The sequence below is a fragment of the Halichoeres trimaculatus genome, unplaced genomic scaffold (assembly GCF_033239565.1).
Source record: "Halichoeres trimaculatus isolate MK-OKI-2021-1 unplaced genomic scaffold, fHalTri1.1 fHalTri1_scaffold_21, whole genome shotgun sequence".
Taxonomy (NCBI): Eukaryota; Metazoa; Chordata; class Actinopteri; order Labriformes; family Labridae; genus Halichoeres; species Halichoeres trimaculatus.
The window spans coordinates 4,604,550-4,672,500 of NW_027437199.1; the positions used below are offsets into that span (position 1 = coordinate 4,604,550).

General features: G+C 38.8%; 4 protein-coding genes across 7 annotated transcripts in view; 2 read left to right on the forward strand and 2 right to left on the reverse strand.

Annotated features, from left to right (window-relative positions):
- Nucleotides 1-2,739: 2,739 nt before the first annotated feature.
- On the forward strand, nucleotides 2,740-18,534 carry rab3ip (RAB3A interacting protein (rabin3)). 2 transcript variants are annotated; one of them, XM_074698774.1, is made up of 13 exons: nucleotides 2,740-2,862; nucleotides 9,775-9,899; nucleotides 10,049-10,165; nucleotides 10,283-10,449; nucleotides 10,663-10,828; nucleotides 11,069-11,164; nucleotides 11,608-11,685; nucleotides 13,313-13,525; nucleotides 14,034-14,162; nucleotides 14,262-14,374; nucleotides 14,809-14,908; nucleotides 15,062-15,131; nucleotides 16,884-18,534. In XM_074698774.1, the coding sequence occupies exons 3-13, from the start codon at nucleotides 10,076-10,078 to the stop codon at nucleotides 16,964-16,966; spliced, it is 1,305 nt and encodes a 434-aa protein (XP_074554875.1). In that variant the 5' UTR covers nucleotides 2,740-2,862; nucleotides 9,775-9,899; nucleotides 10,049-10,075; the 3' UTR covers nucleotides 16,967-18,534. The 2 variants fall into 2 exon arrangements, with proteins under 2 accessions (XP_074554875.1, XP_074554876.1); XM_074698775.1 differs by lacking the exon at nucleotides 11,069-11,164.
- Nucleotides 18,535-20,864: 2,330 nt separating this feature from the next.
- tmem19 (transmembrane protein 19) lies at nucleotides 20,865-36,604 on the reverse strand. Of its 2 annotated transcripts, XM_074697721.1 has the most exons (8): nucleotides 36,327-36,604; nucleotides 34,119-34,266; nucleotides 31,322-31,435; nucleotides 25,241-25,378; nucleotides 25,081-25,157; nucleotides 24,829-25,006; nucleotides 23,172-23,381; nucleotides 20,867-23,008 (listed from the first exon to the last, which is right to left on the reverse strand). In XM_074697721.1, the coding sequence occupies exons 2-8, from the start codon at nucleotides 34,246-34,248 to the stop codon at nucleotides 22,848-22,850; spliced, it is 1,008 nt and encodes a 335-aa protein (XP_074553822.1). In that variant the 5' UTR covers nucleotides 34,249-34,266; nucleotides 36,327-36,604; the 3' UTR covers nucleotides 20,867-22,847. The 2 variants fall into 2 exon arrangements, with proteins under 2 accessions (XP_074553823.1, XP_074553822.1); XM_074697722.1 differs by lacking the exon at nucleotides 36,327-36,604 and having other exon boundaries at nucleotides 20,865-23,008; nucleotides 34,119-34,261.
- Nucleotides 36,605-47,877: 11,273 nt separating this feature from the next.
- kics2 (KICSTOR subunit 2) lies at nucleotides 47,878-53,618 on the forward strand. The gene is made up of 3 exons (XM_074698339.1): nucleotides 47,878-48,182; nucleotides 49,604-49,892; nucleotides 52,390-53,618. Exons 1-3 carry the CDS (start codon nucleotides 47,951-47,953, stop codon nucleotides 53,207-53,209), a joined length of 1,341 nt encoding a protein of 446 aa, XP_074554440.1. The 5' UTR covers nucleotides 47,878-47,950; the 3' UTR covers nucleotides 53,210-53,618.
- A 1,798-nt stretch (nucleotides 53,619-55,416) lies between these two features.
- The window catches only part of srgap1b (SLIT-ROBO Rho GTPase activating protein 1b), a 47,871-nt gene continuing 35,336 nt past the window's right edge, over nucleotides 55,417-67,951 (reverse strand). Inside the window, exons 18-23 of one of the 2 annotated variants that reach the window (XM_074697909.1) lie at nucleotides 66,803-67,027; nucleotides 63,893-63,972; nucleotides 63,374-63,554; nucleotides 61,174-61,305; nucleotides 58,659-59,001; nucleotides 55,417-57,729 (exon numbers count right to left, since the gene is read on the reverse strand). In XM_074697909.1, the coding sequence (XP_074554010.1) occupies nucleotides 57,268-57,729; nucleotides 58,659-59,001; nucleotides 61,174-61,305; nucleotides 63,374-63,554; nucleotides 63,893-63,972; nucleotides 66,803-67,027 (1,423 nt within the window). In that variant the 3' untranslated portion in view covers nucleotides 55,417-57,267. Of the gene's footprint in view, nucleotides 57,730-58,658; nucleotides 59,002-61,164; nucleotides 61,306-63,373; nucleotides 63,555-63,892; nucleotides 63,973-66,802; nucleotides 67,028-67,951 lie in introns of both variants that reach the window. The other variant, XM_074697908.1, reaches the window with a different exon arrangement.

A 67,951-nucleotide genomic window follows, 5' to 3' on the forward strand; every position in this document is an offset into this window, starting at 1 on the left:
GTCATTCTTTGGTTTTATTGTTTGATATGTGGCTGATCTGACCTTCTTTTCTTTTTTAGCTCAATATAACTTAAATTAATTTTTTTTAAACTGAAATTTAATTCCAAAAGTCACCCAAATCAATTGTTGGGTTTACAGTGTGATTTAAACGTTACCTTAAATCTGCAAATGTTTCTATTAGGATGTATATTGATTCAATTTGAGAGAAAATAATCTTTCCATGTAGTTTTAAAACGGAGATATGAGGTCATAAAAACTTAAAATAAATTCATAAAATGCTCTGTTTTTATAGTTTATGAAAACATGATAAGACTGCAGGACATCATACTATTTATAGGCTAAACATATTACAAACTCTGCACCTGGAGATCAATAGTAGAGACAAATAAAGTCAAAGTTTTTCTTACCTGCACAAATCGATCATGGCGAGATTAAAACATCTCAGCGCTGTTTTCTTCCAAAACCGTGGTATAAATATGTCTCTGAGTCCTCGGTGTGCGAAATAATTCTTTGATAAAAAGAGAAAACTCCGCTCCTCATGCGCAACTGGACTGCTCCGTGCGTAATGACACCACAGCGGCACATTACGCGCCAGTTAAATCCACAGAGAGAAGCTCCGCCCACATCATTCAGAGGTGTGTGTGTGTGTGTGTGTGTGTGTGTGTGTGTGTGTGTGTGTGTGTGTGTGTGTGTGTGTGTGTGTGTGTGTGTGTGTGTGTTGTCATTCAAGGTGTGTAGAGGTATGGCTGTAGTGAGTGACACAGAGGAAAGTTATCCCGCTCACACCCACCGCAGAGTTTCACTGGGATGAGTTCAGGAATAATGGGACACATGAACTTCAACATGTTAAACTGGAAATCACAAGACTTTTTTTTTAGCCTGGTTCAGTAAAAAGTAGCTAGCTGCTATTAAAGTTTTTGTAGTCTACTAAAAATGTAAGAATACACTTTTAAGAAGAGTAAGCACATCATAGAATCAGAAACCTTATTCAGAGACATATTGTAAACTTTCTATACTGGTTGTTTGTTTGTTGTGGGCGCCCCCTGCTGATGCTGCTCAGAATGAATGAAAAAAAAAGAAAAGAAAATTGGACTGTTGAGCATAAAAGCATCAAAGCATCAAATGTTAAAAGATTCCAGAGGTCCTTTTATTTGATTATGTCATTTTTTTTTTTCATTTTCAGATGAAAGAAAGTCAAGTCTACACCTGCTGATGTTACATTAACAGAGACCTAACATTAAGACAGGTTAAGAATCTGATCTCATCTTATTCCACCATAAGGATAGTACTTTGCATTTTGCAGCATTTAAAAAGTTTACAATGGCAAGGAATAACTTCCCTTTAGCAGGCAGAAACCTCAAGCAGAACCAGACACAAACAGAGTCCGTATTTTGGAGCTGTAGCGATGATGATGGTGAGACTGTAAAAAAAACACAGCAGCTGGAGTCTGAGTGGTCCACAGCAGGCCACCTATGACAACAATGCAAAGTAACCTATGAGACAAGCTTAGAGACTCCCAGATCCATGGTTATTCAATGGTTATGTAATGGCACTTTAAGATTTGAAGGTAGTGACTGAAGCATAGAGACAGGTGGATGACTCCTGATAAATCCTGATCAAGAAAAACTCCCAGGTTTCTAAAAGTGGCGCCGGATGCCAGCCAGATGCCATCCTAGGTCAAGGGTCTGCAACCTGTGGCTCTGGAGCCTCATGCAGCTCTTTGACTCCTTTGCAGTGGCTCCTATTTTTTTTTGTTGTTTTAAAAATTTTTTTTTTTTTTTTTCCAATGTTTTGATATTTTTTGCAAATTAAGAAAAAGAATTCCACATTTTTTTAAAGATTTTGCAAATTTTTGATTTTTTCTTTAAATATAAATCCCTCTTTTTTGCAATTTTAGAAAGTTTTTACAATTTTTGGAAATTAAGCAAATTTTTCAAATTGCATTATTCAGTTTTTTTTTGTTTTTTTTTTTGCAAATTTATGACATTTCATCAATTTCTTTGAAATTTTGCACATTTTTTAAATTCATTTCTTATTTTTCAATTTTTTTCATCTTTTTTTTTTAATTTCCAAATTTTGCAAAATTTATAAAATCTATGACACTACAAATTCCTTTTTTTTCTCCTAAATTTGCAAGTGTATTAAAAAATGAATTAGATAAATTAAATAAATTAATTAATAAAGATAAAAAACTAAGAAATCACATGTACAAATTTATAAACACTAAAACTTCTCGTTTAGATAATTATTTACCTGATTATACACTTTTTTTGTCTTAATTTGAAGATAAAGTAGATTTTGCGGCTCCCGAATGACTTTCATCCAGGTGAGCTGAGGCAAAAACGGCTCTTTTGAAAGTAAAGGTTGCAGACCCCTGTCCTAGGTGAATGTCTTGTTTTGAAAAAAAAAAAAAAGATAAAAACATAACTTTCTCCCAGTTTCCAAGAAAAACAAAACAATTAGGTTTTTTTCTAGTTTGTTTTTGTTTTTGTGAAAATTTTTTTTGCTAACTCAAGTTTTAAAGCATGCTTGTAGTTTAGTTAACCGACTGGTTTCTTCTGGCTCCATTAATAAACATAACCGAGTGTCTCCTCATAAAGGTCCATTTTTATGCATGACATATAATTAACATTATGGTGCAGTATTGTGTAAGTATTTTGATTATCATACCTCCAAATTTCTTATGTGCTCCGCATCAAAACAAGATAATAGTAATAACTCCCTAGTTTCCCAGTTGTCCGTGAATGCACCTCACGTCAGTTGGAGTAACCTGCCCCGGTCTGCGTCAACACCCGCTCCGGTTTGTTTGTTTGACGGGTTGTCTCGGTACGTTACCGGGTGGGAGACCCACGCAGAGCTCCGGTGAGTGCACAATTTGGATGTTATAAATATGAATTTTGTTCGTTTTGTTTTTATGGACTCGTAGCTCAACTTGCACAGCATGCTAGCTAGCTTAGCGTCTAGCTTCATGCAAACGCAGCATTGAGCTAAATGCTTCCATTATCGGACGCGGACCCGTCTGTTGCACTGTTTCTCCTTTTCCTGACTACAAATTCACCACACATCCTGGCTACCAGTGTTAAAACACATTTCTAGTTATAAAAGTATCCTTTATGTATCATACATCCCTTTACATTGTGTAACATCTTTGAAAATAGCAGGCACAGGTTGAGCTATGTGCGGTGAGGGTTTCCCCTCATCATTAATCCCCCAGAACACAAATGAGGGAAAATACTATTTAAATCTTATTTTGATAAAAATCAATTGTAGGATTGTTTTTATATCAATTTATTATAAATAAAGTTTTACTCAGTGATAAACTGGTGATTTATCGTCGTGTTTGAATGATGTTACTTGCTAACCCAGTGTAAACGCATCCCTGACGTTAGCTCGTTGTAGCAACGAAACACAAGCCGACACCAAGAAAACGGGGCTTTCATGCATCTTTCATGTGTGCAGTGTCAGATAGCAGCCGTTCGCCTTTTATCACATTAAACTCAGCGTGTACGTCATGTTTCATTCAGGTCAGCAGAGTAAGCCATGCTAAGGCTTGTGTCAGTCTGTTAGCTTGCATGTAGCTCTCTGAAAGCTGCACCGAGCTGCTGGACATCATGTGAACGAACAGAGAGGCTGTTGTCACTAAACTGAGTTAGTATTTGTTGCATTCACTGCAGTTAGGGTGCAAAGCTTTAGTGTCTGGTTTGACTGAAAAAACAAGTCATTGCTCTTTCTCAGCAGGGGCTGGGTGACGTTTGGGAATGAGTATCCCGACATGCATACAGATGTTTCAGATATCGCGATATTTGCGATGTAATGCAATCATGTTAATCAGTTAAAGCTTGCTTAAAGGGGACATATCATGCTTGTTTCTCCTTTTCACTATGCCAGACTAGGATGCCTATAAAGCATTTCTGCCCTCAGTGCAAGTCATTTAGTTCTCGTTTTGCAGCATGGCAGTATTTACAAAATCACCATATTGGATGGAGCAGACCGAGCGAGTTTGCTGTTTGCCAAAACTTCACTGTAAGGCATTGATAGCACTAATAAAATGGCGTGAGTGAGTGTAGGATACGTCTTTTTGTATTGGACCCCGAGTCAGACCCGGACGGTTCTGCAGCTCAGGAGGAAGAAAATCCACCTCCACACAGATCATCTCAGGACGCTTCAGTGTGGTGAGCCTATACTGTCAGTTCGTCACTATGTTATTACCGCAGCATTATCGTGGTCCAGGTTCACAGTGCATGTCAGAACAAGCATGCAAATATCACAGTCTCACAAGTATTACGACGTCTGCTAAAACTACAGTGTTTTAACTGCTAATTCACCATGTAAAGCTGAGCTGCTCAGCAGAGCAGAGTCCCTGCATCCAGCACTCAGTCAGTCGGCTCTTGGTGGGTGTATCCCTCGGTGGCAGTTGTGTGACTAACTGACATCACAGAGGAGGAGCTGCTTTATCAGATTACTCCAATAAAAAGACAGGATCCTTGTGTCGTCACGACGGTCGAAATCTCGAAGCCAAATGTCAATGACCTATTTTCAGAGGCATCAAATCTCGTTCTAGGATATCAGAAAAAATACAATATCTCTTTTTTTGAAAATTCAGGGGGTGAATGGTCTTGTTTTTAAATGTATTATATTATATGTAAGTATTAAATCAGGGATCAGCATGATATGTCCCCTTTAAGTATGCTAGATAGTCATCAACAAATTGTGCCAGGCATCTCACCTTGATTACCATCTGACAGTTTATCGCAAAATGCAGTTAGATGTTAAAATGTTAGCGGTGAGCAAATATTATAATTCAAAATAGCCACTTGTAAAATGTGAAAAAAAAGTTCTTCTTAGCCTTAAATTTGCATCCAAACAGAAAAATGAAGCTTGAGAAATTCCTGCAACTTGGCTTACAACTGTTGTACAAGTTAAAAAAAAAATAAGCACAAGATCAGCTGTTTGTTCATGCATATGTTACATATTTATTTTCCTATGCATCACTCCAGCCTTGCAAAGCCAGCGTTTCCTCGTCGTTCAGCTCCCCATGTTTCCCATCATGTGAAATTGAGTTTAAAACCTGTAAACAGACGGGATGAGCCTTTAACGGCCGGCTGGAGAAACTGTATCCATTACCCAGCATCCCCCGGGGTGTCGGGTTACTACAGGACCTCCAGAACTGGTCTCCATGGAGACAGAGAAGAGGGGAGAGAGGAGGGATTGGCTGCTCGGTACCAGGCGGGTGGGGGTTTCACCTGGGTTTGACTGACAGGTGTGACGGTGCCAGCTGGGAGTGTGCGTGTGTGTGTGTGTCCACGAGTGTGTGTGTGTGTGTGAAGCTTTATGTCACATCACTTTCTGATGCTTTAGGATTGATTCGTTTGCTTATAACCACATTACTGCTTTACTTATGATTTCTCCAAAGTTAGCTGACATTGAGCTAAACACTTTTTATCTGCAGACTGAAATGTGTCTGCTGGAAATAATCGGTAATAATAATCTGGTTTGATTTATCCATTTTGTTCCAGATCCAGACATTCCTGTTTAGAAAAACTATTCCTCTAGCTGCATTTGTTGTAGATTTCATCCTCAAAATCCTCTTTTTTCATGCCTTTATCAAAAATTGTACTTTTTATTCACATTATTCTACTTTTTTAACACACACACTTAAAAACTCCAGCATATTAACTTGCAAAATTTTATATTTAGGGTAGCAGCATCTTGATGTTAGACGTCTTGTTCCTCTCCTACAAGCCTGTCCTGTGAAAGAAATGTGTATTTCACGCAACAATACCAAAAAACAAAGCAGGTAGAGAAAGTACTCATTCATGTGTGAGGGTATGTAAGAAACAACACCCAAAAGACATAATAAAGGAAACACAACACCAAAACAGTCCAGATATCTGCACTCAGATAGGAAGGAGTGCGTTTTTTCTGAGGCTTTGTCGCTCTTTAATCTGTTTTAAACTTTGGCACAGAGAAAAAAAAGAGATTGTATGAAGCTTTTCTGGCAGACACTTGGTTACAGTTCAGTGCCCAAGTAAGGCTGCGTGCGCCCCCCTCCGTGGCCGAGCAGTGACACTTGTGCAAGCCTTTGAGTTTTTATTTGTTTTTATCATGTGCTTATATGCTGAGGTGTTTTCTTCTCGATCCCAAACTGCGCCCCCTGTTGGCAATAGTCTGGAATCTCCCCCCCGCTCCTTTTCTCCCAATGTTGTTTTTTCATATCTATTGCAAAGGGGCGCTGGGCAGCTGGTGGCTCCTAGGTTAACCCCATCCCTGTCTGTTTTTACCATGTCTAAGTTTGTTTTCTTATATGTCTTGAAAGGGATGTAACTGAAATGAAATTTCCCCTCGGGGATCAATAGGGATGCGTACTGAATTAGGTACTTTTATAGGTACCAACCGGATTCTGTTAAAAGTACCTAGTACTGATTCATTTAGAATCAAAAGGTACCATGTTTAGGAACCTAAATGCATCCTTGTGACTGGGAGGGAGCGTAAGAGTAGACAATTTTCCATGCTGGACATAAACACAGCTTTGCAAGATTAAAATAGACAAATAATTGTTAGGTTGAAAAATGTATATATATATTTTGTCATCAAAACAAATTGATATTTTTTACCACAGAAACACAAAAAAGTACCGAAAATGGTACTGTTGAGTACCGGTATCAATTGCCAAGTACCGGGTATGGGTAACGTATCGTTTCAAATGTGAAAGGTACCCATCCCTAGGGATCAATAAACGATTATGATTATGATAAGTTTGAATCAAATACCCTAGATTTACCACTTCCAGCAGCACTAAGAGCTAAAAGTGGTATCTGGCATGCTACTTGCGGCTAAGTGGAATATGCTTCTTCCCTAGTGGCATATTCCAGTTTAGAAACTGGTACGCTAGTCCCTTAGAACAGAATAGAATGAAGTAGAATGTACTTTATTAAACCTTGAAAGTAAATTTTAGAGTCACAGCACCACGCTGCAAAAAATTGAAATCTTATCAGGTGTTTTTGTTTTATTTTAGGTAAAAATTGTCTCGTTATACTTGATATGAGCCATATCAAACTGCTTAGTCCAGAAAAATGTCTTGTTTTAAGTCATTTAAAGACAAAAATGAGGTCTGAATTGCTTGTAACAAGTTTAAAAAAAAGCTTGAAACTAGAAAAATGTCTTAATACTTGTAGCTTTTCTCTTGTTCCATTGGCAGATTGTCTGAAACTTGTTACAAGAAATTCAGACCTCATTTTTGTCTTTAAATAACTTGAAACAAGACATTTTTTCTAGACTTGTCAGGTGAATGTGGCTCATATAAAGTCGAAAAAGACATTTTCTACTAAAAATAAGACAAAAACACTTGATAAGATTTTAGTTTTTTTGCAGTGAAACACAAGAAAGTGTCCTTTAAACCACTGTCCATCCTTTACAGAAACTACAGATCTCAGATGTCAGATTATCCCTGAATGCACCAACAATCTGACCTCCTGTAAACTGCATTTTTTCATAATATAAGTCATCAAAACAAAGGCTGGGTTAAATATTAAATACAACACATTCATTTGTAGTATTGGTTTCAGAACATACCAACGTGATTTAGGAGGGAACAATTTGAACACATTTGTTGATTGTTGTAAATTTTCTTTGTAAACTTGCCTGCACACATTTTTTACTTTGACATAATGAAACTGATTAAGAAAAACACACTTTGTTCTTCTGTTCACCTGGATCTTTAAATAACCTGAAGTCGTGACGTAAAGTTTCCTGAGTCACACCACCTTTATTTGTCTTCAGAGCAGGCGGCTGAATTCAGCTTTTGTATATATGCTCACTCAGAGGGGAACACACCCACTTAACACACCAACACACACACCAAGCAGAGCAGGTGGGACCGGTGTGCTGTTAAAACACCCGGCTGAGCTGACAGAGGCAAAACAAAAGGTGAGGTAGTTTAACAACACAGTGGAGAAAAGCAACAAAACCAGAACGTAATAATGATGATGATGATGATGAGGAGGAGAATAAAGACTTAAAAATCTGTGGTATGAAGGTAAACTTGATGCTCTGTCTTTGTCTGGACTGAAACAAGAGGAGGTGTCCGACACTCCTGTGAGCTTTTGTTTCTGTCCGTCGGTGTTTGGCCTAGAAAGTAAAGTCCAGATTTTATTGGGCAATAAAAAAGTTGTAAATACAAGGATGAAGTGGGAAATAGAGCCAGAAATAACCATGTGTCCTTATGGTGCTCCTGTTTTATTCTGAAATATATCCTCATGGTGCAAAAATATTAACAGATGTGTTATTCAAAACTGAACCGGTTTTGAAATGCTCGGTTTGTGATTTTGAATAGTTTGATCCGAAACTGAATTTATTACGTCCACCAACATAACTCAAAAAATTACACACGGATCTCAATAAAATTTTCAGGAAATGTTCAAAATGGGATGAAAAAGAAGTGATTAAATTTTGGAGGTGATCTGGATCACCGTCTGGATCCAGGACTTTTTTAAAGGATTCTTTATCATTGTGAGATAGGGCTGTTTTCACCATATGTGTATATAACTCCACCATAAATGGTTGGATTGCTTTGCAAAACAAAACAAGACAAGGTCACCATAATTTCTGACAGATGTTAAATTACAGTCCAGATCCTGCAATATTCTGGATACTAAGATCTGGAATATGAAATATGTACTGGGTCATCATAATTTTCAACACTGTCAGGAAACAAATTATCGTACAAACCTGCAACTAACACCAAATTATAGCAGACAGTCTGCTGAAAGGGAGTATAACATTAAAGTAGGACCAAAGCCTGGCTCACACTACAGGATTTTAAAAATCTTATAAGATTCTGAAATCAGGTTGTATCTCACACATAAGGAGAATCTTCACAAATCATCTTCTCTTAAATCTTAAGCACGCACTAACAACAAAATTTGAAAATACTGACCAGCACACACGACAGGATTTCACCAAGATTATTCGACCAGAGAGAGTGATGCACCCCATGTGCTCAGTTGTTTGATCTGAGGTTTTTAGCGCACTGGTGGGACAGAAGGAGAGAGAAGCCTTTCATCCGTGACGCGCACGCAGAGGGACAGAGGTGAAACTGTTGCTGTATCAGCCAATAATGGCATGATCTCACACCAATCACTGATAAAACAACAGTTTGCTACTGTATGAAAATGGCGTGGTTATGTGTTATTTTTAAAGGCATTATTGAACTGGCTCGAGTGGGCCAGTGGAGCGCGCAGTCAGCTGACCCAGAGCCTTTCAGTTTCACTTTGAGCCTGCGTTTGTTGTCTGTTGTCCAGTCTCTTGTAAGGGGGCTCTCTCTCTCTCTCTCTCGACTGTTGTCATCCTCAGTGAGAATGAATGTTGTAATCATCCAGATAAATATCAAACATGTTTGAAAATTATCGGGCGGCTCCGACGAGTCTGTGAGACAATCGTGGGGCTAAAGATTCATCTGTCAACCGCTCACACTAGAAGATAATCTTTGCCGAACGTCGGGGCTCATTTTCGTCCCCGACCAGATTTCTTCCCCAATTGTCGGGAGGACCGAATCTGGGTTAAATCGGGCCGAGAATCCTGTAGTGTGAGCCAGGCTTTAAGTGTTGGTGCAAACAGAAATTAAACACTGAATTTTATGAATCAAGAGTGATGAATGTTCAAGTCTGTTAAAGACGACAAATTCAGTTCAAAATGAAATTTAAATTTTAGATATCTCAGCTCGTACTCAACCATGTTTCAAAACCTAACTTCTTCTTTTTTCTCTTTCTCTCTCAGGTTTAGACAGTTTTTACTTGTTGGCCTCTTTCACCTGCTCTCCCTCCTGCTTTATAAAAACTCTCTGCCCGCCTGTGACTCAACAAACCAACGCTGCCTCCACCTCCATCCACGGCTCCACTATGGTACGACAATCACACTTTAACGTCTCTGTTGGCGTCTTTGGACTGAAGCTACAAGCCTCGCAGACGCTTTAATTCATTCAGTGATCGAACATATCGCAGCCTCACTAAAAGCTTTATGTGTGTGTTTGTGTTTACGTGTGTGTGTGTAGAGTGTATGATGTCTGAGAGAAGCTGCTATGGCCTGCAGCAGCGGTCAGAACAATGCAGAGACTCTGGAGGGGTTCCATGAGGTGAACTTGGCCTCGCCAACCACACCTGACCTGCAGGTGGGTTCACATGTCTCACCCCAACACCTGGAAAAATACATTTCTAGCTTTGTTCCTGGATGTTTGATCTGTGTGTGTGTGTGTGTGTGTGTGTGTGTGTGTGTGTTTTCTCTGCAGAACCAAGCAGAGCAGCGACCCCCCGTCAGCCACAGCACCCCTCCCAGCTCTCTGTATCGCACACACTCTCTAGGAGCGCCCCCTTCTGGTCTCCCCACTTCACTACGAGCGGATCAGCTCCCCACACAGCCGGTTTACTCCACGCCACGACACAGCCACAATGGAAGGTAAAGGAAGCTGTGTGCTCTCTCACACGTGAACAGAACTAACTCTTTGACCAGAGGGGGCGCTAGAAACAACACAACATAAATTTACAGAAATTAGCTTTAATGTCGTTTTACAAGCTAATATTTTTTACGTTGGATTTTTGATTCTGGATTCAACATCTACATCTCTATCCCTAATATGACTGCTGTTGTTGTCATGGTTACCCGTTTCAGCGTCCCAGGCCAGGAGGCGGAGTCAGTCGACGGAAACGACGGAGAGGATGGGGAGGAATGCAGCGCGCTGAGCGACAGCCTCTCGCGGCTACGCAGCCCGTCGGTGATGGAGGTCAGAGAGAAGGGGTACGAGAGGCTGAAGGAAGAGCTCGCCAAGGCTCAGAGGGTAGGACACACACACTCACACACACACTCACGAGGATCTGGTCTTAACCTGAAAGGCTTCACTACATCTCTTCACACTGCTCATGATTTGATTTTTATTCCTTTTTGTTTATTTTTTTTTTTTATTATGATTTGAAACCAAAATATTGAATGTGTTTTTCATCTTTTTTTGTTCCCATGAGTTCATTTTGTCGTTTTTTTCTGTTGTTTTTTTTTCTGTCATGTTGTATGTGTGTGAAAGGAGCTGCTGTTAAAGGATGAGGAGTGTGAGAGGTTGTCTAAAGTCAGAGATCAGCTCGGCCTGGAGCTGGAGGAGCTCACAGCCAGTCTCTTCCAGGTCGGTCAGTCCCTCCTCCGTGTGTCTTTGCGTCTCCTCTGCTCCTGTTTCTCTTCCTCCTCCTCTGACAGACAGAGAAAACGAGATGATAGACACTGACTGTTTTCTGTTTGCTCTTTGGGAAAAGGTCTCTGGATGAGTCTTAACGCTCCTTTCTTCTCTTTCCTTCTTGTTTGTTCTCAGTCGTGCATCAGGTGCTGCTTCTCTGTGTCTTTCATCCTCTAGTTGTTTACATCAGCATCCCTTTAAGTAGCTCACCAGCTTGAACCTTTGTTTCTTTTTGTCAAAGTTGAGAGTTTAAGTTCGGGCAGCCCTCTCCCTTTAATCGAGCTTTTGTGATTTCTGCTTCACAACCAGGATAAAAACAGAACCCAAACACAGATACTATCAGTGGGGAAAATTTACTAAAAAGTCAAAGTGTGTTATGTGTGTGTGTTTTCCAGGAAGCCCACAAGATGGTCAGAGAAGCCAACGTCAAACAGGCGAATGCTGAGAAGCAGCTGAAAGAAGCCCTGGGCAAGGTGACAACAGTGGTTTACAGATCACGCTTTGTTTCAGTAAAGTCTCAGGAGTAAAAATACACCGATCAGGAATCTCACAGAGGTCTGCTGCTCTACTTTTTAGGGAACAGATAAAAAAAGGCACTCAGATAAACATGCTGTGTTGATTTGCAACTCAGGCTGAAAATTATCTACATCAGACTGAAGGGGAAGAGACTTTAAAAGGCAACACAAGGGGGCGACAGAGAGTTAAGATCTGCAGGTGAAGAGCTGCATTTGAGCTGAGTTTTGCTCAGCTGTCAGCTTACATAACTCGTCTGTTTTTAATCACACAGATGGGAAAACACTTCATAAGATGCAGTGTTGCTTTTACTTCTTGATGGTTTAAAGTCTGGTGCCTATCGAGAAAAATCCTCCTGGAATCAGAGTTGAAAAATAGAAAACAAAACAAATCCTGTCCGCTTTCATCTGTCGCAGTGTTTCTGTGACATGTCTTTAAACATCAGGAGATACGCAGCTAAAATGAGAGGCTCGAAGCTGATTTTGTGATCCTTTAAAGCAGGAGTCTGCAACCTTTACTAAGGAGCCTTTTCGCCTCAGCTCACCTGGATTAAAATCATTCCAGAGCTTCATAATCGACTTTATCTTCACAAATTAGACTCTAAAATGTTTAAAATCTGGTGGATAATTTTCTGAATAAGAAGTTTTTTGAATTTATGAAATTGTACATGATGTCTTAGTTTTTTATTTTTAATAAATCTGCAAAAAAAAACTTTTTTATAATTTTAAAAAATTTGCAAAAATGTAAACAAATTTGTAAAAAAAAAATTCAAAATTCAAAAAAAAAAATTGCAGTAGATATGAAAATTAAGAAATAGAAAATGAGAAACTGCAAAAATTTGCAAAAGTTTAAAAAAATGTTGAACTTAAAACATTCAAAAATATTTAAAAAAATTGCAGAAATTTCAAAAATTTCTCATAATATTGAAATTTTTAAAATTTTCAAAAATTCCAACATTTTTGAAAGATTTCTTAAATTTGATAACATACATCAATTATGTCGCTTTACTCAGTTTTTGCTATTTTCCTATTTCCTGCCACTTATCAAGCATATATATTAAGCTGGCGTGTTTATTTTTTATAAATCAGCAAAAAAAAATGTATTTCAAAAGTTTTGCAAAAATTAACAAAAATTTAAACAAATTTGTAAACATTTTAAAAAAATCAAAATTTATAAAATTTGCAAAAAAATGCAGAAGAAATATAAAAATAAGAAAACGCAAAAAAATCTGAAATTTCAAAAATGTGCAAAAGTTTCAAAAAATGTTGAACAAAAAAAAAATCAAAAATTTGCAAAAAAAAATTATAAAAAAATTGCAGAAATTAAAACAAATTCTTAAAATTTCAAATTTTAGAAATTTGCAAAAATTTCAACATTTTTGAAAGAATACTTGAATTCAACAACATACATCAATTATGTGGCTCAACTCATCATTTTTTGCTGTTTGCTAATAGCTTTCCACATATGAAGCATGAGCCGCAGGTTGAAGACCCTTGATTTAAAGGCTTAGTTTGTCAGGATATCACAAAAAATGAATCTGTTTTCAAACAATCATGATCGTTTAAACTCTATCCCCTTTTCCTTCAGATCGACGTCCTCCAAGCCGAGGTCCAGGCCTTGAAAACACTCGTCCTCTCCTCCCCCACCTCCCCAGTAGGCGAGCTCCCCTCTGTAGTAGGAGGAGGAGTGAAGACCCCCTTCAGAAAAGGTCACAGCAGGAACAAGAGCACCTCCTCGGCCATCCTGGGGACGCAGCCTGACCCGTCGGCCACACAGCCCATCGTACGAGAGTGCAGAGAGGTACGAGCATGAGGAGTGTTAGTTCAGGTGTACGAGAATAGAATAGAATAGAATAGAATAGAAAATACTTTTTCTATCCCTGAGGGGAAATTCAGGAGGAGTCACAGCAGCAATCAAGAAATAAAAGTAAGAAAGTGTATAGAAAGTGCAAAAAGGTCCACAGCAGGTGAAGTGCTTCCAATGAGGCATTGGTGTCTGGTGTTAGCTCTGTCAGCCATGTCTGTGAATAGCATGATGCTACTCTGCCTTCTGGTATTCCCTCTGTTGCTGGGTTAGCATAGCTAGCTTGTCCATGATGGATGGAAGGACAGGTTGATGTTGTCACTTCTTAGCTCACACCTGAGAACCAGCACGTTCTCCTCACCACCTCCTCCTCACCTTGTGGGGAAACATCAGGCCTAGCACCAGTTATCATTGACATGCTACAGGCTGCTAACAGCTGATTTCACATGTAAACAATGCAGAAATTGTTACATGATGTTTTTTATTGTTGTTTATGGACACACAGGTGGACAGTCAGCTGTTCACTGACTTCAAGGCGTGGAAGGAGGAGCCAACGCTGGACCGGGACTGCAGCTTCCTGCAGAGAATCTACCGTGAGGACATTTATCCCTGCCTCACGTTCAACAAGAGCGAGGTACCCCCTGTTTAAACAATCGTTGTGCCACAAAAAAACAAAGCTCCAAACTTATTTTACTCTTTCAGAAATTAATCTTTCTCCTTTCCTCTCCTTTAGCTCGGGTCGGCCATCTTGGAAGCGGTGGAGCAGAACGCGCTGAGCGTGGAGCCGGTTGGTTTCCAGCCGCTGCCTGTGGTCAAAGCTTCAGCAGTAGAGTGTGGGGGACCAAAGTGAGACCACACACACACACACACACATGCTAAGTCACACACTCTTTCTCCTCCTCATCACGGCTTCCACTCTTTCATCATCATCTCTCCATCTTCCCTCAACTTCCTGCTTTAGTGGGCGAAGGGCTGAGCTCATCACGTAAGTCTGACTCTGTCTCTTTCTGTCTCTGGCTGCCATCAGCATCTTTTCCCTCGAGCTTCCTCTTAAACCCTCTGCTTCACTCCTGAGCGTCCCGTCATTAACGCCTCCCTCTGCAGGTCATTAATCTGATCCTGCTGACGTCAGCCTTCGTAGACGCTAACAGTCGACCCTCTCCTCCCTCTGTCCCCGCCTCTCTGTACCTCATATCCCTCCTCTGTAGTCGATTTATTCCCAGATTTCTTTGCGTTAAAGAAAGCCTGTAAACTCCTCTCTATCTCTGTCTCTCTGATAGAAAATGTGCCCTGAGTGGTCAAACCAAAACCTGTAAGCACAGAATCAAGTTTGGAGATTCGTCCAACTATTACTACGTGTCTCCTTACTGCAGATACAGAGTGAGTACGAACACATGAACACACTTTAGCGGCAAGTTTTTGGTACAAGAGACAGAATATTTCTCCTTGTGCTAAAAAAGTTTAACTCTCAGGACTTAGGTTAAGATTCAAACGCTGATCTCGAGCTCCCTGTGTGTTTTGTCTTTCTCTCAGATCACAGCAGTGTGTAATTTCTTCACCTACATCCGCTACATCCACCAAGGGCTGGTCAAACAGCAGGATGGTGAGACACACACCTTTTATCCAGTAGATGTATCGTTTTGGTTTGATAAAATGCCAAACTGGGGTTTTTTTTTTTATCAGGATGTGAAATGTTGAATAAGTTGTGACACTTGTTATTTAAGAGTGAAGTTTCATAATTGTTCCTCGGCATACAGAGGGCTCTCAGTCCTGGGAATCGTAAATCTGGTGTTGTGAAACTCAGATTTTCTGTTTGTAGAAATAAAAACATGCAGCAGATCACAAGACGTTAATAATTAGAGCAAATGTAAAAGCAGTGATTCAAGAATTTACCTTTTTGTACTTCCCCTCATGTTTTCAGAGAAGGGAAATCCTCAAGAGGCCAGAAAATGAAATTACACGTTTCTCACGGCATGAAACTTTTAGTAGAATGCATCAACTGTATAAAACATAAACGTAGGCTCCATGATATCACCGGTCCGTTCCTGAAACAGTGAAATGAAGCCAGTCCACAGACACACACTGTATAAGACGCGGGGTTTGAGCTTCGCCTGTCAGTTACATGAGCCGAGCTGTGTCTCTGATTGGACAATCAGATGATCCTAATGTCTTCTAAACTGACAAGTTAGAAAAATTCACCCTTCTTCTTTCATGACTTTTAGGGTGCTGATTCAATTTAACCCCTTAATATGCTGCTCAACCTTTTGGTGTAGTATTTTTTGAGTCATTTTATCTCATTGAAAAAAAACATTTATCTGATTAAAGCCTGAATTTTTACTTTTTTTTTATAGGATGGAAAGTCAAAAGGTTTAAATAGTGATTCTTCAATATTTTTAATTTTTGTGATTTTAGCTTCTTTTTTTAACTCCAGGCCATGTAAAGGAGCTTACTAATGATGATAATGCCTAAAGACTTTATCAGGAGACATATTTTCCCCAAAAAATCCACATCACTGAGTCAGAGAATAATATTTCACCCTCTGCTGGAGAAAAGTGGGTTTTTTTTCCTGATACAGTTTACAAGGATTAAGGATGAAGGATTTAAATTTGACATTTTTTGAACCAGACTGTATTTATGCTTTTTAGCCAAAAAATTATTGTTTTTTTTTTTCTTTTCTGTGTGAATGTGGTTTCTGGTCTTTCTGCAGTCAGCCTCAAGCAAATTCTGGATGAACATGATCAGAATCACCTTTATTTGCCAAATATCTCAAGAATACTATAATAATAGGAATTTGACTCTGCTTAACGACACTTTCTCTGTACAATTATGATGTACACACAGTAAATATTACAAAAATATAGAAAAAAATAGAGCTCAAGTAGTAGTTAAATAAATAAATAAATGAATGAATGAATAAATAAATAAAATAATAATAATAAAGAACGTTGTACATAGAAGAAAAAAATATATATATAAATTTAAATTATAATAAAATAAAAAAAATAAACTATCAAAATAGTGCACTTAAAGTATGTCAAAAAACTACAATTTGCAAAAAAAAAAAAAAAAATTAAAACATGATTGTGCAAGAGAAACAGACAGGCTGTGGTTGTGCATGTGCAACTTTAACACCAACTATAAGCCCTTCAGCATCGACTTCATTTTTCTAAATAAGATGTTGCCCCTTGGTTAAACAAAGGCTGTTTCTTCTTTTGAATTAAGTGCATCAAAGATTTTGAGAAGTCTAAAATAAAAAAAAAAAACTCCTGATTGATAATTCAGAGAATCTGATTTGAGTTATTGTGATGATTCTCTGTGACCTGAAGCGTTTCCTCTCCGCTCTCTCCGTCTCCAGCCGAGCAGATGTTCTGGGAGGTGATGCAGCTCCGCAGAGAAATGTCCGTCGCCAAACTCGGCTACTACAAAGACCAGCTGTGACCGACTGACGGACAGCCCCTCCCTCCAATCACAGCAGGCTCTGCCCTGAAGCCCCGCCCCCTGCTCCCTCCCCTGCTCCTGGCTCTGGATCCCTTCGTCACCCCTCCATCCTCTCCTCCCTCCTCCTCTGTGTGAGTGGGTTTTTGTGTGTGTGAGAGAAACCTGTGCTTGTTTTCAATCGTCATAAAAAAAGACTGAAGAGCGGGGACGTCTGTGTCGTTACTGAGCAGGACGTTTGGATCCAAAGTCTGAGATTCACTCGTAACACTCCGATGTTTGAAGGTGGCATGAAAATACGGTGGTTTTTAAATATGTTGGCGTTTAAACCAACCTGAGGAGCTTTGATTTTTGATTTTTCTTCACCCAAAGTCAGATTATTTAACTTCAGAGGGAATTAACTCTTTGGATGGTGATTAATTACGGCCACTGTTTGGGAACATTTATACTTAAAATGTGAATTTTAAAATAAATTTGTAGTTTTACAGTCAAATTACAATTAAACTAAGTACATCAGATTGGTTTTCTTCTCAAATTTGACTCCAGATTTTGATCAAAATTTTTCTCAGCACAATTCTTTGCCAGGTTATCACTTGATTTTTTAAATTTCCTCCAAGATTTATAATAAAATACCCTAAATACTTGATTTTCTGTCATTCACACTACAGTTTTATCTCATATTATTGTGATTTTGTTCCTAAAAACATCAAAAACTACTCTGTCAATCTCATATTTCTCCTAACGGTGGCTCTTTATTTAATTTTAGGGACTCAATTTACATAAACCAGTGACTTTGCTGCTAAAATCTTTCAGTAAAAAGTCATTTATCTTATATTAGTTCTTAATATTGTGCTGTTTTTTTGTTATTAGTAATCAAAGACGCCCACCAGGCAAAAATGAAGACCAAACAATCAGTTATTGTTTACTTAAAGTGTGTATAAGCTCATATTTAATTTTAGTTTGTAGAGAATGAAAACTTTATTTACACAGTTAATTTAAGAAAGTAAGATGCAAAGATAATCAGAAAGGATTCATTTCACGTAAAATTAACTTTTTTTCTTTGCGCATTTAAAAATTAACGAAGCGAAACTTCAGATAATGTCTTTTCTCAGCTCTGGGTCAGATTTTCCTCGTGGTTAAAGAGCGAACAGCTTGTTTGTGTACAGGATGCATTTCATTTGTACTCTCCTTCAGAAACGGTTATTTCTGTTGTCAGATGGTTTCACACGTTCATGAAGCTTCCAGAAAAAACCTCCACGTTCACGTTTTTGCTGTTATACGACACTAAATGATTCTCTGGCGTTTCTTTCTCTGCGTTTTTTGGGGGAATTGTCCTTTAAGCAGCTCCCAGTGTTTTCTTCCTGCTGTATTTATTCAATCAGGATGTGTCGATGGTGAGCTGTGTGTGAGTGAATGTAAAGTGTGTGTGTGTGTTGTGTAAACTTTGTTAATGTTAATTTAAACCTGATTCTGCTTCTCTGGATCTCTCTCTCTCTCCCATTCAAAGTCAATGTCACTCTCCCGGTTTGGTTTAGTGCCTTTTCTCAGACACTCTGAAATAAAAACAGGAATACCTCTGAGTCTCTGAGTCTGTGTCTGATTCTCAGGGCCTTTTTTCAAACCGCCCCCTACACACTCTCCCTACCCACAACCCCTCCATTTGCGCGTCCGAGGATCCGCCACATTAAGGACCATCCCAAACCGATCCACAGGGAGGGGTAGTGGACTATAAAACCCTCCACAAGTGAGTCTGCACGGATGCCGACTCGCTGAACACGTGTCAGCCATGGAGGAAGCAGCAGACAAATGTAAGTTCCATGTATATGTGCCTGCACAAACACCGTTAAACTAATGCAAATATTCAATGATTGTCATGCAGATGTTCACAACTTAAGATGCACATGTCATCGATTAAGGCCTGCCTTGCATTTGTTCAGACAGTTCGTGTTTATTTGAGTGTTTAATATTTACTAGAGCTGACATTTTAACGCGTTAATTAGATTAATTAATTACACCGCAAATTAACGTGTCATAGAAATTAACGCAGATTAATCTGGATCCCAAACCAGCGAGGCGTTCAAAGATGCACTTATTTTCAAATGTCTGGCATTTACAAACCGTTTGTCCTACATGGAAAAGGGGTGTTCTCATCAGATTCTCAAATTTCCGACGGTCCCTGAATGTATCACACCTGACGTCAGCAACATGCTGGGGAAGAGAGAGCGCTGTTAAGGGGATTGCTGTCCACATCTTGTTTTTTTTCACGTCCTTTTTGAAAATCTACAGAAAATCAACCGTTTGCTCTAGCTCAATTCTGTAAAAAACAGATAATTCTACACTCTTTACTGCATCAAACAAGCCCTGAATGATCAATATTTGTCTTGTATTTAAATCTAAAGAATTCTTTGAAAATTTGCTTCCATCTTCCTGGTGTCATGTTTCAGCTTGGGGCTGCTCTGCACCAATCAGCAACAGTTTGTGTGTTCAGAGCATGTAAAACTGAGAATACTTCACTTTTCTTTGATCCAAGACTTGAAAAAAGTGTTTTGTACATAGTTCCTCACAGTTTTTAGCTTTTAGCCCTGGTTCTCCTGACCTCATAGAAGTATAGAAGTTCATACTGCAGTGAAAATTGAGTCCACATCGAGTAAAAATGTGACATAAGCAAAAAACCTCCTAAAAATCAAATCAGCTTACCTTAGGTGCAGGACTGTGTAGATTTTGTGAAGATTGAACCATAAAACTTTTTTCATGTGTTCCTTATGCCTCAGGGTACCTTAAAATGTATTGTATATATTCCCACCTTATTTTTAAATGTCTTTTAATGTCTTTTAATGTAATTTTAATGTCCTGGAATTCAAATTCTTTTTTTTTGGACCTTAAGCAGGTATGAGATTAAAATGCGATTAATTAGATTAATTAATTACAAATCCTGTAATTAATTAGATAAATTTTTTTAATCGCCTGACAGCACTAATATTTACAGTGACTGTCACAAAAACAAAAGAATTCATTCAAGCCAGAGTGAAACATGAAAACTCTTCAGCGTGGGAGTAAGTTTCTTTAGTATTTTCTAGGGTTTTTTTTCTTTATCTGTTTCCGCCTGAGATCGAGTGAAGTTTCTGTCCCAAAGCTGTATTTCTACCCTACACCCTGATGAAGTGAACTTTATTCAGCTGCGAGTGTGACTCCGTCATGGAGGGGGAGTGTGTAGGGGGCGGTTTGAAAAAGGCCCTGAGTCTGTGTCTCTGAGTCTGAGAATTGATGAAAACCAAGGTTAACCCCTTACCCCCTTTTCAGTATTTTGACCCAAAATAAAGTGCTGAAAAACAAAAAGATAGAGCTTTTATAAGACAACCCCCTCAAAGTTCCCCCTTAAGTGTTTTTAATATCTGAAAAGTTTTGATGAAAAAAAAAGGCACCCATTTTTTTTTTAGGATGAATGCTGAAAAAACACAAAGTGGACACTCCTGGTTCTTTGATAAAAACATGAGCCCTCAGGGTACACCTTTCAGTGTTTTTCAACATTTAAAGTTAAAAAAAAAAAAAAAATTAAAAACACCCTAACGTCTAACCCCTTTTATGTTTGTTTTTTAATTTTTATTCAGAAGTTTGATCAAAAATAAAATGCTGAAAGAAAAATACACAACAGAGACACTTTTAGGGCCCATTAAAGACACCCTAGGGTTTTTTTAGACAGCCACTGGGACGTATCTTTACGTGTTTTTAACATTCAGCAAATTTGAAAAAAAAAAACATAAGGCTAACCCCTTACTGTTTTTTCAGAATTTTGATCCAAAATAAAGTCCTGGAAAAACCTAATGAGGATACTCCTAGGGATCCAATAAGGACACTTGAGGGATAAATTACCTCTATCAACTTTATTTACCTTCATATTTACTTTCAGACTTTCCTTTTTACATACAAACCTCTTCAAAAACATACATACTGAAATACACACATGCACATAAAAATAAAGGCACAAGACCATACAACTGAAAATTTTATTTCTGGATTTCTTTTTTCATTACAGTCAGCATCAACACTATGACATCAAATTATCTTCTTTACATTAACGTGTGTTTTTGTGTCATTAATTATCAAACATGGTTTGTGTGTTTCAGCTCCAGTCTCACTCTGTTCACCAGTATCACAGAGAAACTGGATGTTTTTGAGCCTATTTTTGCCTCGTTTGTACTTCTTGATGAAACTTGATGTAAACAGTGTTGATTACCTTGAATAGTTTTAACATTTGTTCTCAAGTTTACATGGTTCAGTAGTGTCTGCAGCTTGAGACGAACGGCTACATTCACAGCAAAGTCAGGATAGGCAGCAGAACAAAAAACTCTAGGAAAATGAAGTGCAAATTATACAAACAGACAAAGGAGAACAAAAAACAATCACCCCAAAAAAAAAGGTTGAGTTTGGGAATTTTTAGATTCAAGATGCTAAGGCAACGAGCCTTTAAGATGAAATAATCACAGCTAGAAAGTTTATCTTCTTATCTCATAGATAAAAGAAAATTCAAACAGCTTTGATCAACCCAAAAAGGAACAATATCAGAAGGTAACTCATACAGTCTGCAGGACTGTAACCAAAAAACACAAAACAAGAGTTTAAAGACGATCAGTGTTTCTTCAGGAAATCAACAAAGTGTAACGCTGGGTTTTTCTCCCTTATACCCAGAGACCCACAATCCTCACTTCAAAGCTGGTACCCCTAAAAATCTCTGCTTGATTTTATTTCAGTTCATACATCTGAATCTTTGCCTCGAAAGCGCTCATTTACTCATCATCTCTACCTGAAACTTTCAGCGTGTCTCCTTTAACATGAACGTGTGAGCAGATTTAACATTTATAAAGTTAAGATTCAACATCATCAGACCTTATTAATCATAAATGATGATATGTGTTTGGAAACCTTTTTTTCTATCAGTAAAAAAAAAGTCTTGATGTAGAAAAAAACAGATTAAAATTTTGAAAAAGGATGAAATAATATTAAATGTTTGTGTTATCTTGTAATGGAACACATTTTTAACAATAATAAAGTTGTTTTTCTTGTCTTATAAGTGTCTAAACACAAAATGAAAAGGTTTTTTTATCACATCATTTCAACTTTTCAAATTATGGGGACTTTTAGTGCTACATCTAAAAAGTTTACCCACAAAAACAACTTTTTTCATCTCTTAACTTTGTCATTTTACCAAAAAAAAATTAATTTTGCGTCATAATATTTAAAGATTTTACTCTAAACGATGACTTTTAACCACAGAGGTTTTTTTTTATCTCATTCAAGCAACTTTTTACCTCAAAATTTTATTGTTTTATCATCACGTTTGTCCCATTATTTGAGCTACTTTCTCAAATTTTTAACTTTTTATCTCGCATAAGATTTTTAAATCTTTTAATTTTAACTTTTTCTTAACATATACTTGATTATTCACACACATTTTGGCCTCTTTTTGTTCAAGAGGTCTATATTTTTTCCCACTCAGAACAATTTTTTTATTTAATGATTTCCTTTTTTAACGTCTAAGATGACCTTTTCTCTGATAATAAACAAAACTTGATTGAGTTTTTAATTCTGCTTACCTTTATTTTCCTTTCCTTTTTGTTCAATTTTGCACTAAAAGGCTTCCATACATAAATAATTTCCCTCAATTTCTTTCCAAACCTGCACAACTATCCTCACACTAATTTCAAATATCTGTTTGTGCAGTCAGAGAAATGAAAATATTGTGTTTTCTTTTTCCTTTTTCAAAGTGTAAACACACTTTTTTTTATAACCACAGCTGCTCTGTTTATTAACGTTGATGTTTCTTTGATCAAACAGTCAGCATGTTTTGTAAATCATGTTGTTTCCCCGCTCTGCATTGGTCATGAGTCTATCTGGGCCACATCCCCCACGCCAGCCCGGGAAGGATGAGTGCGATGAGGACAGAGGAGAACAGGTTGACGGCGTTGTTGTCCAGGATCGGTTTCCCGCAGATCCTGCGAGTCGTGGCGGACTCGTAACCCACAACTTTTCCGATACTGGCGTCATATCCTGAGGACAGAGAAGAAGAAGAAGAGCCCACGTTTAACTCTCAGGAGAAGAACTTCTGTCAGAAATTGAGCTACTTATTGTATCACAGCAGGGATCTTATTCCCTTATTCTTTCAATCTATCACATCCTCTTGTTCCTGTTTTCCTCTTTCACTTCCTCCTACCTGAATACTGCATGTGAGCTCCCAGGAAAGAGTCCAGCATGGATCCCAGCAGGCCGGCCACGCCTCCGTAGATCATAATCGGCCACTGTGGGTCGGCGAGGTGCAGGTCGCTGACGAACAGAAGCTGTGTCCCGAAGTACGCAGCGCCCACTGTAAGACCGCCGAGGAAGCTGGCGACCAACCCGACTGTCGTAACTCCTCCGTTTGTTCCTGTAGGAGCAAAAAGTGGGGAAAAAATCTGAATACAAGAAGATCTGGATGAAGAACTGTGTCTTTATGTGAACAAACAAAGAATATTAGACCACCAAACGAGTGTAACTGATCGGTTTAAGAGCACATGATCCTGATTCTACAAATTTCCTGGAAGAGTGACCTTTAAAGAGAGAAACAGCATTTTTTATCTTCAATCCGTGTCATCTTTGATTTAATGCTTTTCTGCAAATTTACGCTCATGTATGGTGGCTTTTGGTAAGAAATGACCTCATTAATACCCAGGGACATGAGTCAGAGAGTCTGAAAAATAAACTCAAAAATAGTGTCCTAGTTATTGGGGATGTGACCTCCTCATTCAGCCCCTCTTTAGCATCATTACAGCATCAGTCTGCCTGTGGAAGTTCTTTATATGGAGGACCATAACTGCCAAAATTAAAAATAAGTAAAAGTAAAAGTAAAAATAAATGGAAAAAAAAGTATACATGAATAAAGGTAAAAATAAAAACAAAAATAAATATATAAACATGAATAAATAAATGAATAGATAAAAGTAAAAATAAAAAAAACTATATATATACATCAGAAATAAATACATAAATAAAAGTAAAAATAAAATACAAAAATTAATATAAATATATATATATATATATATATATATATATATATATATATATATATATATATATATATATATATATATATATATATATATATATGAATTAATAATTAAATAAATAAATAAAAGTAAAAATAAATAAAAAATATAGATACAAAAATAAATAAATAAATAAATGAAAGTAAAAATGAGTATAAAATATATACATCAAAAATAAATACATAAATAAAATTAAAAATAAATACAAAAATAAATATACATATATACATGCATAAATAAATACATAAAAGTAAAAATAAATTAAAATACACACATCAAAAATAAATACATAAATAAAGGTGAAAATAAATACAAAAATATATACATAAAAATCAATACAAAAAAAATTAAATACAAAAATATCTGTATAAATAGAATTAAATGTCAATAAATAAAGCGCTGTGCTCTCATATTTATACATATTTTGTGAGGTAGACACTGCCAGCATGAAATACAGAAGGACATGTTGTTTTAAAAAAATGGGGCAGTCCTAAGTGTGTCTTGGTTTTTTTTATTTATTTACGTCTGTAAATATTTTTTGTTTTGTTTTTATTTTCACGATTATTTATTTATTTAGTTCAGTAAAAAAAATTTTAGTTTCGCATTTTATTTTTTACTGTTGTTTATTTTCTAATTTACTTCTGTACCTATTTTTTATTATTTTTTTTTTATTTTCACTTTAATTTATTTTCTAAATTTTGGCAGTTTTCGTCCTCCATCCTTTAAACAGCAAACTGATTCACACGAATACAAACTTTGTACCAAACTCCAGAGAAGTTTTCCTCTCACCTGCTGGGACTTCCTCCCAGGTGGTGATGAGTTTGGGCTGTGACTGGCTGAGAACAGGCCCCACCTCCGACGCCCAGGTGTCCCCGGTGCTGCAGGCCAGCGCTCCCAGCAGAGACAGACACATCCAGGAGGCCGAATACTGTTTGCTGAAGTCTATGGGCATCTCACCTGGACCCACCTGGAAACACAGACACTGTTAACACACATTCAGCAGAGATTACACCAGCTCTGGGTTCCTCTGTGTGTGTTTACCTCGATCATGTAAAGCAGAGCCAGCTCCGTGGGAACTCCTCCGTTACAGAAAACCTGGACCCAGTTCCTCTGGCCGCCTGCACACACACACACACATTAACACACATTAACACACTTTCCTTTTCATGTCCATCAGACGCACTCTCCGCCTACCCCTCACCTTCTTTGTATTCGGCGTCTATCTTCTTCTTCTGCGCTCCTCCCCAGCGGGTGAGTCTGGAGGAGGTGATGAAGAACGCCAGGAGGGAGGAGAAGAAGCTGAAGTTCGCCATCGTCAGCACGAATCCCACCAGGAGAGCTGAGAGGAAAAACTTCAGGTCAGGGCGAGAGTCTGAATCTTCCTCCATCGTGAATCTGAAGTGAACGTTTGTGGCAGCAGAGTAAAATCAAAGCAGACCTGTGTGTGTTCCTGAGGACGTTTTGGTCGATCTTTACAGATTTCATTTATTGGCCAGCGTGAATAACTCCACTCACATCACATCTGCCCTTTTGAAACAGCCCAAACATTCATGAACACCACTTCCTTGTAACTGATCAGGACTGGTCGTGCTCACACTAAGTTCTTGTTTCCAGAGAGTTAACCTTTTGAAAGTGACCCTGTGAAAGTTGTTTCGCTCTGTCCTCTTCAAAAGGATCATCTCAGGCCTTTCTCTCAGGTCGTAAATCTCATAAACTCTGCCATTCATGACTCAGCGTGTCATGTGACGACCAACATCCCCTCTGATAAAAAGATTTCTTTATGTGATTATCAGATTTATTAATTCGGCAACTTGGGAAGAAAAGATGGAGGATAAGGTAAGAAAAGGTCTGATCTGTTTTTATAAGTCATAAAACTGTTTTACAGAAATCATCTGATCGTCACCGTCACTCTGAGGTGGACGGGAAATGTCGCCTTTGTGTTGATTTATGTGCGTCAACAGCTGGATGATGGTTTGGTTTTTAGAAATGTCAGATGTGAAACACACCTGATCAGAAGTTTCAGGCCAGTTCAAAAGTAGCATGAAATCATATTTTGTTCTGTTGGATCATGAGAAGTTTTTAAAGGAATATTTCACCCAGAGAATGATATGCCTTCATTTTCTGCTCTCCCTCATGCTGAGCAACACTCTGGAGTACGTTTTTGATGTCTCAAATGCAGCCGGAGATCCAGGGGGATTTTCACTGTCAACAAACTTCCATCTAACAGGGGCCAATGGCGGCCGAAAGAAAAAGGTCCATAAAAGTCAGCAAAAACGTGCCTATTTTCCTTCATACTGCTCGTCCGCTGTAATCCAAGTGTCCTGAGCGGGTAACGTCCATAATTAATTTGAAACGAGGCCATTTAGTACATTTCAGAGCATAAACAGTGCTATATCGTTCTTCCACAGTGCACGTCTACGCACACTCCCTGAACTACGGAAGCCACGGCAGACCAAGCCAGACGCTTGCGTGCTTTCAGGGACTACTGTGCTAAATTGCAAGTGTAGAAGAAGAAGTTCCACTGTTTACACTCTGTGACCGAGCTGTGGACAGTCACAAGAACAACTATCCTAAAAACAACTAAAAAAAAACAGAAAGAAGGACAATGTCTGAGGACTTCAGTGTACGGAAAGAACATGAGTTCTTTGCTGAGCCTTTTCTTTACGAGCCGGAATACACAGACGACGAACTTAGAGAAATGGATGAGACAGCCGCAGCTCGAGCAGAGCCTCAAACACCGGCGGACTACAGATTTCGTGCGGATGAAACATGGTGGTGTAAATGCCGACCGAAAAAGGAGAGCATTTGCTGTGTGGATTGGGATTCGTTGATGCCACCGCTGGAGGATCTCAATATCTCCACTGATGAGACCGAGAACCAGAACTTCTTCTTCTACGCTTGCAATTTAGCACAGTAGTCCCTGAAAGCGCGCAAGCGTCTGGCTTGGTCTGCCGTGGCTTCCGTAGTTCAGGGAGCGCGCGTAGACGTGCACTGCAGAAGAACGATATAGCACTGTTTAAGCTCTAAAAATGTAATAAATTGCCTTTTTTCGAATTAATTATGGACATTACCCGCTCAGGACACTTGGATTACAGCGGACGAGCAGTATGGAGGAAAATAGGCACGTTTTTGCTGACTTTTATGGACCTTTTTCTTTCGGGCACCATTGGCCCCTGAAAGATGGAAGTTTGTTGACAGCGAAAATCCCCCCGGATCTCCGGCTGCATTTGAGCCATCAAAAAAGTGCTCCAGAGTGTTGCTCAGCATGAGGGAGAGTAGAAAATGAAGGCATATCATTCTCTGGGTGAAAAATTCCTTTAAGGAGAGGTTTTCAGGTTTTTACTCTGTCAGGAGTCATGGGCAGAGTCTGGCTAGAGATTTGGAGCCGCGCTGGGCTGTTTTCTTGTCAGTGTTTGGTAAGCCAGAAGAAGAGCTTTGAATTTGATTTGAGCTGCCACTGGAAGCTAGTGAAGAGAGATTAACAGCAGGGTGATGTGTGCTGTTTTGGGCAGGTTAAAGACCAGACGTGCTGTTGCATTTTGGGTAATCTGCAGAGGTTTAAATGTACACGCAGGGAGGCCTGCTAGGAGGGAGTTGCAGTAGTGGATGTGTGATATCAGTATCATGGACAGGATCTTAAATCCTTTATCTTTTGTTGTTTTAATCTGTTTTAATCTTTTATTGCTTTTATTTCACGGACGTTTCCTTTATTTGGTGATTCTTTTATTCTTTTACATTTTTCCTTTAATTTCTCCTTTTCTTCTCTTTGTTTGTCTTTACTGTTTGTTTTTTTTATGTGTAAAGCACTTTGTAACATTGTTTTTGAAGTGCTGTATCAATAAATTGTATTATTATTTTATTATTATAATTCTATTTTAAAGATTTTCAGGGTTTTTTGCAGCTGTGGTCTTAAACTTTGTCATTTTTTGAAAATCTCACCTTTCTCACATTTCTTTATTTTTTTGCATTTTGAAACTTTACTTGAAAGCTTTTAAAATTCCAACAGTGCAAAATATAAATACTTACAATGTGTATTTGCCAGATTTAGTGCATCAGATCAAGATGATAAAAACTGTCCTAATTACAAAATACTCCCTGTATGCTGGACAAACAGACTGTAAATAAGTATAAAGATTTTTTTTAAGTTTTGGCTTGTTTGCAGGGGGCTGTGTGTATCCGTCCATCATTAATGTACGACTTATCTGCATCAAACAAAACAAACAGATAAGTTTTAATCTTTTAGAGGAAGTCTGATCCTGGAAACAAACTTATTTATTTTTGGTTTTAGGAAAAAAAACAACGTAAGATTATTGAACAATCTGACCCTTCTCTGCTCCTCAAATCCACTTTAAAACCATCGAGCCAGCACTGTCACAAACCCCTCAGGAAGTCAAACCACAAGTCAAAACCTTTCATTTTTACTAACAGGCGTTTAAAGAGCTGCGTCTGCCCGTAGCTTTGGTTTATCACCAGATTTCCAACCCGCTGTCGCTCCTAGTTTCCTTTAATTGACCTTGTTAATTTTTCTGTCAACTTGATTTTTTATCCCCTAACAGATTTCCTGGAGTTGTGTCAATAAACTGGGAAAATAGGAAGAGATATAAATAAATAGAAACATGTCAATAAAGCCTGTGAAATCAGGGAAAGTTAAGGTGAGAGGAGTGGCTAAAAAAAACTGTGCTGCTTGTTCAGCCGTGAGAAAAGAAAAACTAGGAACAAAGTTATCCTTGAAGACGCAGGTGATGAATCTGAAAAAATTTTCTGGAACAAATCAAAGCCACGAAACGTCACGAAACCTTTCAAGTCAGTATCAGATAATCGCAACATCAGGACGGCCTGCAGGGATTGGTTGTGTAAAGTTACAGCTTGGATGTTCTCACGAAGTGTTTCCTCCTTAACCACGTAGCACGTGTTGCACCTCTAGGACACTTTCTTGTGGCTCTTCTCAGAAAGATTTGGATTAAAAGCAGCTTCACCGATGGATGGTGAGTAACATCCTCACGAGATCCCTTTAGATTTTATGCAGCTCGACCCAGATAAAAACATAAATCCATATCTTTATTTTGTAAACAAAGCCAACTGTATATGCTCAAACTTACTATCTAAAATCGATTGCTTTTAAAAAATTTCTGTAGAAAACTCGTTCTCTTTTTTAACATTATTCACAGTCACAGCAGATTATTAATGAATGTGTACACGCAGAGATAACATCAGGGACTTTTTCTGATAAACATTTGGACATTTTCAAAAACATTTAGTAGTGATGCCAGAGGGCAGAGCATCCTTTTCTTTAATGCAAAAACAGGATTCAATGACTGATAGGAAAAGAAAAAAGTCCCCTTTACGTCTTCTTCATATTTGTTTTGGTCTCTGGTCCGGCGCCTACTATGAACGTCAGCTCACATTGCAAAAAAGTAAAATCTTATAAAGTGTTTTTGTCTTGTTTTCAGTAGAAAATGCCTTTTTAGACATAATATGAGCCATTCGTATTAACAAGAGAAAAGTTACTTATATTAAGACATTTTTCCAGTTTTAAGCAAATTTTCTAGCAATTTCTCTTGTTCTATTGGCAGATTTTCTTACTTGATACAAGCAATGCAGGCCTCACTTTTATCTTTAAATAGCTTCAAACAAGACATTTTTTCTGGACCGATCAGGTGAATGTGGCTCATATCAAGTGTAATAAGACAACTTTTACTTAAAATAAGACAAAAACACTTCATAAGATTTCAGTTTCTTGCAGTGCACACCAGCTGTGTGTTCAGTCTGATGAACCACATGAAAGACAGTTGGAGTTCCCACACTTCCCACTCCATTGATAAGTCTCTCTTCATTCATGTTGGGCTGTAAAACCTCAAACCTGTTGACCCCTGGTCTGGCTCCACTCATGATGTTGGTTTTTTGTTGTAGTCAAGAGAAATACCACCTGGTTTGGACACTATTTGTTTTGTTGTTAAAATCTTAGGTTTATTCTAGGCAGTTTCGACGTAGTTCTTTCTAGGATTGCACCTTACCACCCCCTGCCCCTTAGGGATGGGTACTGAATTAGGTACTTTTATATGTACAGACCGAAGTCTGTCAAAAGTACCGGGTACCGATTCATGTAAAATCAAAAAGTATCATGTCTAGGTACCTTAATACATCCTTGTGACTAGAAGACAATGGAAGAGTAGGAGATTTTCCATGCGGGACATGAACACAGCATCGCAAGGTTATTTAATGATCAATTAATATGTGTAGTTGAAACAATATATATATATTTTTACTTGACAAATTTATATTTTTTACCACATAAACACAAAAAGGAACAAAAATTGGTACCGTTGAGTACCGGTAACTATTGCCAGGTACCATGCATCGGTACTTTATTGTTTCAAATGTGAAAGGTACCCATCCCTACAGACTTTTACTGAATCATTGCACCTTGCGACCTCCTGCACCTCGATACCTTGTTTCTGCACTGTCTCTGTTATATGTACTGAATAACTGTGGCCTATGCAAACCAAATTTTGTCTTGTATACACCTGCTGCATACACAATGGGGATAAAGTCTGTCCGAGTCTAAAGGTCTCTGCACACTGAGTCTGTGTTTTTTGGATCCGTAATCTGAAAGAAAAAACCCATCACGCACAGACACCTTGCACACTGTCTCCGATGCGTTAATTTTGTATTGTTTGCAAAAATCGAGAAAATCTGAATCATCAAGCAATTGATCCTGAGCAGCAGCTGTCAGTATGTTTGAGGTATGCCCGGTGTTCACACACACAGGCACAGGCACACCGTCACACACACACACACACAAATATACGCAAGTCTTCATCATCTAAACATCACCCAAAATGTGTAGAGAAATATGTCCGAAAATGTTAAAATGTGATGTTGCAAGGATAGTCAAACGGCCCAGGAAATAAGCTGGGCTGATGCGAAAAAAAAACGCAGAAAATCGAACCTGTTCCAAAAAAAAATTTACGGATGAAAGTTTGGAGCATGTGTGCAAACATGATTGACAGAAAATGGGATTGAATTTATTTTTTAACGGGCGTAAGTTTCTGATGAAAAAAACAGACTCAGTGTGCAAAGGCCGAAATGATGTCTTATCTTTTCCATGGCTTTATCAGCTTTGACAATAAATTTGTGAAAGAAAACCAGAAAGAAAAAAGGAGCAAAGTGATGCAGAAAGGCTTCAAACAACAAGGGAACATCTTCAACATATAACAGCCTTGTTAAAATATGAAACCCGTGCTACTTTCTGAAACAGTTGAATCCAGGGACTTGCACTCACCTCCGAGGGCTCCTGATTTGTCCAGACTGCGACGCTTCGTCGCTCTGAGCGTCAGCACAAGAGGAACCAGGATGGAGAACAGCCACCTCCATGGTGAGACTGGCTGCAGAGTGCCTGAAGAGAAATTCAAACTGGGTCATCTCTATTCTCTGTTAGAGATCAGTATGTGCTTTGAATAATGAAGAGTTAAGACATTTTATAGATACTGATGTGTAAATTCAAGAACTGTTCCCTCAGAAATCTGAGAATATGATGTGTAAAAGTATGCCATCACTAAGCTGTGGTGGGTGGTTCAACTTATTAATGTCAGGTTAACACTTTGAGTTATCTTCTGACTGCGTCACAGTAAAAGGGCAAAGAGCTGGAGAGAAAAGAGTTCTGGTGACACAGATAAGCTAATGTTAAAACCACCGTCAAAATATTTGTGTCGCATTAAAAAACTCCACTTAAGCCCCATTTCTCCTCCCTTTACGTACGAAAATGTCCGTTTCAAACGACGTTTCCGTCACTGCTCACAAACTTCCGTACGTCCTTTACGTTGGCATTGCAGTTAACCAATACATCCACCAGGAGGGAGGGGGGGGAACAGCCCAAGGTCTAAAGTTTATAACAACGACACTCTAAAACAAACATGGCGGCTGTGAAGGGGGAATTAATAACGTTCCTTTTGCAAAAATACAAAAACGAAGGCAGCGTTGTGGCAGGTAGTGGTTGGTGAGGCAGTTGAATATACCGCGAAAGTTCCGCCATTGTTATTTCTTCTTCGTGTCTCACTAAAGCCTTGTACCGGGTAGTAACGGTAACACTGCCCCCACGGTTTCCAGTGTAACTGCTCCGTTAGGTTCGTATCCGTAAGCTTCATGGAGAAATGAACACAGAGCACGGACAGAAGGCTCCGTCTGTGTCCGTATCCGTACGTAACGTTACAAATAAATGGGCAATTACAGTGACGTTGGCACAAAACCTCCTCAGATTTCATCTTCAAAGCATAAAAAATTCTTCTGACTTTTAAAGTCGAGCGTTTTAAATGACCAGGGAGAGTTACATCAGACACAACCGCAGCTCCAAGATAAGCTGACTTTGACGACACTGGGAGGAAACAGGAACATCTCAGGCTGTTCTTTGTTCACATGATTAAAGATGACTTTATCAGTGAGAAGAAAAACACAGTTATCAAGATAAAGTAAAGAACAGAAACAGCCAGGGGATGTGGAATTGAAAATATAAGATATTGTGATATATATATATACCTACGGAAGCGTATTTCATTCACTTGAGGAAAAAAAAAAAAACCCAGGTTTTTCAGAGTAATTTATTCTTTGGTTTATTTTTTGTGGTAATTATTTTTGTTTTTCTGAGAGATATTTTTTATTGGTTTGTTTTTTGTTATAATTATTTCTGTTTCTATAAGTAATTCTTTGTGGTAATTAATTTTGTTTTTCTGATTAATATTTCTTTTTCTTTTTTTTTCTTTTTTAAATAATTATTTCTGTTTTGGACTCCCAAAAACAGGAGGAAAAAATTACCACGAAAAACAGCAGGTTGAGATTCTCACAGGATTTCTAAGTATCTCGATACATCAGGAAAAAAATACTCATAAAAACAGAAAAAAAGTAATCTGAAAACAGAAAAAAAATACTCATAAAAACAGAAATAATCATAACAAAAAACAAACCATTAAAAAAATATTAATCAGAAAAAAAAATTAATTACCACAAAAAAATTAATTGTTTTTTTTTTCTCTATGAATGAAGCCTCCAAATAGACTCAAACAAGATAATTCTGGTGTTTACTTCTGCTTTAAAATGGGTCATTTTAAAAAGAGCTCTAATTGAGGGTCCCCTTATTGCAGCCTCAAGTGGACACTCGAGGTACTGCAGCCTTTTGCATTTCTGCACTGGCTTCATTTTCAACCTGTAAAAGTCTCATAAAGATTATCAAATACAGAGGTTGCATTGAATGAGTGGGATGAGAGTTTAAAAGTTTTTAGATTTGTCGTCAATATCTAAGACTCAGTTAAGTTGTTTTCTTGAGACATGGCAGTACCAATAAAAAAGGAGATATGTTTTCAGATCTTGTCATTAAACAAAAGGGGTTTATAACTTTATAATTCAGCTGAAATCCATTTATTTCTGATGCATTAGTCTGATAAACAACATTAAAGTTTAAAGGAAATGTGGCTTTGGAAAATAAATTCATGACTTTAGGGCAAACAAATTAGACGTGACCTGTGGTCACATTCACTTCTTCTGGAACAAACAGATTTGGGATCTGTGGACAGATTGTTTAAGTTCCTCTTCCGTTGCTATTCATTGTTTTATCCAAGTAACATTTGACATTAAAGGCACAAAAGGAGGAAAATTCAATATTTTTTATACTTTGTGAAACTTCTGGGTGCTGAACATGGAGAATAAGGGACTTAGACAAAATATGGAATAAAAGAAAAAAAAAGAAATAAACTCTGACTTTAAAGTAACTTCTTGAACTATTTCTCAAAGAACAGCTTGGGATGAGTTTTGTACGTCAGACTGCAGTAAACCTTCTGTTCACACAAAGAATTTATTGAAGTCAAAGCAGAGTGATCAGACTGTGACCAAAGAAGACAAAAATAAAGCCTAACTCCACAAAGCCAGATATGAGACGATGACGCGAAAAGGAAATGTGATGACCTCTTCCTATGATGTAACATTAACCATGATGGAGGAAAAATAGAAGCATGGAGATTAAGGAATGTAGGGAAAAGACATAATTTCACTCTCTTTGTGTTCGGTCTCATTTTGTTTCATCTGAGACTCACCGTAGTAGGTGCTGATGGTGAGGGAGAGGATCCAGAAGAAGAGGGAAAGTGCCAGGGTGGCACACAGCACGATCATATCGGTCATCATCTTGACGTATTCCTTCATCAGCACGTCGTTTTCAGAGTTCATGATGACAGACAGACGGGGCTGCAGACAGACAAACAGACGAGAAATGATGACTCAGATTTCAGCTGCTACAACCAATCCTTCAGTGATCGAAAGAAAGAAATGGATCCAAAACCAAGTCATCACATCATTTATTTTAGAAACTTTCGGTTTTCAACTGTTAGTTTAACGACGTAAAATGGAAAATCTTCATCTTAAAACTCTACTATCATATACCAAAGAAATAGATCAATCTGTGGAAGTAACCACCAAAAAGACGCCTGTCAATAAATCAGAGCGTCAGTGGGACTGACTTTACTTTATGTCAGATTTTTTCCAATGAAAACATTGTGAATTTTTTAAAAAAGGATCAATTCAAACTTAAAGCACCAGCATACAGTTTATATTTTTCCTGGAGTTTCACAAAAGCCATCATGGTTCTTTTGGTCCGATTACAATCTTGATAAAACAACTTAAAGTGCGCAAATTGGAATTGTATTTTCTATTCTAGATATCTGACATAAATATCAAGATTAAAAACAACAGATTCAATGTTTAGGCAAAGACCCAAGTCGGTATCGGTTATCATTTAAATATTAGCTTAACCGTAAAATTAAATCAGCTGACATCCTGTCACCTAAGGTTGAAAATTGAGTTTCTCACAGACATCCATTGGAGCACAACAAAAACATTAGTGGTGGGAGAGAAAAAAATAGAAATTTGATACATTGGGGATTTTTTGTTTGACAATATCAGAATTGGGATTCTTTGGAAAAAAGTTACCACTTTTCTCCAGCAGGGGGCGAAATGTTTCTCTCTGACTCACGTGATGTGCATTTTTTGGCAAAATATAGCTCCTGATAATGTCTATAGACATTACCATCAACATTTAACTTTTTCACATGGTCTAGTGTTAAAAAAAGCTATCTCAAAATCGCAAAAATCACAAAAATCACAAAAATCGCAAAAATCGTAAAAAATCGAAGAAATATAATTGGCACCCCAAAGATTGTAATAGCATCAAATACCGAGGCAAGGAAAACATGATTTAAAATGGTTTGGGTGTAACCAACATCATATTACCTGCTGCACTTCATACTGATTTTTCAATAACATAGTTTCCCCATTTAAAGTTGCTGTATTGTGTCTGTTTTCAGGGATATGTTATTGTGTCAGTCAAACTGTCCACAGATACAAACACTGATGACGTCCCAATGAAGCAGGCAAGATGATCCAACGTCATCCAAAGGATGCTATTCACTGAGCTTCAGTAATGTCTGTTCTATGTTTAGTCATGGTCAATAAACACAATAGCGGCTGTGATCATTCCACTGGCCGTGGCGAATTTCCACTCATATGTGGGTTTAGGTTACTGAAGCTGGATATCTTTTTCCTCCCCACATTAGTCATGATCACAACACATTATGAGTCTTCAGAAGATGTCTAGGTTAATATCGCTCTTAGGTAAATTATTTTGGTGCATTTTTGTCCTACAGCTTGCTTCCTGCAGCTCAACAGAGGGAACATTGTCTTTAAAACACAAAGATGTAATTTAACAGAGAAGAGCCTCAGCTCAGACTGCTGATGATGCTCCACAGTCTAACACAAAACAAGCACTGTCTTTTCTATGTTCCATTACTTAAAGGAAACATTAATCAGTGAAGATCTCTGAATGGATTTGTTTTTTTTTTTTCCCCAGGATTCTGTGCAGACACAGCAAACACAGCAAAAACAGCCTGTTTTAGGCTCAAAGAGCACCTTATATGTTTACATTGAACCTGCAGATTTTAAATGCAGGTGTACAAAGGGCGGTGTTAGATATATTTTTAATGTAAAGGCAGAATTAGTGTAAAATGAAACGAGAGTGTTTGTATAAGAACAAGAGTGAAGTTGAAATAAAGGAATATTGTCCTTTAAAGTGGATTGTAAAACGGATTTATTCGTTCATACTGTGGAGACGATCATAAGATTCTGTTCCTCTTAGATGAACCAGCCGCAGCCACGGTTGTTAAAAAATGTCTTTAATGTTCATTTTTTTAAGGCTGTTAACCAAACATTTATCTTATTTTGAAAGATTAATAGTTGAATGTAAGAGAACTCACCAGTTATCTTCGGAGCCATCGTGACTTACTGCTCCCTTTACCCTCGTTTCGAAAGCGTGCTAGCGATATTAGCTAAATGTAGCTCTGTGGTTCCCGCTCCGAGTCTTTATTCCGTCTGAAGTTTCCTAAAACACGAGAATCTTCTCCAACAGTTACACAAATTTATGGTAATCTTTTGTAACAAGAAGCAAGTAAAAAAAAAAAACAACCCACTCAGCCGACGCTCAGAACTAAACACATGATGAATACCGGAGGGTTTAGAGGGTAGGACCGGGACATTTAATTAACGGACCGTTTCCGTAAACAAAGCGTGGACAGTTCTTAAAGGGACAGTAACTACATTTAAAGCCAGAGACTGACAACAGTATCAGTCTCAAGGTTTGAATAACAGCAATAAAAATCATTATATACAAAAATATTTGTAGTGGAGATACAAGTCAAAGTTTATTTATACAGCATGTTTAAAAACAACCTCGGTTGACCAAAGTGCTTTACAGGGGTACAAAACAATCTCTCATACACTTTATATTAAGGAGCCAAACATTAAATTTGCATAAAACAGAAAAAAAATAAGATAAGGATAAAAACAATACAAGTAGAGTAAAAGATAGGAAAGGGAATAAAATGTACGGGATAGAAGATACAAAGATAAAAAGATAAAAAGAGATTAAAAAAAACAAAAAAAAACAACAAGATTACTCATTTAGTTGGGATTGAACGCCAAAAAGTAGAGATGGGTTTTCAGTCGTGTTTTAAAGTGCTCAGTTCCACAGCTTTTGGTGCTCTATCCCCCTGAGTGGAGAGCCTTGTCCGAGGTACTGCCAGGAGCAACTGGTTTGATGACCTAAGCACCCTGGTAGTCATATGAGGCTTTAAAAGTTCTGTTAAATAAGGTGGAGCCAGACCATTCAAGCACTTAAAAACAATCAATAAAACTTTAAAATGAACTCTGAAATCAACAGGCAGCCAGTGCAAAGATGTAAGGACAAGTGTAATGTGGTCATAGCGTTTTTTGCTGGTCAGCAGGCGGGCAGCTGATACTGATGATTAATATATTGATTTTTTAATTTTTTTCTATGCAATACTGTTTTAATTTGGGCCTATTGTTGAGATGACAATGAAAATGAAGTGCTAAGAGCTGCATTTCACTGAGTATCTGCTTGAGGCTGGCCGCAAAAAGACCAGAAACCACATCCACACCAAGCCAGAAAAAAATGGACATTTACAGCATTAAAAAAAAATATTTACAGCCTGGTTCAAAAGGTCTGAATGACTCATTTCTCTACAGGCACACACAGTGCTGGGGATGATATTTTTATATAACTTTGTGGTTTAGATGATATTAACTAGATCCTGTTTTACTTCTACTTTTATATCGTGTCTTATATGTGTTTTTATGTATGACATGTTTTGTATTTTAGTGCTGTCTGTCTCTTGTGCTGGTGAGCCAAAGCCACTTTTCCGCTTTGGTGGACAATAAAAAATATTCTATTCTATTCTATTCTTTTCTATTCTATTCTATTCTATTCTATGCTATTCTATTCTATTCTATTCTATATTCACCCATTTAAGCTCAGTGGCAACAATAGTTGCTGTAATATCTTTTTAAAACTCCTGGAATCTCTTAGGTGTTGGTTTGGTTTTGGGTATTTAAATCAGGTTTTAAAATGAAAGAATATAATAATAATAATAATAATAATAATAATAATAATAATAATAATAATAATAATAATAATATAATAATAATAAGGGGAAAGTCATACGTATTCTGTACTCGGGAATGGAATGTATTCACTTATGTTGCAGGGAAAAATTTAGGATCTTAGATCACGAGTTAAACAATCAGAGGCACAGTTCCCATGACTGACAGGTCTGGCGCCCTATAGCTGTCGGTGAGGAGGCTTAAAGCGTGAGTCAGCATTTCCAACATGGCTCCTGCCAGCGACAACTGGCTTCATTAATCTGTTCATGAACAGATGGGGACATCACAGAGACTATGTTCATATGTTCTACAGGCAATGAGCGAAACACAGTCATGTGTTGTGACCCACAACACAAAGCCTGAAGACAAACGGAAAGCAAGAGCCAGAATATCACTGGGGTTGTTGAGTGAGCACCTCCTGTCACTCGTGTTAAGTCAGGCCCACAACACCTTGGAGACCCCTTACACTACCCTTAGCCACCCTAAACCCAGCAGAAAGAAGAAGAGTCTGAAGCAAGAAATTTGACAGATGACAAGGAAGTCAGAGTTAGACAAGGGACTGGTCTACGTCATCCCCGTCGGACCAGACTGTGCTCTGCCTCCTGAGTAGGAAGTTCAAACAAACCACTGGTTTATTTTGCTTTGACTTTAGAAAACTTTGAAGAAGAAAATTTCACAAACGAGTATCAGAGCCGCTTTATTGGAGGAAAATGAAAAGACAGAAAATTAGATTTCTAGAGTGTAAAGCTATAAAGCTACATAAGACGTTATTTAAGACATTTTATTTGATTTAATGCCCCCTGTTGACCTGAAAAACTGTGTTTCATTTCTCTTTCGATGAATAGTGCTTTATTAAGCATCATTTCATCCTTGCTTTGCCTTCAGGGGTGTGTCTGGATTTTTCTGACCTGGGTGGCAACAGTTAAATGGCTACTGTAATGTAGGGGGGGCCAAGTATGGTTGTAACACTTTTTGCTTCAGCACCTCCAACTCACTGAATTTTGGAGTCAGAGTTCTCAAACTTTAATGCAAATGTCAGATACATGGTGGTCCTTTGTTACCACCATCCCCACTACTGGGTTAGGTTGTAACGGTTAGACAAAAAAAGCAAAAACAGAGATCACACCCTTCAAAAAGAGGTTTATTGAAATGGAAAAATCCAGAACAACAGAACTTGGATATCTCTGGACCCTCAGCTTCTGTGACTTGTAGTAACATGGCAGATCCCATGTGCCTTCGTAACTGATCTGACTGACTTCCTGTTCTTTGTGACTTCATCAGATGCTTTTTTAAAAATACTGCCTAAAGTTATGTAACATTATTAAAATCAAGAAATGTTCTTGATTTTAATATTCTTAGTTGTACATGACTTCTGTGACTTTTTTTAAAGATGTGTTACAACCATCCCCACCCTTGTCAGCTAGTGTTTAGCTAGCTGTATTCACTAGCATAGTGGATTGAAATTAGCATGGGAAAAATGCATCACATTTTGCCTGAGATAAGGCAAATGGTTTTATCTGGAATAGTATAAGAACTAAACAAAATATAGTCGTAGTCAAAAAATTTACTTTATCTCAAAATTATTTTTTCTCTATATAATCTGCATTCACCTGTTTCCAGCCCTGATGATCACCGTGTGATAAGGGTGGAAGTGTCTTAATATTGATATGATCATATGACTCCAATCTTATCCCTGATTGGTGGAATTGGTGGTGTTAAAACCATACCCGGTCTCCCCTATTAGAATGTAAATGACAAAAAGTAAAAGTGCTTCATTTGTTTGCAATGAAAGCTAGAAGCAGCCTAAAGAAAAGTGGCCAAAATCATATTTTTCAACTTAAGTCTCGTCCAAGAAAAAGAAATAACTCTTCTTTAAATTTAAATTTGATATTATTTTGGGCGCATGATGAGGTTTCAGGTGATTGAGGTGAACCAGAATGGAAGTATGTACATTTTTTCTACTCTTTGGATGTTTTATCATCAAACGTGTCATAGTTCAGAGCCGTAAAGTTAATATTATCTTTAATGTGAGACTTATTCTTGAAGAGAGAGCTTGATTCAAGAGGGGAATTCATGCCCAGACATAACCCTGAGTGGAACAGATATTAAGAGGAACCCATTCCTTCATTCTAGGAAATATACATTCACATTGACTTTCCTGCTCTTCTGATGAAGTTTGAAGCTGTGCATCGATCACATGGGTGATCAAATTAGCACAGACAGAGCCCTCTCTCAAAGTACAGGCACTGGTGACCCAAGCACATGAGCAGAAACTCATTTATGGTCAAAGATTAAGATCATCATCATCATCAGCAGCATCATCAATGTACTTCAGTTACTCTCTGAGTGTTTATGATGGGAAAACAGAAGTTGGGTCAACATAAATATTTTAACACCCGGCATCCAAAATCAACCAAATTTTCGCTGTTATGACACCAAAGTATCATCGGCAAAAAAATGTCATTTATACCCAGCGTTCAGTTTAGAGCCCAAAGTTTCCATTTCTTCTTTCAAATCAGACACAACTCCGACAAAAATCAAACTATTCCAGCTGCTTTCGATGTCCCTGTTTTGTCTTTCCACTGAACAACACTGTATCGTCGGCATATTGAGAGATCATAAACTCCTTCCCTCGTGATTCATGATCTTCAATGTAAGCAATATGAAAATACACATCTTAAATTAAGATGATCAGCAGCAAAAAACTAACACATAAAAATTATCTTCACCAGACACTGAAGCATTTTTCGTGTATTCCCAAACAGACAAATATGACCTGCGTATTGAATAACCACAACTTTATTATCTTATCTACTGATTAAAAAAAAATCTACCACGACAGTTTTTATAGCCCAAAATTCACTTTTCTTGGTTCCAAAACTCAAATTAGTGCTTTTGAAAGCACATTTTTACTACACAGCTACAGACTACACAGCACTGCTTCTTCTTTGGCTAATCATAAGCTCTATCCACATTATTCCACAACTTCAAACATCATCGTGAATGAAAATATGACTCTTAGATTAACAATTTTAGCAGCTAAAAACTCTCATATCTTATTTCAAAACAGACCTGATGATTCTGGCAGAAACCAAAAGCCTCAGGGTCTTATAAAACTAACTTTGAGAATTTGTTCTTGAACAGCACAGTATCATCTGCATATTATCTAAACATGGATTCTTTCCAAAGTGTTTCTTTCCCTCAATTATCTCTATACTTTAAATCATAAAACATATATCCCTCACACAAACAGGTAGTTGTGTACATCAATTGTTTTTGAAATGAACAAAACTATCATGTGGAATCGAGGCTTTAAATCAAGTACAGCTCAGACTAATCGAGACTGGTCATGAATGTGCTCTCTTCGTTGAAAGCTGAGTCATTTTTATTTCAGAACTTTCATCAAGAGGCTGACATTTGTGGTAGATCCAGTCAGACACGGTCCCTCAGTCAAAATGTTTTGATGACTAATTATTTTTGTACAGATATTAATGATGCTCTCAGACTGAATCCTCAGGCTTTTATTCCTGAAGACTGAATGAAGTCCCTTATTTCCTCACTGAGCCTAAGATACGAGGATCCAATGACTTTTCAATCAGCACCACCATCAGGATAGGAGATATCGTTAATTGACAAAACCAGTTATACATTTACAGATCACAGAGGTATGTTTGCATTAATATTGAGGCACTGCAGTAGGGAAGACCAGGGATGGTTGTAACATTTTTTTTTTTTTTTTTACATTTCTGTCTCTAACTTTGAGCTCTTGTAACCCAGTGTCTTCAAACTGATGTACAAACCAGCTTCAAGTGTCTAATAAATGGCCCAGAAAATGCAGAGTGACATTTTACAATTGACCCCATAGTCCGGATCAGTTGTAGCATACTTTGGGGTGAAATGTAACACGATCCTTGCCAAAAGTTTTAAACCAAATTTCTGAGGTTCTGCAGAGTACAGGACTTGACCCTTTAACACCAAATGTAACATATTTGATACAAGTAGGTTTCATCAAAATGATAAAAAGTTTCCTTAAAAACCTGTTTTTGATAAGTTAAATTCTACCACTGGAGGATTATTAATCCACTACAAGCAGCTGAAGTTGTTTTTGGGCCCCTTTCAAAATCATCTCCACAATTTTTACTTATTTTTTATTTATCTATTTATTTATTTATTTATCTATTTATTTATTTATTTATCTATTATTGAGTTATTTATTTATTTATTTTTATCTATTTATTTGTTTATATTTATTTCTTTATTCATTTATTATTTATGAGTTACTTATTTATTATTTATTTATTTTTTTTAATTCATTTTTTATATTCATTTATTTATTTATTTTTATTTATATATTTATTTTGGGGTGGGGGGTTATTTCTTTCGAGAAGTTGTGGTAAGAAAAACATCAAAATTGTTACTAATTTACACTTAAAGAATGCATATGCAACCTTACTCTAAAGATTGCCAAAACTGCCCAATTTATTAAATGTAACACAAAAAATGTATCACAAACTGATGTAGCAATATTTTTGTGAATTTTGCTCAAAATGGTTAATAAACATCTCAGTTTCCAAAAAGAAAAAAAAGCAACAACTTTTTTTTTAAACAATGGGTCAGGCTTTACACAGATAAGCTTAATATCTGAACATTTATAATAATAAACTGTACAAAAAGTGTAACTGTGTACTGGCTTCTTCTTGGAATCTACTAGAATCCTTTCCAATCAAACAGTTTGTGTTTGTCTAACACTAAAACTAAAAAATAATATAAAGGAACAAACTGTGATAACACGGACTGGCTTAATGTTCACTGAATGCGTGTGTGTAGGTGTGTTGTAAGGCACTTAACCCATTTTTTATGTTGTAACCTACCCCATGCAAGTTTGTTACAACTGTCCTTGAGTGCGTTAGCGATGAGCTAGCTCTACTTACAGCTAACAGCTTAAACATTACCACAAACAAATGAAAAAGGAAAAATTTCTGAGCAGAGAGAGAATCAACATGATGTACATTAAATGAGTTTAACTATAAAGCAGGGAATAAGAAAAATAATTTGGGAAAAAAACTTTCTTACCCTTAAAGTTATGTTTCCCTCTCAAACTGAGCTGTTTCTGCTTCAGGGTGCTACTTCTTCACACGTGGACGAAGGACTACAGCATGTATGTTCAGAGTAAATCATGTGATTTCTTACTTGTTCCTGATTGGAGCAATTACAAGTGTTACAACTGACCTGTGTTACAACTCTCCCTGGTTTCCCCTACAGTAAAGTACAGCTGTTCAGTTCCTCTATGGAGCTTTTGTCTTCTTTTATTAGTTTTCTTTGAAAACCAATCGGGTTTTCATAGACATTAAAACTGTCAGTCATTGTTTCACGCATCGAGGGGAAACTTCACCACAAGTTCGAGAGTTTGAACAAGCGTTAAATTCCCGGCTGAGATTCAAGGAATCTCGATACATTAAAGAAACGACTGTGGCTTAGTGACGTCACTGAAGCTCTTTAGCTTCAAGCTAACACATTCAACAATGTTTTGTTGTCATGTGCACAGGATAGAAACATGTTTCTCTGTGTAATGGAATTCTTCTTTTTGCTGTCCACAATGAATGCAAACAATAAAATATTCAAAATGGCAAAAGAAAAAGAAAATAGTATTTAATAATAATAAAATAATAATAATAATAATAATAAAATTATTATTATTATTATTATTATTATTAATAATAATAATAATAATAATAATAATAATAATAATAATAATAATAATAATAATAATAATAACCATAATAATAATAATAATAATAATAATAATAATGTGCAAATAGAATTGAATGATGAATAAGAATATGAAGAATATGAATGTAATATCTGTAATCTAGCATGAGCTAGTTTTTGGTAAATCATCCGTGTAATATTTTATGTGGACAGGGAAGATAAAAAAAAAAACTTTCTGAGAGTTTTTTGTTTTAATAACTTTTGTAAAAAGCTTAACATTTCACCCAAACCACTGTTATAATCCACGCCAAAAGAATCAAACCTGCTTTCACTCCCAAACTGAATCACTTCTTTGTCTTACGCTTTAAGAATCCTTCACCAAACAAAGTGAGCTGACAGCAACCTTGTCTGTAAATCAGTAAAACTTGTGAATCTTAACCGCAGGGATCCAAATAAACAATCAAGCATGCTAACGTGATTATATTTGCTTTCTGATAATTAAGCTTAGCTCGTTTTAAATAGTTATTTCCCTCCTGATCTATTGCTCACTTTATTCTTTTATACACTTTATTTTGGTGTAATTCCCCTTTAAAACTAATGAGAGGTTCAATCCCAGCACCCTGAAGACAAGCTTTCTGGATGTTTCTTTTCATAAGTTTACAGTTTGACAACAGACACAGTCATTACCAACACAAACCCTGATCTGTTCGCCTCGCAGTGCCAGTCAACTGACACAACTGTTAAAACACCTGCAGCCTTTTCCAGACTCCAATAAAGTCGAACGCCTGTTATCAGTGAAAAAACTCAATCAGACACACGAGACGAGATGATGAGAGATGATGTCACTTACTGAGCAGGGAGGACCAGAGGAGGAGGATGAGTCAGAGCGATGTGTGAAACTTGGAAGCAGTTTACGCTTCTTAAGGACGGCGGAGATCCACCCCTGGAGAAGGAGGGAGTGAGAGGGAGAGATAAGAGCACACACAGCATGGACCAATGAGAAATGAAAGCAGAGTTATGATTTACTTTGAGAGTCGTTTTTCAGATGAAAGCTGTGAGTTAAGAGGTTCTCATAATTTCATTACTCGCTCCTTTTGAACTTTGTCTCTAAACTACTTATTCTTCTACAAAATAATTTGTGTGCCTCACAGTTACGCTTGGAAGCTTCTGTGGTTTTTACCTTTCAAAATGAGGAATGGTTGTATAAAAAGTGGTGTTTGGCTTATCCGTCGGCTTCCAACTCTCTCCAAATGTGGATTTTTCTTTTTTCTTTTTTTGGTCAAATATTTTTGTATTAGATTTTCTGTTATTGAGGTGTGTACAAAAAAGGAAAAGTCATTTAAGATACACAAAACAGAACAACTTCTGAACTTTGTGACACAGAATATCAACAAGTAGACAAGTGGTATTGTAGAAAGGAAGCGAAAAGGACATACAAGGGCAAAGAAAAAGGAAGTAAGGAAAGGAAGAAAAGAAAGGAGAAATACACCTATTTCTCTTATAATATTCAAATAATGAAAAATAATAAATAAAGTTTATTGGTTTTCAGCTTCATTAGGTAAAGTATCAAAAGTGTATTCTACGGTTCTTTTTTTATTCATCAATCATTTGTTATTCACTAATGCTCCATGGATAAAATCAGCCGAGGTGATTTGAATTGTGCTTTTCAAGCTTCTTACCTGCAGCAAAAAAAAAATATATCAAAATTTAACTTTTGTTTCTTACAAATTAGACATTAGACAATCAGAGGATAGACTTGGAAACACTCCTGCTGGTTTACAAAGCTCTGAATGGATTAGGGCCGAAACACATCAATGATCTTTTGATCCCATATGAATCATCAAGACCACTAAGGTCATCTGGGTTGAAGATTTACCTTTTTACAGCTGTCTTTTATTAGCGCATTTTAACTTAATTCATTTTAATATCTTCTCTGCCACTCTTATCTTAAAATCTGTTTTAAAATCTATTTAATTTTTTTTAAGTTATTGTTTTACTCTGTCTTATTAAGTTTAATCTGCTTTTTCATTTAATTTTTATTGTTTTCTTTTAATTTGTTCTGTCTGTAAAGCACTTTGAACTGCCTTGCTAAAATGTGCTATATAAATAAACTTGCCTTGCCTAAAGATCCCACAATGATTTCCTAGAATAAAATCTCAGAGGTGGAACATGCCCTACTGTCACAGGTGTCTTTGAAACATGTCAGTATTTTTTTTTATTTTATTTTTTTTTTAACACAGGGCTCTGAACTCAAACACATGCTCGTCTCTGATATCCCAAACTACCAGAGAAGCGTGGAAGAAGGTTATGAGAATCCCTATTGATGAGTCAAAATGAACGAGGGTGTGACTGCAGGCTATGAAAATTTCCATTTGTAACTGTGCTAAGTCAATCCAAATAAACAATAAAACAATATAAAACTACACGCAAACTATAAGCAAGCAATGTGCCTTCACCTTAGATTTCCTGATCGCCGTATATTGAATGCAAAAAATAAAAGACTTTTTAATCTACTGACTTCTGCTGCCAGAAAGAACAGTTTGATTTTCTGTTGTATACCTGTCTGAACCTATGTGCCTGTGTTCTGTTCTTGTTGTTTTATCTCTATAATGAAAAAATAAAAACATATTTAAAAAAAAAAAATCATAGTAAAGACATAAAAACAAACTCATGTTTCATCTTTCTTGATGGCCATATTCACCAGATCTTTTACTTTGAAATTATGAAATGGGATTTCTTAGAAAACTTATAAAAACAAGACAAACGGTGCTTTGTAGAGTTCAGTGATGTTTGGTTTGCCATAGTATTTGGCATTCAACTGATGAAAACAGTGTTGGGTTATTTTAGCCTGGATCCAATTGGTGGAAAGACCAACAAACCACGTCAAAGATCGTCTGTAACATCCTAAATGTCGTCTTTACTTCTGTTTTCAGCCATGATCCAGTTAAATTAGCAGCTTTACAAAGACTTATTGACAGAGTCCCTACGTGACTGTGGATGTTTCCACCACAGCTAATCTGGTTTGACATAAAATGTCTTTATTTGAATTCTATATCTCTTCATGAATCTTACTTTAATGTTAAAGAATCTCACTGGCAGCGATAAAATTTTAACAGAGGAGTCCAAGAACCTCAAATAATTAATCATCAGGATAAAAAAGTCAGATGATAGTGGAAATACACATCATGATTTGCCATTGGCAATGAGCTACTTCAAAATATGTACTGTATCATCTAAACTGACTGCTGACCCAAAAATGAGTGGAGTGTTCCAAAAAAGATGTCTAAATGTGTTAGAAAACGGAGGAAAGGAGGAAACACATCTGTGTAAAGAATACTGATTAGCAAACTTGTTTGTTGAGCTTTGTTTTGTATGTTTAAACTGTTATTTCACAACAGCTATGTAAATTGGAAATAGCGTGTTACTAACAAATCTTAAAATGTATCGGACTAGACTCAGTAAATGAATACTAAGTCTAACCATGTAACAATGACTTTAAAATGCTTTAATATACAAAAAAGTTTTGAAATTTACTTTGATTTATCATATGTCTCTAGAAGTATAAATGTATATGCATCTATAAATAAATACATAGACTTATATATGTGTAAATGTCCACATATTTTTAAAATATCTTTTTGCATTCACAATATTTGACTCCTGTAGAAAAATTGTGTATCATTTGTTGATAAATAATCTGATTCATTTTAACTGTTTTGAAATGTTTGTAAAAACATATCTGCACCATTTTACAATATTTTCTGATCATTTAATATTTTTTAATTTTTAAATAATTTATAAATTATTTCATATTCAAACATAAGCACACACAGCTCTGAATGTGTCTAAAAATCTTTATTTTTATGTTTAGTTTATCGTTGATCTAGCTGTGCTGCGCCGAACGTTTATTTTGGCGTCTTTCACTTTCCGTAGTATTTACATCCGCGTAGCCAATATGGCGCCGGCTGATTAACTAGTTAGCTGGTACAGGCACTTTTTTGTTATTTGAAAGTCATGTTAAATGCTTTGGGTGGTGTATTTTAGATGGCACATATAGAAAAAATGTCAGAGTGTCTCAGAGGAGGCCAACATTTTGTTTTTGAAGTTACTAAAATGATAATTTCCTCACTGTGTGGTCAAACGGTCAGTTAGCACGGTTAGCTCGCCGTCGCTCCGGTATCCGGTCAGTCTGAAGGAGCCTCTCTCCGGACACATGACTGAGGTGGAGGAGCTGCGGCCCGTTCCCAGGGAGCGGGCCATCCTGGAGAGCTTCTTCACGCAGCTCGGCTTCTTCTCGTTCGACCGGGCCAAGGACTACGTGGAGAAGGAGAAGGACAGCAGCAAGAGCGCCGGGGCCATCTGGGCCGCTCTCCTGGCCGCGCTGGCTCACCTGGCGGCGGCGGAGAAGGCGTACCACAACATGACATTCCTGGGACAGAAGATGGGTAAATATAACGGTTTTCTTTACCTCTTTAAGTCTGAATCCGCTTTTCTATTTGTTTCCTTCTCGTGAACTTGTTTTTTAATCAATATTTAAATAAAGACTACCAAAAACCATATATAATGTCTTAAATAATTATAACTAAGCAGGCTTATCAAAAAAGTGGATATATTATATACCATATTTTGAACATGAATGAATTGAAGGCATAAAAAGTAACACAAATCTAACACCAGATGGCGCCGTGTCACAAGAAGCTTGCTGATTCAACCATTTAATTCTAACTCCACTTGTAGGCCTGTCACAATAACAATTTTTGCTAGACGATATTTTTCCAAAATATTATTGCCGATAAACGATATTATTGTCAATATTATTTTGATTTTTTCCCATTTTTTTCATTGATGTAATTAAATAAAATAAATAAAACAAAAAATATAATAAATTTAACAAACAAGAAAGAGAAAAAAAAATACAATGAAAATGAAATGGACTCTCTTTTAGAAAAAAATACATGTCAATAAAAATGACTAATACTTATCAAAAACAATAAAACATAGACCCTGTCTCTAAGGAAATAACTAAACTCCCCCCAAAAAAACAATAAAACTATAGCCTAAATATGGGGAGTTTATACAGTTCCTGAATTGTTCGTAACATGTACTTTTTCCCAGTCAATCAGTACTGTCTGTCAAACATTTTTAACATTTCTGGCTTTAACCGTATTGAAGGGCTGCATTTCTTTGGCAATGTAGCTGTCTTTGAGCGCCACCATTTGGCGCTTTTAATTCTATTTCCTTTGCCGACCAAAAGCCTCAGTAAGAGCGGATTGTCAAAGAACAAGGCTCCGCTGCACCTCCCCTTCTTCTTCTTCTTCGTCGCCACTATTTACAAACAAATGCGACATATCAGCTCGTTGGTGTTCATGAGCTCACACTTTGTTCATTCTGATAAAAAACAAAATATTCCCACACTGGGACTGTGGCAGGCTGCTTAAGAACCGTATCTTTGGTGCCATCACTCATATTAGTGTGTGTTTCCTCCTTACCCCTCAGGACGCTCGCTTCAGCTCTCTCCGTGTGTACGCGCGAGCAGCCCCATCTTCACCCCAAAGATCGCATTTTTGACAGATGCTCACTCCGCTATAAAAAATCGCTATAAATCCGCTAAATCCACTATAGAACCTATGCACCCCGATGTTAGGAAAGATAGACGTAGTGAGCCATCTTCTCATTCAGCCTCTTTGGACGAAAGAGAGGAGAAAAACAAACATGCATGCACGTGTCAGTTTATCGAGGCTGGCAAACTTACCGAGGACGTTTTTATTTATCGTTCGGTTAATTGATTTATTGATTGTCGTGACAGGCCTATCCACTTGTTTTTCTCACTCTAACCAGCTGTATCCCTGATCCTCTCCCTCTGCAGGGGGCCAGTCCTTCTTCAGCCGCAAAGACTCGATCCGCACCATCTACACCTCTCTATACAACGAGCTCAGGAAGGTGATGTCGATGGGGCGTCACAGCCAGCCGGGCTCCGCAGCCTACCTGGAGGACCTGCTGTCACACCTTTCTGAGCAGCTCTGCCACTTCACGCAGGCTCGCATGGAGATGGCCGACCTGTACGAGAAGATGCACTCGCTGGGCAGCCAGAAGAGCATCAACTCAGAGGAGCTGGTCACGATACTGGAGGCTGTCCTGCACAAATACAGCACCAAGTGTGTGACACATTTGAAGTTTCATCTTACACAAACGCCTGAGATGTCTTAAGACTCAGTAGATTCAATTTTTTTCACCAACAACAAACTTTTAAAATGAAAATTAGGCTCAATCATAGAAAGAATCACTCAAAAAGCATTTTTCCCTTAGTTAATTTTCCAGATAAAACTCAAGATTTCTGGTCTCCTGTTTTTGAAACCATCGCTTTCACCACCACTGCTGCTGGCTCTGACCTCGTTTCTAAAAACACAAAAGAAATTAGTGAGTTAAAAGCTGGAACTTGTTCAGTAGAGAGTGACATATTGAGGTTGGAGGAGGAAAACTTTTCGATTAAATTGGCCGACGCGTTGTTACGCCTTCTCCCTGGAGACGTGTCAGCAGAAATACGTCCTGCAGTCGTAGCAGGAACATAGACGCACGGCTGAGCTGTTGACAAAGCTGCAGCAGGTCGCAGTGTGACACAGCACACATCACTAAATTGACCGTGCACTGAGGGGTGAAGGTGATTTTCTCATGTGTAGACCTGCGGAGGGATATCGACCTCAAAAACAAGCTGAGGTTGCTTTTTGGATTTAAAAATATCCAATACATTTTCAGCCTGGGTGCCGCTTTTTTCTAGGAGTGACTTTTAGGTGTGAAATTACTTTTGAGGACAAAGGCTCATGCTGAAAGTTCCTTATTCCACTATCAGAGTCGCTCTGTCACTCAAAGCAACTTTTTGTCCTTGTAACAACCCAACCCTTAACGAGTCAGCGTTAAAACACTTAATGGGGTAACTTTTAGGAAACTGATAAATTCTCCCAAAAAAGGCGTATTTAAGCAGACCAAATAACAGAGGTTAAGCAAATGAAATCAATGAACTTTCACGAGACGGTGTTAAAATCAAACAAAAATTTACTCTGAAAGTGATCCTCCAGGATGGAACAAGTTGGGTCCTATCACAAGGTTTAGGGCAGAAATTACCCCTACAGCAGTGATTTTGTGCAGCAGAAGCCCAGAGCGCTCGCACCAAACACTCCCTCCCTGCTCCTCTGCCGGTTTCCTCTGCAGTCAGACGGGGCCATATTTTACTTGACCAAAAACACAAATAAATGGACTCCCACTGAAAAAATCTGATATGGGTCTGTATTCACGCTTTATTTAGAGAATTTTCAGCGCGTTACTTTCACACAAAAACACCGCTAAATGAGGCTCTAGTTCTCATCGTGTCTCTTCGTCCTGGCAGACTACCTGCGTTTGTTTATATCTGACACGCCGCGCGCGGACTGATACACTAAGCGGCCAGCGCCTCGTAGCCAGCTGTGGCTCTGCAGCGGAGGTAGCGCCGTTTTACGACACGATGAGAACTAGAGCATTATTTAGCAGTGTTTTTGTGTGAAAGTAACGCGCTGAAAATTCTCTAAATAAAGCGTGAATGCAGACAGATATCAGATTTTTTTGGTGGGAGTCCGTTTATTTGTGTTTTTGGTCAAGTAAAATATGGCCCCGTCTGAGTGCAGAGGAAACCTGCAGAGGAGCAGAGAGGGGGTGTTTGGTGCGCCCTGGGCTTCTGCTGCACAAAAACACTGCTGTAGGGGTAATTTCTGCCCTAAACCTTGTGATAGGACCCAACTTGTTCCATCCCGGAGTATCACTTTAATCAAAATCAAAGAACGCCTCGCCTGCGCACCTGGCGCGTAATGAAACTCAAACTTAAATATTTCCACAAACAGAGCCCCAAACACAGTCTTTTCCCTCTCTAAATAAAGCAAAAATGCCTTTCTAACGAAAATGATCCCTCTTGTCCTTTTAAAATGTCTTTCAGGCAGTTTGTGGGTCCATTTCCCAAACGAAAGCCGTAGTGAATCTTCTTAAGCCCGAAAGTAATCCACACCGGAAAAAAAAACCCAAAACCCCCACCAAAAAACATGATCGATCAACAGAAAAACACTGGTATACCAGGAAAAAAATGCAAAAATCCAACATTCTCACCACCCTGGAAACAACTTAAATCCACCCAGCCGCTGGTCTGTGCGCACTCCTGGTCCTAGGAAGCGATAATTCGAGGGATCCGTGGGGATTTAGCAGCACACCCAAGTAACCACCTCTGGGACGTTTATTTTAAGATCATTTCACCTTTGTTCAGTCAGTTTATTACTTTTTTCTATGTTCCCAGCCCTTTTCATCGGCACGCCTGTTTCATTGTCTTTTTCCCTCTCGATCTCCTCTCCACACAATCCCTGACGCCACGTCCTCCTTTTATAATTTCGTCCTTTTTTTTCTTTTCTTTTTTGACCATAAACCAAATCAGGAAACAATCAGGTACCCCGTCCTAACCTATACTTTTTTTTCTGACAAGGATTTACTTTCATTATGCTGAAATCCTTTCATTCACTTCATTAATCCCACTTTCATTCATTTCAATCACAACAACACTTCCCTCATTTAATCAAACTTTCCTTTTTGGTGACACTTTCACATCCTTGCTCTCTGACCTCCTCTTCCTCCCTCCACCAGGTTCCATCACCCGATCCTGGGTCGTGTGGAGGAGAGTTTCCAGACGGAGGTGGACGTAGTGACCCAGCTGCTGCGCTGCCAAGCTCAGATCTCAGAGTGGCACTTTCTCCCATCTCTGCTCAGCCTGCATGGCGCCAACTCCAAGATCACGGCCTGGGGTCAGCTGTTCCAGCGGCAGAAAGAAACACGTAAACATCTGTTCGGGAGTCAGTCCCAGAAGGCCGTGCAGCCTCCACACCTCTACACGTGGCTGCAGCGCTTCCAAGCGGCGCTCCTCGCCAAGTTCAGCTTCTACTTCCATGAAGCCCTGAGTCGACAGACGGCGCCCGCTGACATGAGAGCCCTGACCGCCCGCACCACGCTGGACTACCACGGCAAGATCTGCTCCTTCATCCGCAAACACGACGCCAGTAACGTGTCGCTGGTTTTCGATAACCGGGGCCTGGAAAGCTTTCAGGGACACGGCTACCACCACCCACACTCCTACAGAGAGGCACCAAAGGGTGTGGAGCAGTTCCCCGCCGTGGTGTCGCTGCCGTCAGGAGAGCGGCCTCTCACTCACTGGCCTAACGTCATCATGATGATGGGCGACCGTGCCGCTGAGCTCAACACTCTAGATAAGGTGGTCCACTTCTACGACGACAAAGTCCAGAGCACGTACTACCTGACCAGACCTGAGCCGCACTTCACTCTGGTGGTGATCTTCGACGGTAAGAAGTCGGAGAAGGATCTGCACATCGCCGCCTTCCTGCAGGAGATCTCCAGCTCTCTGAGGAACTCCAAACCCTTCAGCACCCTCAAACCAGGCTCAAAGGGTTGACACACGAGAACTCAAACCTGGTGCTGTGATGAAGATTCCCAAACTCTCTCAGACGAATCATCCAATCAGATTTTATTTTGTTCTAATCTCTGCACTGCGGTCCAACCAGCAGCTCTTTAATGCTGCTGCGAATCTAATTTTCCAGACCAAAGACGCACAATTTCATTTCCTCTGTGATTTTACTCTGATTGTTCAGTGTAAGAGTGGACAGACAGAATACTGCTGGTGCTTTAAGGGTTCTTTTATTTAAAATGGATCAAGTGTTTTAATTATTTTGGCATTAATAAATGTTTTTAACTTGTTTCCTTTCTGTTATGAGTTGATAGCTTGAAATGACTGAGATTCCTTCAAATAAAGCTTTGACATGATTGATTAATGTGAAACAAGTGAGCGCTGACTGGAGTCGTATTTTTCCTGAAATACAACAAACTTTAACTTTTAGTTCTGAATATAAACATCACACTGCAGGGAGAACCATTACAGGTGATGCATTCACTGACTGCAGGATATAATAGGAAGCAAAAGAAACTGGTGCATTCATCGACTGAAAAAAGACTCAACAAAACAAATATTGATGATCTGTCCAACTGCTCATTAACACAATATTCTAATCAGCCAATCACATGGCAGCAATTCAATGCATTTAGGCATGTAGACATTATCAAGATGATCTGCTGCAGCTCAAACCGAGCATCAGAATGGGAAAGAAAGGTGATTTAAGGGACTTTGAACGTGGCATGGTTGTTGGTCTGAGTATTTCAGAAACTGCTGATCTACTGGGATTTTAACCCACAACCATCTCTAGGGTTTACAGAGAATGGTCCCAAAAAGAGGAAATATCCAGTGAGCGGCAGTTCTGTGGGACAAAATGCCTTGTTGATGCCAGAGGTCAGAGGAGAATGGACAGACTGGTTGGAGCTGATAGAAAGGCAACAGTAACTCAAATAACCACTGGTTACAACCGAGGTCTGCAGAAGAGCATCTCTGAACACACAACACGTCCAACCTTGAGGCAGATGGGCTACAGCAGCAGAAGACCACACCGGGTGACCCTCCTGTCAGCTAAGAACAGGAAACTGAGGTTACAATTCACACAGCAACACCAAAACTGGACAATAGAAGATTGGAAAACGTTGCCTGGTCTGATGAGTCTGGATTTCTGCTCCACATTCAGATGGTAGGGTCAGAATTTGGCGTCAACAACATGAAAGCATGGATCCATCCTGCCTTGTATCAACGGTTCAGGCTGCTGCTGCTGGTGTAATGGTGTGGGGGATATTTTCTTGGCTCACTTTGGACCCCTTAGTACCAACTGAGCATGTTTTAAAGTCCACAGAAAAAAAAAAGAAGAAAAGTAAGGGGAAAAAGGAAGAAAGAAGAAAAAAGGGAAAAAAAAGGAAAATAAAAAGAAACAGAAGAAAAAAATGAAAAAGAAAAAAGAAAGACAAAAGGGAAAAAAGAAAGGGAAAAAGAGAGAAAAAAGGGTAAAAAAGAAAAAAGAAGAAAAGGAAAAACAAAAAAGGAAGAAAAAGAAAGAAAAAGGAAAATAAAAAGAAAAAAAGAAAAGGGAAAAAAGAAAAAGAAGAAAAAAAAGGAAAAAGAAAAAAGAAGAAAAAAGAAAAAAGGGAAAAAAGAAAAAAAGAAAGGAAAAAAAGAGAAAAAAGGAAAAAGTGAAGACAAAAGAAAAAAGAAAAAAAAAAGGGAAAAAAGAGAAAAAACAAAGAAAAAAGGGGAAAAAAGAAAAAAGAAGAAAAAAAGGAAAAACAAAAAAGGATGAAAAAGGAAAAAAAAGAAAAAAAAGAAAAAAAAAAGTCCACAGCCTACCTGAGTTGTGTTGCTGACCATGTCCATCCCTTTATGAGCACAGTGTACCCATCTTCTGATGGCTACTTCCAGCAGGATAACGCTCCATGTCATAAAGCTGGAATCATCTCAGACTGCTTTCTTCAACATGACAATGAGTTCCCTGTACTCAAATGTCCTCCACAGTCCCCAGATCTCAATCCAATAGAGCACCTTTGGGATGTGGTGGAACGGGAGATTCTCATCATGGATGTTCAGACGACAAATCTGCAGCAACTGTGTGATGCTGACATGTCAATATGGACCAAACTCTTCTGTAGTGATTTTAAATGGTGATGCGTTCAGGGTGTACACTCTTCTCGAGTTTTTCAAAGACGTGACAAAGCCGGTGTTTTACAGAACACACCTGGAGGTTTATTGAGTGTTCAAACCAAACATTTAGCGACATTTCATTTAGAGAAAGGTTCCATCAGTTAATGACTTGGTTTCTAATTTATTCCGATTTATTTATAATATAAATACAACACATTGATACAATCCATTTGGCTATATGAGCTCATCTTTAGGAAGCTCAGTTTTCAAATACGGCAACACTAACGGACAAAAACCATTTCCTTTATTATGAAACACATTCAAAGAAACCTCCCTTTTTGAGTTAAAATGCACCAACATGTTATGATGCTACATGCCAAGTACACGATCCTATACATCAAAGTGCAATGTCACAATGGGTTAATGCTAGAATTCATAATTCAGTAAATCTACTAAACACTTTATGATTATTTCATTCAGAGTGCTGCTGCTCTTCGTTTCAGGACATGCGTGAGTGGATTCACAACTTCCCCCCAAAAAAGACAAGGATTAAAAAAAAGGCACTTTCACATACACACACACACAGGCACACACACACACACACACAGATGTGCACCCATCTCTGCACGTCATGTCTCATTTGGATCACCACGCTCACAGAAAGTTACCAGCCCGTCAGAGGCCACATTCAGTGTGCTGTTCAAGTGTTTTACTATTTTTTTGGGCGTTTACACACAAAGCCCCACCCTGTTAGCTTATTGTGAATTTAAGGTTAACTAGTGACTTCAGTGACTTCACAAGCAGGTAAACTATTATCCCAACACACACACACACACACATAGAAAGTGGCATGCTTTTTGCACTCGTTTGTCCCCCCCAAACTTGCGCTCGCGTGTTCTGGCACTCAAGGCAGGCATGAATAATCTATCATCTATCACTATTCTAGTACTTCTGCACTTACAAGAGAGCAGAACAAGGGCAGGCAAGCAGGACACACACTCTCCTCTCCTTCTCTCACACTCACACACACACAGGAACAAAATCATACACCTACCATCCCAGAAAAAGTTCTGTCCAAGCCCTCCCTCCACCTCCCAACTCACCCTGTTTGAAGCTCCATCTGGGCGCAGGTTTTTCTCCAATAAAACACAAGAGAAGGCTGTTAAAAAAGTTAAGCGCGCCGCCGAACGAGCGGCACGCCGAACATTCAATAAGATGGCTGAACAGTCGTTTAAATACTGGAAACATTCAGGTTTAAATAATGTGAGTTTGGTGTCACTGACGACCTCAGGAGGCGTTTCGTGGTTTGAGGTGTACAAGTGAGCTTAGCAGCTGAAACAGAATAGAAAAATAAATTATAATCAGTCACACATATTGTTGAGACGTTGTTTTTGTGTCCTCTCTTCCTCAGCGAGTCTCTCGTCACAGATACAGCAGCCGATCGTGATAGTCTCTAAAAAAACACCTCGACAGCCTCCTCTTCTTCTTCTTCTTCTTCTTCTTCTTCTTCTACCGTCATGACAGTACAGCCAACATTCACGTCACTTAAAACTACATTTTTACTGGAGCTGAACTACACTCCCCACGTTTCTTTCTTCATATACAGGTCAGGAAGCTCCGCCCACGCTGGCTCCTGTGTCTCTTTATCAGCAGTTCTTTTAGCTAACCTTTGATAAATGCTTCGATACATGGAGAAAGGAAACTCCTACACACCAAGAGAGTACACACCAACCTGACGACACATAAATATCATGGCATATCATATCATAGGTCATGTCATATATTAGAGTTATTACTACATTAAAACCCTTCTGTTCCTTCCTACCCTTTCTACCCTCATTTGTTTTGATTATAAACACTAAGCAGTACCCTGATCTCCTCGTCTGGCCCATTTTTGGCCCGGGTAGGCCTGATTCGGCCTTTCACAATCGGCCTGGTTTGGCTCACATGGTGCAGGATTTGTCCAGCGGCGAGGGGAGAGGTGGAGTGCTGCTCTTAGGTGGGACCACAGGTTTAGGACGCAGAGCAGGAGGCCTCAAGGGGGCGCCGATGCGAGCGGCCGCAACGGGTTTGAAGGACCCCAGGGCGTCAGGGGACGGGTTGGTCGGCCTTGGAGGTCCAGGTGGAGGTCCGGGGAGTGGGCTGATGGGGCTCAGAGGACTCAGGGGGCTCGGGGTGCCGGGTGTACCAGGAGTGCCGGGGGTCCCAGGGGTGCCGGGGGTTCCGGGTGTGCCTGGGGTGCTGGGGGTGCTGTGTGGGGAGGGGGACTCAGAGGAGCAGGTGGTGATGGGGCCGTTCTTCACCTGCTCAAGAGTGTCCAGCACCACGTCGGGAGCCGGCCGGCAGCCCTGCCGCTCCAGCTGCCTGAGCTCCCCCAGAGCCACCGTCACCGTCTCTTCGATGTCCTGAGAGAGGAAGAGGAGGAAGAGGAGGAAGAGGAGGTGCAAGCTGAGCAGATCTTAACTTCTTTTCTCTGTTTTCAACTCATTTAAGGTCCTTTTATACTTTTACTGAGACAGAACAGTCTGTGCATCAGATCTGGGATTTAACCAATAAGCAAAACATTCTCCTTCTCTTTCCTCTTCTTCTCCTGTGTTCTTTGTTTTTGCACCAAAACCCCAAATCTGCTTCCTTATAAGTCTAAACTTACTTGGCAGTTGCTTAAATCCTTTCTGTAATACAGGATTGCTGCACAGTTTAGGACATGAAACACCTTTTCATTTCTTTTTCCAACGCCACCAAACCCCATTCAGAAAAACAGTGATTTTACCATGCAGAACACATGAGATGCCTGTTGAATAAGTCGGTTATTTTATGCAATTATGTCTTCAGAGATATCAAAATAATGATCCAATCTGACAGTTTTATGCACCAAAGTCACACAAAGACACAAACAAACTAGTAAATTAAGGCAGAAGTAGAGCTGCTGTGTTTTGTGTTCTTTACGATAAAATTAGTGTTTTTGTGAATGGGGTTTGGTGGGGGCTTTGAAAAGAGGATTGAAACAGCTGTAATAAGCATCTTACTCTTAACAAAAAGGTCTGTGCATGAAGGAATATTACTCATGATGCTGTCAGACTCTTATTATAACAATCTGAGCCTGTTATTAGCTATTAAATTAGTAAATGTGTGTTTTTAATCAGGTGCGTGTACACAGCAAACATTACAGCCTGTTTTGTGGCGGCAGGTTGAAGCCGACTTTAGCAGAATTCATTAACTTTTTGCACCTTTTCGTCATTTAAAATCTTAAAAATGTTAAAAAAATAAATTTTATAAAAAGCAGGTTGACCCTTTATTAGAATAAATACGGTAAGTATATCATATCTGTGTGTACCTGTGCCAGTGTATCAGGATCCATCCCTCTGGATCGGTGAGAGTCGCTGAAGCCGTGCTGCCCGCTGCTCGAGCGCCGGATGGGCGTGTCCTCCGGCCTCCTCAGCGAATCATGTCGGCTCACCGTCATGGTCACGGCTGCAGCAGAGCGGCGGCGGCGCTCAGGGCTGTCCAGAGGCGGAGTCATACCCTGCCCTCGTCCCAGCAGCAGCTCCCTGGGACTGAAGTGACCCGTCACGGGCGGGGAACTCCGCTCCATGACCCCCCCATTGCCGTGGCAGTGACTGTCGTTAGAGCGGCCGAGGGGGCGGCGGAATAAACCGTCGGTTCGCTTCCTCCTGTGACTGTTGGAAAGACGCACGAAGACTTTAAGCTGATGGTGATAACGCATGATGGGTTAAATCTAAAGGATGAAGATGAATCTCCTCTGTAGCTCTAAAACAAGCGTTTACATTTATATTTATGTCTTTACTCAAACAATATTCCTTTGACATTAATCCATAAATTATAAAATGAGCCACAGAAATCTTCATGACCCAAATGTAAAACACGGTAATTCACTTTTCATGCACGTGGCGCGCTCTTCACATTAAAACAATACTATCCTTCAGCTGGAAGAGCCCTGAAACAATGGAGGGTTATTTTTACCCCTCTTTCTACTTGTAGAAGTCTCCAGTCGACTCAAATCAAATGAAGAAACTTTCAAAGCTTCTTAAATATGCAGAGGAGTTCCACACACATGATGGCATGCCAGCTCGCTGCTGTGTAATGATGCACAAAGTCAGCTGGGGAGGTTTGTGGGAGCACAAAAAATGGGCTCCAGCACGCGATGAAAGCAGAGATGATGGTTCTGGATGATGAAGGAGGTTGTAGACTTTTTGGCTCACTGGTTACTAGTTAGAGAAGTGTATGGATATTTTTATCTCAGGCTTTAATTTGATGTCTAATAGGAAGAAGTTTGGGATTTGCCTCAGTAGATTGTTCCTGTATTGTTTTGAAAACATCACCGATCGGATCCCAACAGAGATATACCTTTTTGTTGGGGATTAAACGGCTATTTTTAACCTTTTCTGCCTTCAGAAATCTCCAGACTCCATTAAGGAAAAACAACAGGGACAACCTGAGTGGCTGGTTCCTATTCCCGGTTCCTATTACTTGTGGTAGCTGTTGACTAGTAGCTAACATGGTCTGCTTTAAAATAAAGAAAACACTTTTTTAGTGTCTATTTGTTCTTAAAAGTAGGGTCTGCAGGAATTATAATGTCAATTTTTACAAGAATAATTCTGCTGAATCTTTTTGTATGAGCCTCTATACATGTGTGTCAGTGTCTGTGTCTGCATCAACCCCTTCCTCTGCCTGTGTGTTGATGTTTTGGTTGTGTCCGGACGTTTCTGGGCACTGAGTTGGCATGGCAACATCAGCCAATGACATCGCACCCAGTGAAAAAGTGATTTTACAAGTTGATGATAGCAAGTGGAAGAAGCTAATCCGAGCGGCTACGATAGTGGACATAGCAGGGAGGAAGAAAAACACAACCAAAGTGAAACAAAATACCAAACAAATAAAGCATTTTCCTAATCAAAGGTAAAACTTGCCTGGACTTGAGAGCAGAAAGGGACAAAGAGCGCCACAAGTTAGCTTTCTGCTAACCAGGTATGTGTCAAAAATCCGTGGTTTGCTTGTGCTTACATGCTAAGTCAGGTGCACGGCTCTCGAGTCTCTCCGATGTAGAAACGCGATGCTACAGGTGGTTGCTAGGCTAGTGAATGTGTTCACGTAGCTACAGTTAGAGGTAGCAGCCAAGGAGGAGGAGTCCAGTTAACAAGGAACCAAAATTCTTGTGGACCCTACCTTTAAAGAGGGGGTAAAATGTTTTTTTTTTTAAGTCGTTATTTCAAGCTCAAGAAAATCTTTATTTTCTATCTGGTGTTTTAAAAAACCTTTGTTTCAGGCTCAGTCTGAAACACTTTGTTTTAGCTGCTGTCTCTTTAAGACTCCCTGCTTCACGAACCCCTTCGCTCTGATTGGCCAGCCCTTTGGAGGCCTGTAAAAAGGGGTGGAGCTATGAACAGACATTGGAGTTTGAGACCTTCCCCTTCAATGTGTCATGAAGCAAGTGAGAGATTCTTATGTGAGGATCTTATACTCTTTTTTTTCTAACAGTATTTTTTTAATTACCTTTATTTAATTTTCCCTCATAAGGAATCAGTTTTAATGCTTAAGGTCTATTGTTTTTTGATTCTCAGATGAAAAATGTTTTCCATGATGCACAGACTCTCGTGGATCAGCTCTCTATCTTTGGAAACCCGGCTCATGGTTTTTGTTAGACGTGCATTGTGCGGAGCGTCAGGAGGAAGTGAGTCACATGAGAAGCAGCTGTGATGACACTCGGATGATGCTCGCAGGTATTTTTAGAGGTGACAGAGCGAGCTGTAAAATGACTTTCATATATTTTCTGCCGCTGAGAGCAGCCCTCCCTCCTCTGGTGATAATGGAAGCTGTCTTACATGACAGACCTGTTGTAGGTCTCTGGTGGTCTGATATCAGTCGGGGAGCTCAGCTCGCTCCTCGATCGCTTGTCGTCCGTGCTGCTGCTTCCTCCGTCGCTGTCCGCCTTGGTGCTGAGCGTGTCGGACATGGCGTCGGCCCTGAAGACAGACAGCACACGCTCTCAATCAGGACGTATCAGTGAGGGAACAGGAGAGCTGAACCAACACAAAACACCAATCATCAATTAAGTGATCAATAGCAGGCGGTTAGTGAGTGTCTCAGTCCATGAAGTCCGTTAATCAACAAGGTGTGCAGTTCGGTCGGCCACAAATCCACTCACATCCATCACGGCTGCTCGTCAATGATTCAAATGAGACACTGAAGGTACTGAGGAGGTTTACAGCTCTCACACTGTTATTTCTCCACACCTGTGTTCTTCTCTGAGCCTTACAACAAATAATTAATGTTTTAAATGATCAAAAAAAAACGAATATGGCATTTACCTCGACTTCAAATAAACTTCACCTTCAATTTTTTTTTTTAAGTGGCTCTTATGACCTTGAATCATTTTCTTTTATAATATTTTTGCCCCTTGTTTCAGCTCAACTCATTCTGAATTAATACCCTGAAATTTAAAGATGCATAATTTTGAACACAACCTCATCAACACATCATCGTGGAGCAGTGGATCTCAAATACGCATGGGTACTTTCGGAGGTAAGCAAGGTTAAAAAATGTATAATCAAAATGTCTGTTTTTGGAAAAATATGCTTTTATTTTTAAAAAAATATTTTTTAACTGAAATTTTAAAGATTAATAATAATAATAATAATAATAATAATAATAATAATAATAATAATAATAATTATTATTATTATTATTATTATTTATTTAATTAATTAATTAATTATTTTTTTCTAATACAGTTAACAAGAAAAGACTGAAATTAAGGATTTAAATTTGAATTTTTTTGACCAGGCTGTAAATATGCTTTTCAGCCAAAAAAAGACTTTTTTTGGGGGGGGGGTGTATATATATATATATATATATATATATATATAATAATGATAATAATAATAATAATTTTGCTTATGAATTTTCTGAAAAAATATGATTATGATGAATTTGCGCCCATAATTTGCAGCCCACCCAAGGCATTTTACATTTTTTGTGGGGAGAAATTAGCCAACTGTAGCATGAAGCCAGGATATTTTCTGCTGCATTTTTGTTTTCAGCAAATTTTGGGATCCATATAGAATTCTTCTGCATTTTAATTAAATTTGAAATAAATTTTTTGTGTGTGCCCTACTTAAAGAAAAGGACACACCTTTAAGTGAGAGCACACCTATGGAGGAAGACGGTCGTCTTTGTCATACTTGTGTTCAAATGATTAGAGAAAAACAAACTTTTTTGTTTAGCAATAAAATTTGGATCTCTTTAAACTTAAAGAACTACATCTCACTGGATTTATTTTGGATGAAGCCTGCATGTTGGACGATCTGTTCCTGTTTTCCCAAAGTTTTTTGCTGCTTTACAAATCTTTTATTCAAAATTAAGTTTACGTCTTTTGTGTGGAAATAATATTTACTTATCGGCTCTGTTTGAGAACAGCCCTTTATTTTGATATCAAAGAGGACCCTTTGAGTTGACAGTTATTTCTACGTGCACAAATCTTTTCTTTTAACACACCTTTAGTTATTTTTATTTTATAGCTGATGTAGTTATAATGTTTACACCAAAGTTATTGTTGATGAAGTATATTACATAAATCAGGTACAGCAGCACAGCGCTGTGTTCTTCGTCTTTTTCTCCAACCAAACTACTGTCCTAAAGTGTATTTAGTCTTAGTCATTTTTGGCGCCCCCTGTGGACAAAGTGTTGCTGCTTTCTTTAAACAGTCTAATGTATCACTCACTCTGGATTTGTCTGGGTAAAATAACTCTGGCTTTTTCTCCGGTGCTTTCTCCTGTGGTAAATACAGACATGTAGAAGATAAACCGTCATGTAGCTGATGATCATATTTGCATTTATAGATCCTACAGAGGCCACTTTATTAATGTCAGCCTGTTTTATAACCAGCTAAAGGCGCCCCACAGGGACTTTAATTAATCAGGCGTTGGCGTCATCTCTGCATTTTTTTCCTGGGGTTTGAATCCAAAGACACAATTGAACCAAAATATCTGAACTTATTTCAGACACACTGGGAGAACAACACTCTGCACTCGCCTGTCCTTCACCACGATGTACTGATGAGGCACCAGGCCGTGGTTGCCGTTGAGCCGCCCCTCCCACCAGTCATGTGACGCCCGCTGGTAGAGCTGCAGGGACGCTCCCTTCTTGAAGGAGAGCTCGCGACCCGACCGGCCCACGTAGTCGAACCTGGCCACCGCCTCCACAGCCTCACCCTCTGCCAGAGAGAGGAGACGATCAGAGAGGGGGAGGAGGGTGGAGATGGGAGACGGAGATTAGAGCCAGGCATGGAAACGGAGGTGAACATGAACCTGTCAATCACACGTCTCTGAGGATTAACTCTCCAACCAATCAGAACAGAGCATCGGAAAACGCTCATTCTATTAATTCCACTATAAAGAGACGCAAAGATAAAGGGTGTGGAGGGAAGAGGGAGGGAGGGAGGGAATGTGAGATGTCTCCATGGCTGCTGTTGCCGTAGCAACCCTTCTCCACCAGGAGATGGAGGGATGGGATTGTGGGGGCGATTGTGTGAAGGTCAGGGGTCAAGCGTACCCTCGTCGCTGGTCTGGGTCTCGGTGCCGCCGTCGGGCTCGGCCTCCTCCAGCGCCCCCGGCTCGCTGAACGGACTCTCGCTGCAGGGGGGAGGAGAAGAAGAAGAGGTGTGAGGTGCTGAAACTTGTACACACACTGTCCATTCAGAGCAGGAACAAAGGGAGGAGGACGCTCGCGCAGATGGAGACAAGGCTGCTATTCAGAGTCTGAGGAGGTTTATGCAACAATGCAGCTTCAGCAGAATGTCGGGGAGAGGAGATCAGCTCAAAGTGCACAGAGAGGGGAGAGCAAAAACTGCAGGACAGACTCCGGTCTGACCAACTAAAGAGGGTCTCAAACCTCTGTCTTCAGATCCTCAAACCCTTCTCCCTTACTAAACTCCTGAAAACATTTTAAAGCATGAAAAAAGTAGAAGCAGTGCCAAACTTGGGGCTACAACAGCAAGCCTCCAGCTGCTCCTGTTTGCAGGGAACCGATCAAATATTCTGCAAACTCCGATATGAAAGACAGCTTAAAAATTTGACTGAAAATACTGGAAACATTTTGCTTCTACCACCAGGAAATGCGGGAAGCCAAGCAACAAATAGCCTCCTTACATGGGGCGCACCCTTAAACTGTGAGGCTGATGGCGTCCTTCTATCAGGTTTTACATCAAAGCTGGTTTAGTTTTAGATTCCCCCAAAAAATAAGAATAAAAGGACTTGATTCAAGATCAGATTTGGAGCCTTTGGCGGGTTTATTTAGGATGCAAAGCACGGTTCACATCCCTAAAAACAAACAAAGATCCTCAACAAGGTCAAGGTGTGTGTGTGTGTGTGTGTGGACACTTCTTTGGTACCACGTTTTGCTCTCTACAGAAAACACTAGATTCACTAGATTCCCCGACTTGTCCCTGACTTCTCTCCAGTTTCATCAAACTTTATCTTGTTTAATTTGTTTAAATTAAATTCCAGACTTCTTGTTTTGCAATTCACAAAAAATATTTTCCCAGAAAGTCTAAACCATCCTATTTATATATTATATATTGTTATATTATTTTATTTATTTATGTATGTACACATTAAATCATCTTACCCGTTAGTATTTTTAGTATTTCTTATTTTTATTTATTTATTTTTAATTAATTAATTAATCGCTTTTTTAGCTTTAGCTCTTGTGTTTCCTTATTTTAATTCAAGATGGTGTTTGCTCAGTCCTCTGATTCTAACTCTGTTTTCTGTCAGAATTTCCTTTTTATATCTTTGTGTGTGTGTGTGAATGTGGTTTGGGGGAGGAGGGATTGCGGGGTCTTATGTTTTCTTTTTTTTTCCACAATTATGCAATTTTCTGCTTTTCATTCCAGTTCTTGTTATTTCATTTTATTTATTTATTCATTTAATTATTTTTAATCATTTTTATTTTTTTGTAAAACACTTTGTATTACAAAGTCCTGTTTGAAAAGTGCCGTATAAATAAAGTTTGATTGGTTGATATATCTAAGAATATATCTGTCATATCTTCGTGGTAAAATCTGATGGGGTCATGACTCCAAAGAAGTGAAGTCACTGATGAATACCTTAAAATCATTCACGAATTAGATCAGGTTCATCATTTAGAAGATAAACTCAGTCTAAAAAAAACATATTTTTAAGTTTATACATCATCACAGTCATCAAAAGTGAATTCAGTTGATTTTGGCGCCCCCTGAGGACAAAGTGATGGGTCTTAAAACTCAATCAGATCTTGTTTCTGTAGATGTGGCTTTCACTGCAATGCCCATCAGAGTTACTGACATCCTTGAAAATACTTTTTCCAATCAATTATTAAAAAAAAATCCCCAAAATTGGCACAGTGGTCACGTGACCTGAGCCATGCCTCTGATTGGACAATCAAACGATCCTAATAACTTCTAAACCGCTGGGTTAGAAAAAAAATTTATTCACCATACAGTCTGTGCCAATAGTGAAATCAGTGTTTTAGACCCAAGCTGTTCTTTGAACCAGGCTGTAAATATGTTTTTAATGCCTTTAAAGTCTTTTTTAAAAACTGGGTGTGTACATGACTTCCTGTCTTTCTGCAGCCAGCCTCAAGCGGATTCTTCACGAACAGCGAGTTTTAGCACTTCAGCATAGGCTTCATTTTTACTAACTGGATGTTGTCCCTTGAAACTGATCCACTGAGAATTTAGGGACTTATACTTCCAAAAAAGAGTGCTGTTTTTGATGCAAACAGATCTTGTGAAAGTGAAAGCATCAACATTTTATTTTAAGTTTTCCTCAAATCTGGTCTGAAACAAGTTCAAAGGCTCTAAGATTTCAAAGATCTAAGATAAAGAAGTTTATTTTCAATGATACGCCACAAAAACCCAGAAAATATGATAATTATTTCTCCAAAAATGACTATGTTTTTGGTGCAAGTTGAGTAAATATTGCCACGACTGACTGCAATGTCACTCAGAAGGGCAGAACAACTTCCTTTTCCTTTTTTGTTGATTAGCAAAAATCACAGATAATGATATACAGTTAAATCAAACTTTCTGATTTCAGTGTTTCATCTCTGTTTCTTTATCTGAGTAATTTCTCAGAAAAAAAACACATTTTTAATTCAATTCACCTCACGCAGTCTTTCCTCCCTTTCAACTCTCCTGGCGAGGCTTCGTCTCCTTTTTGTCTTTGTCCTGCTTAATGTCCGTGTCTATTACAGATCATATCTGCTAATTTCCTGACAGATTAAATGTCAACCGGAACGAAAAGAGGAGCACAGAGGAGGTTTTATTCCCAACCTCCTGGTGTAAGCCTGCTTCAGTTTCAGCGACAAACTTTGAGGGAAGGAATCAGAGTTCAGGAGGTTAATCTCAGCGAAAAAGGTCACACAGAGGAGGCGTGATAACTGAGACACGTAACGAGATGAAAACGATCAGCTGACTCTCACCAGTACTGGTCTCCAGTCATGCACTTCTCGTAAACGGGTCCTGGCAGCTCCTTGGTGTCGGGGAAGATGTTGTCGTGGTTCAGGATGACCGTTTTGATGACCTCGTTAACGTGTGCCTGACAGGCCACCTGGTCCAGAGTCTCAGGTGTGGGCAGGAGGGTGGGGCCGAAGACGATGGCGAGGTTCCCAGCATCCATCATGTTTTCATCGCTGTACTGAGAGAGACTGGGAAAGGGGAGACATCAAGATAAGATTTCAGATTCAAGATTTGACGTTTCTCTTTTTTTCTCTTCTTTTTCTTTAAAGGTCCCATATTATGCAAAAATCACTTTATTAAGTCTTTTAGTGAAATTTGTGGGTCTTTGGCTTTCCTCCCGGCTCACAAAATGTGATATTTAATGACCAAACCTGTACTTAGTAGTGCTTGTGAATGTAAAATCCTGACCTAAAATGAGCTGTTTGGATTTTGGGGATTTGCCGATGTCAGCGATTCCCTTTTTTTTGACCAATGAGGAGCAAGTCTGACCTGATTGGTCCACTGGAGCAGATACCCCCGAACCCCCTCCTGACCGACTCCTCACTGCTCTGTTTTTGGCTGTAAACAGCCACATAATTCCATGCACAAGCTTCCCATCTCAGAAGAAGACAGACTAAGTGTCTAGAGTTCATTTATCAGGAAATGTTCCAGCTACACTCAGTAAAACTGTGCATGTGTGTGCTAGTCACTTCACAGCCGACTGCTTTTCCAACTTTGGACAGTCCAACAGAGGGCTAGCCAATAGACTGGTCCTGAATCCAGGTGCATTACCAACCATCCTCCAACAAACCTCCGACCCTGGAAATGTGAGTATTTTAAATGCTGTGTGCTGTGGGGCAGATGTTTTCCTCAGTGTCCCCCTGTCTCTGTGTTAGCTTCAGGTTGCTAACTTTAGCTGCAGTTAGCCTGTTGTTTTAGCCTGTAATGTTACGGTAAACGAGCTTCTCTGTTTTCTAAACATTGTGCACTCGGAGCTCGTGGCGCCGCTCTCAGTGACGTGGAAGAGCGGGGCGGTATCAGCGCTGGCTCATTTACATATGAAGGTCACGCCCACTAAATCAGAGCGTTCTGAACAGAGGGGCTATGAGAGCCTGGAAACAATGCTGCTGTGC

Excerpts from the sequence above, each read along its gene's own strand:
- tmem19 (XM_074697722.1), bottom strand. The coding sequence starts at position 34,248 with ATGAACTCTGAAAACGACGTGCTGATGAAGGAATACGTCAAGATGATG. Across the intron at positions 31,436-34,118 it reads CACCATCAGCACCTACTACG|GCACTCTGCAGCCAGTCTCA; the intron begins GTGAGTCTCAGA and ends ATTTCTCTTCAG. Across the intron at positions 23,382-24,828 it reads CTGGGAGGAAGTCCCAGCAG|GAACAAACGGAGGAGTTACG; the intron begins GTGAGAGGAAAA and ends TTGCTCCTACAG.
- rab3ip (XM_074698774.1), top strand. The coding sequence starts at position 10,076 with ATGGCCTGCAGCAGCGGTCAGAACAATGCAGAGACTCTGGAGGGGTTC. Across the intron at positions 11,165-11,607 it reads TCACAGCCAGTCTCTTCCAG|GAAGCCCACAAGATGGTCAG; the intron begins GTCGGTCAGTCC and ends TGTGTTTTCCAG. Across the intron at positions 14,163-14,261 it reads TCACGTTCAACAAGAGCGAG|CTCGGGTCGGCCATCTTGGA; the intron begins GTACCCCCTGTT and ends CCTCTCCTTTAG.
- kics2 (XM_074698339.1), top strand. The coding sequence starts at position 47,951 with ATGACTGAGGTGGAGGAGCTGCGGCCCGTTCCCAGGGAGCGGGCCATC. Across the intron at positions 48,183-49,603 it reads ATTCCTGGGACAGAAGATGG|GGGGCCAGTCCTTCTTCAGC; the intron begins GTAAATATAACG and ends CTCCCTCTGCAG. Across the intron at positions 49,893-52,389 it reads CTGCACAAATACAGCACCAA|GTTCCATCACCCGATCCTGG; the intron begins GTGTGTGACACA and ends TCCCTCCACCAG.